Source organism: Miscanthus floridulus, chromosome 19, assembly GCF_019320115.1.
Source record: "Miscanthus floridulus cultivar M001 chromosome 19, ASM1932011v1, whole genome shotgun sequence".
NCBI classification, from domain to species: domain Eukaryota; kingdom Viridiplantae; phylum Streptophyta; class Magnoliopsida; order Poales; family Poaceae; genus Miscanthus; species Miscanthus floridulus.
In genome coordinates this window covers 96,801,571-96,873,659 of record NC_089598.1, presented here as the reverse complement: position 1 = coordinate 96,873,659, position 72,089 = coordinate 96,801,571, and the positions used below count along the sequence as shown (strand labels likewise).

The 72,089-nt window shown below is 46.9% G+C and overlaps 1 protein-coding gene, 2 non-coding genes and 3 pseudogenes across 3 annotated transcripts; 1 reads left to right on the top strand and 5 right to left on the bottom strand.

The window, feature by feature from the left end:
* The first annotated feature begins 18,586 nt into the window (after nucleotides 1–18,586).
* On the top strand, nucleotides 18,587–20,662 carry LOC136528989 (myb-related protein Zm1-like). Its single transcript, XM_066522001.1, has 3 exons — nucleotides 18,587–19,296; nucleotides 19,427–20,165; nucleotides 20,262–20,662. The coding sequence occupies exons 1-3, from the start codon at nucleotides 18,982–18,984 to the stop codon at nucleotides 20,480–20,482; spliced, it is 1,275 nt and encodes a 424-aa protein (XP_066378098.1). The 5' UTR covers nucleotides 18,587–18,981; the 3' UTR covers nucleotides 20,483–20,662.
* An 18,508-nt stretch (nucleotides 20,663–39,170) lies between these two features.
* On the bottom strand, nucleotides 39,171–39,233 carry LOC136530082 (small nucleolar RNA Z223; annotated as a pseudogene).
* Nucleotides 39,234–45,149: 5,916 nt separating this feature from the next.
* On the bottom strand, nucleotides 45,150–45,243 carry LOC136530079 (small nucleolar RNA Z223). The gene has a single exon (XR_010777586.1). It is a non-coding gene; the product is annotated as a small nucleolar RNA Z223 (small nucleolar RNA).
* Nucleotides 45,244–45,590: 347 nt separating this feature from the next.
* LOC136526433 (uncharacterized) lies at nucleotides 45,591–60,065 on the bottom strand (annotated as a pseudogene).
* A 905-nt stretch (nucleotides 60,066–60,970) lies between these two features.
* LOC136530113 (small nucleolar RNA Z278) lies at nucleotides 60,971–61,078 on the bottom strand (annotated as a pseudogene).
* Nucleotides 61,079–61,172: 94 nt separating this feature from the next.
* On the bottom strand, nucleotides 61,173–61,266 carry LOC136530078 (small nucleolar RNA Z223). The gene has a single exon (XR_010777585.1). It is a non-coding gene; the product is annotated as a small nucleolar RNA Z223 (small nucleolar RNA).
* Between the last annotated feature and the right edge of the window lie 10,823 nt (nucleotides 61,267–72,089).

Here is a 72,089-nt window from a genome sequence, read left to right as displayed (position 1 = left end):
CTGCAACTATAGCCTCTAAGGAGCATACTGTCTGAGATCTGAATGCCACACCACTGTTGAGGTAGGCATTGTAGAAGTCCTCCTGTAGCACTATGTAGAACTACTCTAAAGCACGCTCATCCCGCCTCGGCAAAAACCATTGCTCAAACTTCACAAAACGGAGCTACTGCACCTGTCTAGCTGTGGCTGCCCACAAGTCCAAGTGTACCACTGGAGGCGGACCCTGTGGTCTGGGAGGTGGATGAGAACACTGTCTTTGTATCTCAGGCCTCGGTGACACCTAGGTGTGAGTACGACTAGAACATCGAAGCCACGGCTACTCTGCCTACTCTGCCTACTCTACCTACTCCTGGTGCTTCTCGGTCTCCTCCACTCGAGCACCCTCTAGTGCATCCTCTAGAGATACATGCCAACCTCCAAGCATGATAGTACCACATGGACTAACAAGACTGGCCTCAAGCTGCTCGACTACGGTCCTCTGAGCTAGTGACAATTGATTGCCAATGCAAATACCACTGCCTCTGCCACCTCTCTCAGCATGCTCTATGGCGACAAGCACTACTGCTGCTCTCTCTGCCTCTATGTCACCTCTCTTGTGCTTCTTCTTAGAAGTGGTCTTCTTCAGTCCCTTTCCCTTTTCCTACTCTGTTAGGTGAGGTGGACGCCTCTCATGACCGCTGGGGCCACCCCCAACATTCTTACAATGAGCCATAACTAACACTGCAAAGAACTCAACTGACTAGTAAAGGACCACTGCCACTGACAAAGGACAACTATCACTGACTCCTAGCACTAAGAATCATTGCCCAACTGACACTTGCTGAGGCTTGGCCTCAATCCTTACTCGCGGGCTTAGCCCTGAGTTTATCTGTCACTGCTCAACTACCACTGCCTCACTGCCCAACTCGTTGAAAAACCCTATGAAAAGGTAAGAACTGAACATTGAGGGCACCACTCAATCAGGGTAATGTTCCTAGAAAGTGAGGACTATGGCCAAGAGGAGGTTGCATGAGGTCACTGGAGCTAAGGGAGTTGATGTCGAGGAAGAAGAGGAAGTCTCCGGCGACGGCGGTGCACATGGTGAGCGGCACAGACATGACCTGCCCATGGTGGCAAGGGCATGGTGCAGCCACGGACATAGCAAGCATGAGCATGACAAAGGAGTGCATGCGTGATGTGCGGGAGCGGCGATGTAGGCACAGTGGGGGAAGCACTATAGCCAGAGAGGGCGCGATGTGTGGAAGCGATGGCACAGGCGCAGCGAGGGACGCACCTTGGCCGGAGAGGGCATGGTGGCTCGAGAGGCGCAACGACGGCGGCGGTTAGGGTTAGAACGATGGTGATGCAACATACGGAGTGAAGAGAACTGGCGCGATCAAGAGAGAAAGCAGAGGGTGGGGCCCATGCATCAGTCGGGTTTTGAAACAGGTCGTGTGAACATAGTTGCGACCGAACGTGCAGATACAAATGACCTAACGCTGCTCCTCTAGAGTCTGGTCACAAACAAAGAGCTCTAGAATGCCTGAGACAGTGACCAGACACGTCTGTGGCACTGTGACCGGACGTAGAGCTAAGTCCGATCAATCTCGTGTTCCATCTTGAGCTAACCGGACGTGATTTTCAACTTGTCACCGGACGCGCGTGAAACACTATTTATCATCCGGTCCCTCTTTAGTTACTGTATCTCCTCCTGATGTACTGACTAGATGCTACAATGGGTGTGTCTGGTCCCTATGTCCGGTCCCTCTTCAGTTGTGTTTACTCCTCCTTTCTTCACGACGCTTTCTCCCAATCGAGTCCCAACTTCAATAAGACCCAAATAAACACCAATTGAGATAGATATGAGAGACCTCTCTCAGATCCTCGAGATTTTTAAAATAATTTACCTTTGGCTATAATTCTTTTTAGAAAAATAGGCAACAAACGGGGTGAGGAGCAACATGTGGCCACACAATAGGATTTGTAACCAATAGGGGCTTCAAATGCTCTCCCTATTTGTGGATGAATGCAGTGGATGCTCAAAAGATAACCAAAAAGAAATGATAAGGCAACACACATGCATATGCAATGCAATACTTGAAAGAAAATCTAGTTGCTTGTCAAGTTTGATCCAAGGTTAAGCTTTTTCACACTTTTCGATGGTTATCTTAACCATGTTACACAAGCCCTAAGTGCATTACTAAAAATTAAACATGTTTTATATTACAATGCAATGCAAGGGATAACACAAGCTCATTTTTTAGTGAAGTTACTTAGGTCAAGCACATTGAGCTGATTCCTCAACCGACAAAAAGTATCCTCATCTAGCGATTTTGTGAAGATATCCGCCAATTGATCCTCGGTCCTTACACCTTCTAGTGATATATCATTTTTAGCAACATGATCTCTAAGAAAGTGATGAGGGATATCAATGTGCTTGGTGCGAGAGTGTTGAACCGGGTTATTAGCAAGTTTTACCGTGCTCTCATTGTCACACAAAAGAGGTACTTTTTCTAGAACTACACCATAGTCTAGAGGAGTTTGCTTCATATAGAGGATTTGTGCACAACAAGCACCCACGACAATGTACTCCGCTTTAGTGGTAGACAAGGCTACACTATTTTGCTTTTTAGAGGTCCAAGACACTAGTGATCTACCAAGCAAATGGCACCCTTCGAATGTGCTTTTTCTATCAATTTTGCAACCGGCATAATCTGAATCGGAATAGCCAACTAGTTGGAATCTAGCTCCTTTGGGATACCAAAGACTAGTGCTTGGTGTGTACTTAAGGTACCTAAGGACTCTTTTAATAGCAACCATGTGAGCCTCCATAGGATTAGCTTGAAATCTAGCACACATGCACACACTAAACATGATGTCTGGCCTAGATGCGGGCAAGTATAACAAGCTACCAATCATAGAATTGTAGAGAGTTTGATCAACCAATTTACCTCCCTTATCTTGTTGTGAAGGGAACCCTTGTTGTTTGAATCTTTCCTTGCAATACCCCTTTTACTCTGTGGTCTATGACCCCACCGCCTTCATGGCGTGTAAGTTGGTAATAGTTGCCTGGTTAAAAGCTTATGGTGCCATGACGAAACCGAGGGCTCCCTGTGGAACAACTGCCACATGGTGACGCTGCTCAGCACGCGCTGGTATCGAGGTTGTTGACCAAGTACCATTACCAAGTTACATTGTCATACCACTTTTGATATAAAATATTTCTTGGAAATATTCGGGTGTTCAAATGGGAAATCCACAACAGGTTGATGCAGAAGTGTTTTCTTAAGGTAAACAAGAGGAGGTGGTTTTGAAGGAAAAACGTATGGCATGGTTTTAGTTTATATGAAAGACGGATGTGGACAAGGAAGGGAAGAAAAGAAGAGTAGTAAGGAAGGTAGCCACGGGTAGTTGGGAGTGATTGAAAAGGCCTGAGTGGATGAGATGTCCCAAACCCTGTGTTTAGTTGACCGCACTACACATGCTAGGTTATTGCACTGCGTGCCTTGCAGATGTCATCTGAGTCATGCCCATTAGCACCTCATTTTTGTGTGGCCATGGCATCGTGCCGCACTCGCCGTCCTCATGCACTGTGTGTTTCTCTTTCCTCGGCATCAGGTCAGCTCTCGACTCCCATGCCTCGTTCCCCATACCGAAACCCCTCTTTTCCCTCCCTTCTTTCTTCTTTTGGGGACACGGCCACCCACACACCTGCCTCATCGAGCGGACCCCCTCTCCTCTTCTCTCCCTTATCCTCTGCCCGCTCACGCAAGAAGCGCACCATGGTCATGTTTATCCCCACAGCATGACCATCTATGTATTCCATTCACGCCGCCTCCACTTCCGGTGTGTTGCGCCCCACCACCATTCATCACTATAAGATACCCTTGGTCCTTGCTCTTCTTCTTCATCCCCATTCCCCTTGTATTCGGAGCAGAGCTATGAAATCTAGTCGACAATGTGAAGCTAGGTTCGTCAGTTTGTGGTGATGGTGTAATCTGAGAAGAAGAAAGGATCTGGTTCATCAAAGAAGTTCAAGTTCCCTTGGTTAGTTTGGTCTTATGGTTCATGATGTTTGAGTTCTCAGAGTCCTATTTCTGGATCTATTGGTGCTATGCCATGTTTTGGATAGTCCTCTTCCTGTTGTTTCTCCATTGTCCTCGTCTATCTCGATTTCTAGATTAAGCTTTGGTTGTATTAGATTTCTCTTAACCATGTATCTCTAAATCCCCATGTGGTTTAGTATTCAAAGTCGTGTAATCTTTCGTGTAATCCCTGATCTACGAATTTAATCACGTTTCCCCCCTTCTGGTTCTTGCTTCGAATCTCAGGACGAGATTCTTTTTAGGGGGGTTGGTTGTAACACCTCTAGTGTTACATGAGCCTTTTAGTGCTAAACATGTAATTATTAACATGCAACTATTAACTTGTCAAAAATAGAATGACATAAAGTACATTATTGAATAGAACAATATATATATATAACCTTTGGATCTAATTTAAATCCGAGCTTTGTTGAAATTTTCTTACGCCTAGATGTTGCTAATTGTCTAAAGTAGTATACCGTAAGAGATATATATAAAGGTATATATACGCTCAGTTGATAAACATGTTGCTACATTAATTAAAGTAGTGTATAAACTTATTTCTTTCCGAGTGTACCTCTATAGATAAGTATACGTTTAAAGCTACGATAAATATATGCATGGGTGTATGGATGTTAGTGATAAAGAAATATTGACATATTGTAATTACATAATAATTTATATAATTGGTAAAAGAAAAAGGAAGAAAATGGCGAAACACACGCATGCCATGCTACATACTGCGCTGGCCACGTTTTTCATTGCTCCATCCGTCGTCTTGCTGCTGCTGCTGCCGTGTACTGCTTTCTCTCCTTTTCTTTTTCTGGCTGGCCCACTGTTTCTTTGCTTGGTATGCCTAGACCTATCTCATTTCCTCTCCTCCCGGCGTGCGTTCACCATCAACGTCTCTACTGTCTGCCCTTGGTTGTCCTTGCCTCTGCTCTTCCCCCGTTGCCATGTACATGAGTTTGTTTGCCATCACCGACGTGTCTGCGCCAGCACGTGTGCCACTGTCGCTCAGTCACATCGCGCCAAAGATAGGGTTAGGCCAAGTCAGTCCTGCCTCTCCCTCCCTTTTTCCTCTATCTGCCTCTGCTTGTCTCTGCTCCTCTTTTTCACTCTACCAGACAAGTAGGTTAGGGCCATTACCGCCTGAGAAAAGCACGCACACAAGCACCTTATCGCGTACGCCGTGGCCGGCTGCCGCTGTGGCACTCCAAGCCGGCCAAGCCTCGCGCTGCTTCCCTTCCCTCTCTTTTTCTGTTGCCGAGGAAGTGGTGTCCCAGCTCTAGTCCACCTTAGCCGCCCATTCCCACCATGCGCGAGTGCACATGCCCCTTAGTCCCGTGCTAGGCCTACTGCTCCATAGCACCACCCCTCATTTCCCTCCCTGTGTCGCACGCTCGTGCTGCAGCACTGCCCTCCCTAGTGCCATCACCACCCACACACGTCTCCACCTCGCTCCCCGCATTGCTCCACCTCGCCAAGGCCACGCACACTGGAGTTGCCCTACTGAGCAACCTATGCGCCCATGCCCATAGTCGTCGGTATCCCCTTTTCTTCCTCCCCTGCACTCGGTGCCCTAGCATCCGTGCCCTTGCCCTGCATGCCCGCACCCTGCTGAGCCGTAGCGCCTCGTCAGTCTGGCCGCGCTGAGCTCAGCCACCGCCTCTGCTGCTGCACCAGGTCACCCTGCTATTGTCCGCATGCAGCTCCACATCACCTCGCCGCACCATCCCGCCATACCCGTCTAGCTAGCATCGCCGCAGCCGATGTGCTCGCCAAATTGGCTCACGCGGGCTAGCTGCCTGAAGCCAGTTCAGGTCTTGCCATGGCCAGCCGAGGCCGCGCGGGTCACCGTGCAGCTCACCGATGGGTTGTCCACCGCCGCCGTACCTTCCCCGGCCTTGCAGCGCCATTGCCGCCACCACCGGCTGGTGCCTCCGATCCGTGCTCTGCTTTTGGGGAGAGAGAGCAGGTGAGAATATGAAAATAGAGAGTTTTCAGGGTTCCCAATGCTAGGACTGTGACTCATATGAATAGTACGTACCGATTAGATAAAGGTAGGGGGATGTTTTTGCAAAATGCGTGTTCATGCCTGGGCCACGCCGTGTGGATCGACCTGTTGGGCCGATTCGCCCTGCGCCTCTGCAGCCACAGTCTGCTCGTCGCCCCGTTGGGCCGGCCTTTCACCGCCACAGCTAGGCCGCTCACGCCCACGCCCACCTAGGCCGGCCTGGTGCCTTCTGGGCCACGCGCCCGCGTGTGGCTTGCTGGGCCGCTCGCACGCCGCGCCCCGCTGGGCTGAATTGGTGGTCGTTGGCCTTTAGTTTTCTAAGCACTTGTTAAATCAGTTTTGGAAAAGAACTTGTAAGATCAATATAAAATTGTGTAGGTATCCAAAAATGGTGAAACTAGTTTTGTTGAGTTCCTAAAATCATGATCTATCTAATAGTGTATTTTGTTCACAAAGATTTGGTATGTTTTTTAGGGTTGCTCTAATTATTTTAAAATGCTTAATATTGTTAAAATGTGCACTTGTAGGAACTTCCATGATAAATCTGTGATAGGGTTGACTCTAAAAATTTTACAGTAAATTACTAATATTATTAGCTGCTCACTATAATTTTTGTAGCTCTAGAATAATTGGTTTGCTAGATAGATACTGATGTCCTATTTTGAATAATGATTAAATCGATAGAATGAAATAAAGAAACAACTTGGGTTTATGTAACTAAAATAATTGTTGGGAAATAGCGTCTTATTCGACAACATGGATATGTAGCATAAGTATGGTCATCGTTAGAACTAGCTCGTTAACTTGAGAGGCGTAAATCGTATTTTTACGAGTCACGATTGCAGTCGATTCATTACGTCTTTGCATTGCATCGCATTGCATATCATATAGGTACGATGATGGATCAATGGATCAAGTGAAGGATGAGTGGGAATCTGAAGATGGTGTCTCGATGATCATGTTACCAAGATGGAATGCTAACTTCTGATTATATTTTGCCCAGGCAAGCCCTGGTGCATAACCCCTACTTTTCTGCACTTTAAATTATATTTGTGTATTAAGTTTTTAGGAGTTGAATGATACCCACTTGCATATATATATATATATATCTTTATCCTATGAGTCTTACTAGTATGATAGGATCGTGTAGATTGCTATGCTACAGGACTCCGATAGAAGTCGAGTGATTGCCTGTTACTCGCGAGATATAGGAAATATATTACTGTATTATTATCACTTGGAAAATATAAATAGTGGAAATGAAAAATGGTGACCGGGCAGGGATGTGGTTTGGGTATTGGTGGGTGTAAGAGGTTGTGTCGCCGTGGACGCGGGGCATAGCTTGGTTACACTACTTTCCCTGTCTATGTCGGTTAAGGACCAACCGTTGCATAAGGCTCTAGGCAAGTCACAGACTTATTATCCCGAGCACATACTTGGGTATGGGCACTTGGAAGACTTGTTACTCTCTTGTCATGGGTTTTGGCTCTTTCTAGACCGATTGTCTTGGTGGTTTTTGGGTTAGGAGGTCCTTGCACCGCACTGAGTCTGGGACTCAGAGGCGGGGGCTTGGAGTCCTAGTTTGGATGGAGACCTGGACCCCATGATAGGAGGGTAGTGGGTTGGTCCTGCTTGTGCTTTGGGTACAAGCAGGGCATGTGTTTTTGGGGTACCCAGCTGGGGGCATTGATTCACGAATCGTCGGGCGATCTGGTACGGCTTGTCTACGGTCTGGCACCGTAGTAAGAACTGAAAGATGAAAGATGGAATGGAAAAAGGAAATATGATTGCTTACCACCTGCTTGAAAGTAGCACAAATGCTTACATAGAGTTGTTGGTTAATGAACTAATGCGGCTGTTAATAAAAATCGAATATAAGGACGCACGCTTAGTAATGCTTCCTGCAGATGCAATAAACCCACAAGCCAGATAGCCTTGCATATCCTTGGAGTCTTTTCTTTTCTCCTATCGAGTAAGTCTTGTTGAGTACAATTGAGTACTCAGAATTTTATTCCCCCTGTTGCAGGTGACAGGTGGATGCTAAAGCTTATCCTTGTGTGTGGATTCCTCCTGGTGGGCTCAAAGAGGATTTTCTATATATTGCGATCATAGTTTTTATTTATAACTCTCACTAAATGTTTTTATAAATGAAAGTTTTATAATCTGTTGTCCTAGTTCACATATCAATGCTTCATCATACCATGAATAGATAATTATTTTCACTATAATTCTGATCACATGTTTATATTCCGTTGTTACATTAAATTTTTCATACTCCGATAATATGATTACATTCCGCTGTTACACAATAAATATTATACTCTGATGTTGTATTAAAAGTGATGTAAGAAATGGTTAAGAATGATGTAAGCTTTATTCTCTTATTTGTGATCCTTGTGGAAAAATGTGGATTTTCAGGTTCTCCCCTAGGGTGTGCCCGATGGGACCGCATAATTTAGTGTTCTCCTTCGAGTGCTTAGTGTCTAATGGAAGACGAGCACTCTTGGGAGGCATTAGATTAGGTGGTTCTACCACAAGATCCTTGGTATATTTTTCTTGAGAGATGAAAATCCCTTCTCTCATTTGCTTGACTTGAAAACCAAGAAAGAATGTAAGCTCTCCAATCATAGACATCTCGAACTTCTTCAACATCAATTCACCAAACTCTTTGCAATAGTCTTCATTTGATGAGACAAATATGATATCATCAACATATACTTGACAAATGAAGATCTCTCCATCAAGCTTCTTGGTGAATAGTGTGGTGTCGACCTTCCCAATGGTGAAGCCCTTCTCAATAAGGAAGTCCTGAAGATGCTCATACCAAGCTTTTGGGGCTTGCTTTAGCCCATATAGTGCCTTGGACAACATATAAACATGATTAGGATATCTAGGATCTTCGAACCTGGGAGGTTGATCAATATAGACTAGTTCATTTATGAAGCCATTCAAAAATGCACTTTTCACATTCATTTGATATAATTTCATTTTCATGATGAAATGCATAGGCAAGAAGGATACGAATGGCTTCAAGTCTTGCAACCGGTGCAAAGGTCTCTCCAAAATCCATCCCTTCAACTAGAGAGAACCCCTTTGCAACTAGCATTGCCTTGTTCCTCACAATGATGCCTTGATCATCTTGCTTGTTGCTGAACACCCACTTTGTTCCAATGACTCTTGCAACTTGTGGTCACTCTTCAAGTGTCCAAACTTCATTGCGGGTGAAGTTGTTCAATTCTTCATGCATGGCATTTATCCAATCCAAATCTTGAAGAGCTTCTTTTACATTCTTAGGCTTAATGCAAGAAACAAATGAGTGATGTTCAATAAATGAAGCAAGTTTTTGAGAATGAGTCATTACACCCTTTGAAGGACTCCCTATGATAAGGTCTTGTGGATGTGCTTGAAGTATAGTAGAGTTTCTTCTATCAACCACTTGAGGAGGAGGTTGTGGAGCATCAACATCTTGAGCTTGTGCCACCATTTGGTCATGAGAGACATGAGTATCTTCAATTTCTACTCTCTCATCTTTATCATCATCTTGTGGCACATTTGATGAAGAGGGTGGATCAATCACTTGAACATCATCTTTATCATCTTTGGTCTTGATGTCTCCAACCAAAATGTTCTTCAAGGCCTCCCTCAATGGTTCATCACCTACATCATCAAGATTATCATGTGCTCCTTAGGAGCCGTTAGATTCATCAAATTTCACATCATATATTTCTTCAACCAAGCCGGTGGCATGATTAAATACTTGATATGCTTTGGACTTTGATGACTAACCAACAAGAAAACCAATATCACAATGTCTTTGAAACTTCCCAAGGTGTTGCTGCTTCTTGTAGATGTAGTATTTGCAACTAAACACCCGAAGGAATGAAACATCCGGCTTCTTCTCATTGAGCAACTCATAAGGGGTCTTGCCGAGAAACTTTTGGAGAAATAGGTGGTTGGATGCATAGCATGCGGTGTTGATGGCTTTCTCCCATAGATCTTGAGGTGTATTGTACTCATCAAGCATTGTTCTTGCAAGGGTGATTAGTATCCAGTTCTTTCTCTCTACTATACCATTTTGTTGAGGAGTGTAGGTTGCGGAGACCCCATGCTTGATCCCAACTTCATCACAATATGCTTCAATATTTGTGTTGTAGAATTCTTTCCTATTGTCACTTCTTATATTTTTTAGCTTCACTTCAAATTCATTTTGTGCTCTCTTGGCAAACTTCTTGAAACATGCGGCCACTTCGGTCTTGTCATGAAGGAAGAACATCCAAGTGTATCTATAGTAGTCATCAACTATCACAAGACAATAGAGGTTGCCTCCCAAACTCTTGTAAGTTGTTGGTACAAATATATCCATGTGGAGAAGCTCTAGCACATTTGTTGTTAACATGTAAGCTTTGGTTAGATGAGTGTTTGCAACTTGCTTGCCGGCTTGACATGCACTACAAAGCTTGTTGTTTAGGGACCCAAACTTGATGAGGGCCCTTGACTTTCTCAACTAGTGACTTAGCAACCCAAATTTGCTTAGGCCTATTCTTGTTGGGTGGACCTAAGAACATAACTTTCATCTTTCCACTAGAATATTTTCTAAGCATGTAGTGAGCATTTAATGCAAAGGTTCTAGCAAGCTTGGGCAAGGGTTGTGGTGGTAGAGTTTCACACTCATGAGCAAAGTGACCTTCTTGTCCACACTCAAAGCATCTCTTTGGCTTAGGCTTTGACTTGTATTGTTGTTGATGTTGAGCTTGAGCTTTCTTTTCTTGATTTGCTAAGAACCCAATACCACTGCTATCCATCTTCATCACGGTGTTCATAAGTAGCTCCCTTTGGAGATATTGGCCTCTTGTGAACTTGTTCAAACTGGTCTTGAGATGCCCTTTCTCCAACTTGAGTTTCTTGTTTTCTTCTCTAAGTTCATCATGATTCTTCTCCATCTTGAGTCTCTTGTTCTCTTCTCTAAGCATCGCATTCTCAAGAGCCATATCATGATTATTGTCAAGATTCTCTATCACAATTGTGTTGGTGGTTGATAGCATTTCAAGATCCTTCTTGATATTTTTATTTTCATTCTTGAGCTTGACATAATCATCATAGTTGTCGGATTCAATCACTTTCTTGCCTTTGCTGCTAGAACTTTGCTCAATGCTCTCAACAATCCTGTCATCACATGATGTGGCTATATCAATCTTAACAACATTGTTAGTAGCATCATGCGGCTCATTGGACAATAACTCATGAGAAAGAACAAGATTATCATGATTAATCTTGAGATTGGTGTACTCTTCTTTTAGCAAGTTGTAACTAGTGGTGAGCTCATTGTGTATCCCCTCAAGTTTATCATGTTTTTCTCTCAGCTCCCTTTTAGAGGTTTTAAGCTCCTTGAGTTTGGATGACACAATTTTATTCTCTTCTCTAAGCTCATCATTAGCTTTTTTGGCTATGTCATGCTTTGCTAAGAGTGAGTCATTCTCAAGTTCTAGCATCTCATTTTTAGCTCTTGTCTTTCTAATGATTTTAGTGTATTGGTTTAATAATTTGACAAGAACATCATAAGAAGGTGATTCAAATTCTTCATCACTATCACTACCATTCTCATCATCACTAGCATTGTCATCACCACTACTATCATCATCATTTTGTACCTTTCGTTCACCCTTGACCATGAGGCATAGGTGTGTAGAGGATGATGATGGCGATGTCGGTGGAGATAATGTGGAACCAATCATAAGAGCGGCCACCTTCTCCTTCTCATTTTTACTTTCATCATCGGATGAGCCACTTAATGATTCGATGTTCGTGAGCCAATCACCAATAATATAGGCCTTGCCATTCTTCTCCTTCTTCTTGTGAAATTCCTTTTTCTTGCCATCCTTCTTCTTTTATAGCTTGTTCTTCTTCTCATCATCATCATCACTTGAGTCATCTTTCTTTCCCTTGTACTTCTTGTACTTGTCTTTCTTGGGCTTGGGGCATTGATGAGCTAGATGACCAAGATCTCCACAATTGTAGCAATCCATTTCTGAGATGGGCTTCCTTCTACTACTAGTGAAAATTTTCTTTTTCTTGTCATCAAACTTGACACCATTCTTGTTTAGCTTCTTGAGCATCTCGGTGGTTCTTCTCACCATGAGAGCAAGGCTTGCATCATCAATCTCATCATCACTAGAGCTATTATGATCAACTTTTGCTTTGCCCCTCTTCTCTTGGCTAGCCTTGAATGCCAAATCTTTCTTCTTGGTAAAAGAAGAGCCATCTTGTGGAGTGATGTGCATGTACATCTTATGTGCATTGATCTTCCCCAATATTTGTGTTGGCATAGCAGTGGAAAGATCACCTTGATAAAGCACCATCACAATATGCTCATACATGTCAATGGGGAGGACACTCAAGATTTTTCTCACAACATCGGATGGTTGCATTTGAATGAGTCCAAGCCCATTGACCTCCTCTACAAGAATGTTCAAGCGTGAATACATTTTATTAGCACTTTCACTAGAAAGCATTTTAAATGAATTAAGCTTCTTCATCATAAAGTGATAGCGTTCCTCACACTCACTCTTGGTTTCCTCATGGAGCGCACAAATGTCCGACCATAGTGAATGGGCGTCTTTGTGCTTTCGCACATGGTTAAAGACATCCTTACAAAGGCCTCTAAAAAGAGTGTTTCTAGCCTTTGCATTCCACTTCTGATAGTGAAACTCATCACCTTGAAGGTTGGTGGAATCCTTAGGTTTTGGGAAGCCTTGTGAGGCGGCTCTAAGCACTCCATCATCTAAAGCCTCTAGGTACGCCTCCATGTAAATTTTTCAATAAGGAAAATCATCTCCCTCAAAGACGGGTGGGGTCCATCCCCATGGGACATTTTGCTCTAGGCGGTTAAGCCTAATTTAAGGAGCACGAGGCTCTGATACCAAGAGGAGGGGTGAATTGAGCTAATTCTATTTTTTTCCAAAATTAAGCCCTACACTTAGCCCATTTTACCCCCTTGTGCCTAGAAGTGTTTCTATTGTTCTACCGCACAAAAGTTTTGCACTCTAGGTTCTAATCCTACTCTAGCATGGTAATTCTAAGAATGTAAAGACATGAATTGAATTGCTCAAATGTAAATGCTCAAAGTAAACAGAAGGAGAGGAACGCGGTGATGTTTTTCTGAGGTATCAGAAAGTCGCCACTCCCCACTAGTCCTCGTTGGAGAACCTGTGCACGGGTGTAGCTCCCCCTTGATTCGCGCAAGGATCAAGTGCTCTCTATGGGCTGATTCTTCGATACTCCGTTGCGGTGAATCACCCACAACCGCTCACACCATGACTTGGGTCATCCACAAGCTCCGCCGGATGATCACCAAGCTTTCAATCACCACCGAGCCGTCTTGGTGATGGCGATCACCAAGAGTAACAAGCACAAACTCTCACCTGACCAAGACAAGCCTAATGAGAAAGGTGGATACACACTTGCCACTCCCTATGCACTAATGAGATCCTTAATCTTGGATTATCAAATCTCAATCTCCCTACTAGGCTCTTGCTCTCCCTTGCACTCCAAAGGTGTTTCTCAACTGAACAAATGGATAAGAGGGCTAAGTTGGACGAGTAGGAGAAGTATATATACTCTCCACTTTAAAACATAACCGATATTGACCAACTCAGTAGTTTTCGAGGTGACCAGACGTGAACGATCAGTAGCCAACGGCTACATGGCGTCAGCCTATCAGGGAAGGCTGTTGGAGTGACCTGACTCTAGCTAGCGTCTGGTCAACATCCACCGGACGCGTTCAGCTAGGAATTTTGATCTCTGGACCCTCTTTGATGTTGACCTGACGCTGCAAACTCGGCGTCCGGTCGTTTACTGTTCAGCGTCTGGTCCTCCCTGACAGTGAGGCCCTACTACTACAGATACGACTAGAGGCGCGTCCGGTTCCAATCACTGTGTAGCGTCTGGTTGCTCCTCGACTTCTGCTGTGCACGCTGATCGCTGACCGGACGCAGCACCTGTGAGTCGGGTCATCACTAAAACAACATCCGATCAATATTTGAGGCTCCATTCACTTCCAATTCAAAATTCTTTGTGAATGAGGTTGACTCCAATTTATCTTTGGGCTATTCCTGAGCTATCTAGTGCTAAGTTTGACAAGTGTGCACCACACCTAACCCATTAGACTCACTTAGGTCAAGCTACTAGTTTATACCACCCTTAATAGTATGGCCAAATGAAAAACAATGTCCTAAACTACTCTAAGTGTCTCTCCAACATCAAACGACACTTAGAACTAGTCCGTCCTTAACCTTGTCATCCAACCTATGAAAACCAAAACGATTTCCATTGATAGGGGCATGAAAACCATAATTGCCCAAACAATCATCATTATTATGACCTAACTCAAGTTGCCTCTGCAAAACATACGTTAGTCACACTAATCTCGTGTCGTCGTTAATCATCGAGATTCAACTATGGCCTAGATGCTTTCAACCGTGTCGGGATTGTGGGGCTACCGAGGCTCGATGCGATGGGGAGGTTCAGTAGGTTCGGCAGCAAGTACATCCCCGAGTCACTAACCACGCTCGCCACCGAGTTCCAGGTAACGCTAATTTATCGGTGATCGAGGATCTATTCGTTGCCTGTTCTCTCTCACTGCCGATTTAGGCACCGTCGTTCAGTTGTTGTTTTTTACTAGTACATGATTCAAAGCAACTAACGTCATGTAGTCTGCAGAGATGCAGAGACAGAATGCCATTTGTTAACTAGCGTCCAATACTGAGTAGTAGATTGCTGCTTTCCTGAACCTAGGGTTCTTGAACATACTCACCATTCATACTGTGGACTTCAGTTAGGGGCTCAGACGTAGCTGGGCTTTGAGGTTGGACACTTTGTAGTTTGCATATAGTAGACTAATAGTGCATTACATTGCTTGCAGTTGCGTCCACTTGAATTAGACTGATGTATGTATAATTTTTATGCATAAAGAAACTGCATGATCAGATATTTATGAGATCGCACATGACTGTCTTGCTTTTAAGAACTGATACTTTGTTTGGGTAAGGTTGTGAAGACATACGGCCATTGTTCAGTGCCATAATAATATAATTTGATAGATTAAAAAGGATAATCGGTCCTTACATACAACCTTGTGATAAATTGATCACAGTATTGGTTTTGATCGCCTTAGTTGTCTTCGTTAAGGTCGGTGATCTTTCCAAATCATATAAGCTGTCCCCTGGCATCAACAAAAAAAATACTATGTACGTGCATGCCAATGAGGTTCTATGGGTTGTCAACTACTCAGCTCTCTTATTAATTTTATTATTGCTACTTTTCCAATCTACCTTTGCTTATGATCTTGATGAAGACATTGGGTTCCATCATTCTCGCTCCTATACAAGATAGAGGTAAATTCAGAAAACCTACTGCACTTAGCATGGAACTTCTCTGTTTTCACCAGAAAATCTACTGCATCTAGAAAATCTTATGGCTCAAGGTCAGTTTCCATAGGTCAGTTTCTATGTTGGCATACAAATTGATATGCTGCCAATCATAGCAGGGGCTTCTCAAGGTAAGATAGCATTTTTTGTTATAACATCCTGAGATTTGAGATACTAGGGCATGCTCAAGGAATGGAAATTTTTTTATTTTTACACATGTCATTGTTTTAAGGACGGGAATATCTGCTATTCTGCTTGTTGTGCTCATCTGCAAGCTGAATAGTAGAAGGTACTTTTTTCCAAAAATGTAACTGATGGTCTAGGGCAATTTAACTTAAAACTTTGTGACATTCCTTGTCTAGGGTTTACATTACAATATGCTTGTGTTCTGTACTTCTGTATTAATGTTTCCATAAATCAATGCTAGCTCTACTTGCAAGTGAATTGTTTCTATAAATTGTCAAAGGCTAGAAGTTGATGAGTTGTTATGTGCTGAAGTGGACTATATGTAAATAATGGTTAGTGTAATTCTGCATTCCTCTAAGGATTGTTTGTTTTATTTTTTACAAATTTTATCTTGTTTTGTATTTCGTCAGAGCACGCTGACAGCGAGGCAAAGCAGGACATGGCGACATTGCGCTTGAGGGCGGCATGATGAGGACGAGCTTGAGAGGGCGGCCCATGCGTCGCACGACCTTGCGCATAGGCGGCGAACGTGGATCCCCGAAGTGCCATGGCACATGGCTCCGGGTCGGTGGGGTTTATTGCTAGCTGTACAAACACTTGCCTATAGTCAATATAATGTGGTGCATGTGGTAATCTATTTATGCTGTTATTGGCTTCAAGCTTCAAAGGTGTATTACCTATTTACACACTCAGCTATCACATTGACTGAGTCAGTGCAAATGCTATCACCATCACATTCACCGAGGACGAAATTCTTGGTGGACATTTTGAAGAACGGTGCAAATGAATGTGGAGACAATATTCTTGTACAACTCCAAGACCTAATTAAGCAAATCATAAGTTAGACGGTTGAGGTGAGACATGACTTTATTATGTCTCGTTTATGCATGTGTCGTTTTCTTCATATACAATTGCGTGAAACTTAAACTATGAAAAAATATTATCGTTTGGTTGTTTTCATGTGCACCCTAAAATAAAACCGTAGCGTTAGCACGGACACTATACTAGTACTAGTAAAGGCTCGTTCTCATCTCTACATGTAGCCCCTTCTTGTAGGCTTCCATGGCTACAAATTTACATAGGGATTTAGTATGGGGGCAACCATAGGAGGGGGCTTGCTTGATCCCTAGTCGAACCTCTCTCTCCCCTAATGCAAAACCAACCCCTTTGTTATACCTCACATAACTCCCTCATGTGTGTTGTTTGTAACAGTAATACACAACCCACAGTCTTGATCTGCTCCATTTGCCCTCTTATTCTCATCATTGTGTGAATCTATGGCGAAACACAAATCTTAAAGCAAATATATTTTTTCTAAAAAATCCACCATCTTGATCTCATCTAGTTGTCCTCTCTCAACCGTTCCTCATCATCACTTGTGAATCTATGGCTAAACACAAATCTTAAAAGCAATTTTTTCAAAAACAAAATCTTAGTACTCCCTACGCATTATCCACTACGTCATATAGTATTTGTAGGGGCGGCTCTAGAGGCTTTGTAGGGGTGGTTTGTCCAGCCGCCCCTACCCAAATGCCTCTACAAATCATGTATTTATAGGAGCGGTTCCCAGATCGCCTCTACAAATCGATTTTTGTAGGAGCAGCTTCAATTTCCAGAAATCACAAAAAAAGGGAAAAAATAGCATTTTTTTAATCCGAGGAGGTCCCCATCAGCAACCACACACCCACTCTCTATGATTGTAGAGCATTTTTTTCACGATTTTTGCACACTTTACGTCGTCCGGGATTCAAACCCACAACTTCTCCCTCGCGCGCAAACTCCTCTACCACTACACATCACGATCACTTGTGTTTACAATCCATTTTGGTTCCCCACATATTATACAAAACTGAGCATAAATTGATTGTTTGAGGCCCTAAACTAATTCAAATGAAAAAGTTATCAACTACAAAGTTTTATAACTTTTCGAGATCTACAATTTTCATTTTGGTAGTTTCTCCATCCGAGGTCACTTATAAAATTTGAATTTCAAATTTGAGAAATTCGAACGTAGTTTTCCATGACAAGATGATTTCAAATGAGAAAGTTACCAACTACAAAGTTTCATAACTTTTCAAGATCTACAACTTTATTTTTTACCGTTTGTCCATCCGAGGTCGTTTAAAAAAATTAAAATTTCAAATTTTTAGAAATTCAAACGTAGTTTTCCTTAACAAGATGATTTGAAATCAAAAAGTTGTCAACTACAAAGTTTCATAACTTTTCGAGATCTACAACTTTCATTTTGGTTGTTTCTCCATCCGAGGTCGTTTATAAAATTTAAATTTTAGTGATTAATTTTTAATACTCGGTGTCTATTTGTAGGGGCGGTTCAATATTGTGCCGCCCCTACAAATCTGATTTGTAGGGACGGCTGGATATAGAGCCACCCCTATAAATTGGATTATTTGTAGGGGCGGCTGGGCTGATAAAGCCGGCCGTCCCTACAAATTCATTTGTAAGAGCGGCTCAATATAGAGCCGCCTCTGTAAAGAAAGGGAGGCGTTGCCACAAATCGTTTTTGTAATAGTGATCTAATTTTTACTAATAATTATTAAGAACCAACATTAGATATATGGTGATCCTCGTTGTATACTCCCCCATGAATATAGTGATCCAATGTCATCTAGAAGCAGCAGATCGATGTGCCTAAAGAGAATGAGCGAGAGAGTCGTAGGCTGGCTACATAGCCGGACACGACTGTGGACGGGTGGAAGCTCCTGCGATCTCGCCGATGCCATGCAACGGCTCTAAACAAAAGATCATATCTTTCCGCACGCAAACACCATGCACGCCAACCGCAGCCGCGCGAAAATAGGCGCGGCGACGAGCTCTTCGCGGGGCGATCCGGGAGCTGCACCGCCCACCTCATCACCCTCCCCCCTCCGCCCCGCGCCCCCGCGCTCTGCCGCCATTACCACGCCTCTCACCCTTCAATTCGCCCTTCCCTCCGCCGGCCCAGGGGCGGAAGGCCGTCGCCCCCCACCGACCACCACCCGCCGTGCCCGTTCGTTCTTCCCAGCTTCAGCAACCCGCCAGTGCGCGCGGTTGCGTCGCATTTGCATGGCTGCGTTCTGCGCTCGGGGAGCCTGGACTAGCTGGCCGGCGGCCTAGGCGCGGCCGGGGCACCTTTCGCGTGCGTGGTTGTTGAAGCTCCGATCCTCTCCCCGGCCCATTCGCCGGAGGAACTGACCGCCGTCTTCTCGCTCTCTCGCTCTCTGCCCTGTTCCCGGGGCTGAGAGGGGAGGAGAGACGAGAGAAGGCCACGACTAAGCTGGCGGACGGAACGACGATGGCGAGGAGCGGCGGCGGTGGCGGGGTGGAAGGAGGAGCCAGCGGCGGCGGTGGCGCCGGGCTGAACAAGGGGCCGTGGACGCAGGCGGAGGACAAGCTGCTGGTGGACCACGTGCGGCGGCACGGCGAGGGCAACTGGAACACCGTGCGCCGGGACACGGGGCTGCAGCGCTGCGGCAAGAGCTGCCGCCTCCGGTGGGCTAACCACCTCCGCCCCAACCTCCGCAAGGGCCCCTTCTCCCCCGAGGAGGAGCGCCACATCCTCCTCCTCCACGGCCTCTACGGCAACAAGTGGGCGCGCATCTCCTCTTACGTGAGTCCCTTCCTGTCCCAGCGTCTTGTTCAGTTTCTTTAGGAGAATTCCGATCCGCCATGCTGCACGCCGTGAAGAACTCATCGTCGTCTTTCTTTGGCTTCGATCGATCGCATTCGCATGCATGCAGCTCCCAGGGAGGACGGACAACGACATCAAGAACTACTGGAACACGCGCCTCAAGCGCCGGCAGCGCGCGGGCCTGCCGCTCTACCCGCCGGACGTCGAGCGGGAGATCGCGTTTCTCCGCGCGCACAACGTCAACCCGCTCGCCGACGCCGACGCCAACGCCCAGGCCCACGCCAACGCCAGCCTTCAGCCGCCGCCGCCGCTCCTCTACGACGACGGCAACCCGTTCGTCACGCTGCCGCCCACCATGCCGTCACCCTCGCCCACGCACTCGCCGCTGATCAACCAGAACTACCCGCTCCTGAACCAGATGCAGGTGTTCCACTACCTCGGCAGCAGCCAGCAGCAGCAGCCGGCAGCGTTCCACCAGGACAACGGCAGCGCGGCGGTGGCGTTCGGCGGCTTCGTCTCCTCCGGCCTGCCGCCGCTGCCGACCGCCACCGCCAGAGCGCAGGCGGCCGAGCTCCCTTCGAACCAATTCGACACCTCCAGCAGCGGCAGTGGCAGCGGCAGCGTGGGGCTGCTGGAGTCGATGCTGATCGGCGACGAACACCTGCTGCTTCGGCCTAACCCGAGCATGGTCAAGGTCCCCTCCATGCCCGCCCTCTCCTACCGCGAGCCGGCCGGATCCAGGCTGCTGCCGGTCCACGGCGCCGGCAGCGACGGCGACGTCACCTCGCACGCGCTCTGCCCTCCGGGAGAGGACATCCACCATGGCGCGACATGGGACTTCACCTTCGGTCAGTTCTTGCTCAGATTGTTGCTCCCCGAAAAGAAACTGACGCCGATCGTCTGACAATGTCGTTGCATGCATCGGGAAACCGATGCGTTTTCAGAGGCCGTGAAGCCGGCGAAGAGGAGGACGGCGAGCGAAGTGGGGATCTCCGACATGTTCGCCATCGCCCCGCCGGGGGATTGGTTCGGCACCTGCGGCGGGTCGACGGCGCCGTCGCCGGGGCCGTCGTCGGCCGTCACCGACGATGAGTTCACCCTGGAGATGCAGCAGTTCATGTCATTGCTACCACTGTCGATCGACGAGCACGGCTGGAACGCATAAAGCGGCGTGACCGGGTAAAATGGAAATCGGAAACTGTGTAGAGCGTGTGTTTGCTTTGCTTCTGCGACGAGAACAGTGTACGTATGCATTGTTTTTGTAATGAGCCTATTCTTGGATCATTATCTGTTCTAGACGTCGATCGAGTTTCAAACATGTTGATGATCAGCCTGTTGGTTTGGCTATGGCTTGTCGTAAACGATCGTAAATTTCCAGCCAAAACAGTATTTTTCTCTCACACAAACCAACCAACAATACTTCTTCACGAACCAGCAACGATACGATCCAGCCAACCAAACAGGCTCGATATTGCGAGGGCGCACCATCGGCGCGCGTGGGAAAAAGTGAACAACACCAAATAGTCCATGCATACAAAAATCACCTGCAGCGATGCAATCCGGCTCTGTGCAGATTCGCAGGGTCAAACATTTTTAATTTTAACTAAATATATATCCAAAAATACTAATAATAGTTATTATTTATGATAGTATATAAATATTTATAGTAAACATATTTATAGGGATATAAATAGGGAGAGGCCGGCGTCCAAACGTCCGGCCCAGAACGTGTCCGGATGCAGCCAAGGGCCGGCCATCCGATTCGACGAACATAAGCCATCTAATTTCAAACCCCACCCTCGTGCTATCAGCACAGCCCGTTAGAAACGGCGCCCGCGTGCATGCCTAACAGAAGGACGAGCGCGCGCCCACGTCCCCATCCGCGGCCTATCCCCTCCGCACCCCGAGCCCCCTACGGTTAGCCCCCATGCTGGCCTTGCCGCGCCGTGCAATGCCACGCCCCCCTCCGTGGGCCCCTGTCGCGCCCCATCCCCCGACGCGCAGCCTTCTTCATGTCTCTGGGCGGTTGCTCCTCCATCGAGATCCGCACCAAGTCCCGTTGTGCCCCCGTCCGCTAGCAACCAGCGCCCTTGCAGCATATGCAACACCAGATCTGCTTTTGCAACATCTAGATGAAACACTTAGCAACATACATCCGAAACAACTGAAACATGTATAACATACACTTGCATGCATACCTCTCAAACACCTGAAACACTTGAATCATACGCTTAAAACATGCGTGTATAGCCATAGCAACATGTGCAACATCTAGATGCCACTTCCCCCGTCCACGCGATAGACGTTGACGGGATCCTTGATCGTGTGGCCACGGCGGAGCCTCACGCGACGCAGGTGTCGGTTGACGACTTCATCGCCTCCTTCAAGAAGCCGCTCGAACAGTCGTTGCTAAACACCCCACAGCTGCGCGTCACCAAGGAAGCATGCAGGGACGAAGATCTGTTCTGGGTTCCTAGGCGGAGCGCACGCGAATAGCAGGAACAGGGAGAACAAGCCCGACGCGCAGGCACGGAAGGTGCTCATGAAGAAGCTGGGCTACAAGGTAGACACCGAGCAGCCGGACGAGGCATCGTTCGATGAGCTCCATGAGGCGGCGTTCCAGGTGGCTCTCACGAGAGAGGCTGGAGAAGTGATGCAGGTACTCTTCCCAGGAAGAAGGCAGCAGGTGCTCTGGCCTGCGACCGCTGTCTGAACTCTAAATTGCTCAAGTCTGGTCGCAAGAATCTGCGAATATGTAATGCCTATGTCTGAGTTCCAGTAGTTAGGTCTGTGTTGTGCTGGTTGTCTGATGTTGGCGACTCGCCGCCATCAGCTACTGGTTTGTACCGTTTTAAACTTTTATCCCTCTTAATGAAAAACGGGTGAAGTCCCGGTCGCGAAGAAAAAAAAAAGAAACACTTACAACATACGCCTCAAACACATGAAACACTTTAAACATACTCTTGCAACATGCGTATATAGCCATTGCAACATATACAACATCCATATCTACTTTTGCAACATATGTCCCAAGCTTTTTGCAACATGCGCATATAACCGGTGGGAATGACATCAATATTTTCGTTTGATGTGGTGACCAAGACAATAACACGGTTGATCGTGAATATGGCGGCGTGAAATGATACTGACTAAAGTCTAATAAGTGGTTCGTTGTGACAAATGCTATAGAGTGCCAGGAGTGCAAGACTAGTACAGAGGAATCTCTCTCGCTAGTGCTACTTCCTTTGTCCATGAAAAAATAGATTTATTGGCTGAAAAATTGTCTTAGAATTGTAGTTTCCAGCAGTCAACGTACCCATTGTTCCCTCAAGGACATCATGCTCCCATGGTTGATGTAGTGGGTGCAATAACATTTAATATATTATTGGAAACAAAAAAAACTCATTGCTCTAGCTCTCGGTAAATGGTGAGTGCAGTTAAAGTTCAAAAACTTAATGGAGGTAATAAGGTCTCTCTTATTTGCTAATCTATTCTAGGCTAGCTAGAACTTTATTCTTTTAGAAACGAAACAGAGGGAGTATCTGAGGGTAGTTCTTACTAGCCTTAGGGAGCAGCTGACATAGTAATTTTTTCTTCTTTCTTTCTTTCCCCCCTCCATCTATGCGGGGACTTCAAATGGAATTGACGGCTAAAAGGGGATTCGTTGCAGTATATATATAAATATAATGATAGTTGGAAAAAGCTAAGAGAAAATCATATTGGTCCATCAGAGAAGAATCCTCTATAATAATTATTCTCATGTTAAAGCCATATTGATTCTGGTGTATCAGCTCTTGAATGTAGGCTTGCAGTCTATTTGCTAGTATTTTGGTGACCAGCTTCAGAGAGGAGTTTAAAAGGGATATTGGTCTGAAATCAGAAATTTGCCAAAGCACCATCCTTTTTTGGTACCAAAGTGATGAAAGATGTATTTATACTTCTCAAGCATACTATCCCTTGGCAGAAAGCGTCACAAAGGCCATAAAAGTCATCCTTAATCAGTGGCAACATTTTTTGATGAATTCATTGTTGAATCCATCAGGACCTATGGATTTGTCCATGGGTAGCAATTTTACTACTTCATTGATTTCTTCTAGCGAAAAGGCCTCATCAAGAATGGAAAGATCAATTGATGGATGGATGAAGTTTTCTATGTTAAAGATTTCAGCTTTATATTCACTCTTTCCAATTCTTTCTTTATAAGAATTCCAAAGAGCTGTTTCTTTCTCAGCATGAGTGGTCACCACAATACCCTGATCTAGAACTAGCTGAGGGATTAGGTTCTTCCTTAATCTGATTGTGGAATTTGCATGAAAGAGTTTTGTGCTAGCATCTCCCAGTTTAACCCATTTTATGGTGCCTCTCTGTCTCCAATAAGCCTTTGGAGGTTGAGTTTCAAAGTAAGCTTTTCTCTAACAAGGCTTCTGAAATTCCATTCCAATAAGCCTTTGGAGGTTGAGTTTCAAAGTAAGCACCCTGCCCCGGCGCAACTTACGGCATAGGCAACAGCGGGGCAGCGCGACACAGGTAGCAGCGGGGCAGCACAGCATGCAGTGGCAGCATGCGGCAGCTTGTCCGCGCGCCGCCGTCGCGGGAGTTAAGTGGGCCGCCGCTGCCACTGCTCCGTTCGGTGCCGCCCCCGCTACATCTGACACGTTCGTGCCGCCGCCCCTGCTCCATCCGCCCTGAGCACGCGTATTCGGGAACGAACAGACATCTGACGAGCGGGCCCAAGCGCCAGCGTGTCCAACATATCCGGCCTGGACTGCCACGCAAGCAAAACCGGCTGGCAAAACCACCCCAGTGGGTAAATTGATTAGTTTTGCAAACTTTAATATGTTTAATACCTAGTTTTATACTTTTTGAGGTTAAGTAGATACCTCTCGAAACGTGAGGAGGTGATGTAGACTTTTTCCGTCTACTAACCAAGGGAGCTCAAATATTCATCGAATCAAAAAAAATCCTTTGTTTCTCTACCTCTCTGCCTGCCTATAAATACGAACGAGCACTGCCCAACTTTTGTCCTCACACATCAATCATCACAGCGTAGAAACAGACGTGCACAATGAAAGATCAGAGGCGCAGGATAGGAGAAACACCCTGACCCTAGCTTGGGTTCGCCGGTGATTGCGTGTTAATTAAAATAGCCGAAACAGCCTCGACCGTGGCGTGTACATTTATAGATTACACCGTACCAAACTAGCTAAAAATAGGGAGATGCTAACAGCCGTAGCTTTACAGATTGATCTATCAAAACTAATCCCTATCTTGTAGTTATCTCAGTACTCACGTTTCTGTTATGCGTACATATCTATTCTGTTAACACTCCCCCTCAATCACAACTTTGTCATGTTGAGATTGTGCTTGAAGTTTTCCAAAAGTCGCACTGACAATGCCTTTGTAAATCCATCTGCAATCTGATCTCCTGATGAGACAAACTCAATATCTAATAATCTTCGTGCAACTCGTTCCTTGACAAAGTGATAATCAACCTCTATGTGTTTTGTTCTTGCATGAAACACCGGGTTAGCCAACAAATACTTGGCACCAATATTATCACACCATAGTTTGGCAGCCTCTGGACTATTAATATTTAATTCTCTAAGTAAAGTTTGTATCCACATCACCTCAGCAGTTGCATCAGCTACTGCTTTGTATTCTGATTCTGTACTCGATCTAGAAACTGTACTCTGCTTGCGAGCACTCCATGACACAAGATTGGACCCAAGAAATACAGCAAAACCACCTGTGGATCTTCTATCATCCCACTGCCAGCCCAATCTGCATTTGAAAAAGCACTCACCAAAGTAGAGGATGTCTTATGCAATTTTAACCCCAGTGATGTACACTGTTTTAAGTACCTTAATATTCTTTTAACTACAGCCCAATGAACTGTAGTTGGTGCATGTAGAAACTGACAAACTTTGTTTACTGAGTATGATATATCTGGTCTGGTAAGAGTCAAGTACTGCAAAGCACCAACAACACTTCTATAATGTGTAGAATCTTTGGGCCCAAGAGGTGACCCTTCATGGAGAGATAATTTTTCACTGGTACAAAGAGGAGCCGAAACTGGTTTGCAGTTTGACATCCCTACTCTTTTTAATAGATCTGATGCATATTTATCCTGTGTTAACACTAGACCATCATGTACCTTTGACACTTCGATGCCAAGAAAATAATGGAGCTCTCCAAGGTCCTTCAGTGCAAACTCACTCTTCAGTTGTCTGAGCAATGCATCTGTGGCCTTTCCTGTAGAGCTGACTATTATGATATCGTCTACATATACAAGGACAAACATAGTTAGATCATTTTTATTAAGAAAGAACAATGATGTGTTGGCCTTGGACACCTGAAAACCAAGACTTGTTAACTTGTTACTAAGTCTTGCATGCCAAGCTCTAGGAGCCTGTTTCAAACCATAAAGAGCTTTATCAAGCTTGCAGACATATCCTAATCTTGTAGAATCTTCATAGCCAGGTGGCTGCTGCATATAAACTTCTTCTAAATATCCATGCAAAAAGGCATTCTGAACATCAAGCTGTTGAAGATTCCACCCTCTAGACACAGCTAATGACAAAATGATACGAATAGTGGAATGTTTTACAACAGGGCTAAACGTATCTTCGTAATCAATTCCATACCTCTGCTTGAAACCTTTGGCTACCAGTCTTGCCTTGTATCTGTCCAGACTTCCATCTTTCTTTCTCTTTATTTTATAAACCCATTTACATCCGATGACATTTCTTCCTTTTTGAGGTGGAACCAAATGCCAAGTTTTATTGTGCATAAGGGCTCCATATTCTGCGTCCATAGCTGCTTTCCAATTTTTGTCTACCAGTGCTTCACTTGTACTCCATGGTTCACCAGATGTGGTTAGAAAAGAATATCTGACAGTACCGTCTTTGTATACCTTCTCTTTCCTGATGCCGCTCTGTAGACGTGTGTGAGGACGCAACACACCAAGAATAGCCGAAGTAGAGGACCCCATGACTTCTTCTTGCGTCATAGAAGATCCCTCGACGCTGGCGTCGAGGACTGGAGCCTCCTGCTGGTGCTGTGAATTTGTATTTGTCCCCCCTGGCCACCGACAGGCGACAGCGCAGGACTGGCCAGGGGCAGCGCTGCTTCGACCGCAGGCACGTCAGACTGCAGAAGCGGATCAGGTGTTGCGCTGAGGCTGACATCTGGATATTGCATGTTGCCAGCTGTGTTTGCTCCTGCATTTTCAGTAACGCTACCAGAGAAACTGTTAGTGGTATTAGCATATTGATCAACTACATTTTCTTCCCCAGAATTTGACAACGTTGGATGAAGGAGATTTATCTCTGAACAGAGGCGTGAACCTGCATTGGGATGGAGTTCAGAGAAAGGAAATATGTTCTCATCAAAGGTAACGTCCCTGGAAATATATATGCGGCCAGTGGCAATATCAAGACATTTATATCCTTTATGTAAGTGACTGTATCCAAGAAAAGCACAGCGTTTCGAACGAAACTCAAGCTTGTGGGAATTATACGGCCGTAAATTAGGCCAACAGGCACACCCAAAGATTCTAAGGAAGGAGTAATCCGGATCACGATGAAATAGAAGTTTCAAAGGAGTGGAATTATTAATGACACGGCTAGGTGTGCGATTAATGAGATAGGCAGCAGAAGTAAATGCTTCGTCCCAGAATTTTAGTGGCATTGAGGCGTGAGATAATAGAGAGAGCCCAACCTCTACTATGTGATGGTGCTTGCGCTCGGCAGCCCCGTTTTGCTGATGTGTATGTGGGCACGAAACAAGATGGGTAATGCCTATTTGATCAAAAAAGGAATTGAGTTTTTGATACTCGCCTCCCCAATCAGTCTGCATAGCAAGGATTTTTCGATCAAACATCCGTTCAACTAGAGCTTGAAATTCTTTAAATTTTTGAAACACCTTAGATTTATATTTCAGAAGATAAATCCATGTAAATTTGCTATAATCATCAATAAAACTCACATAGTATTTTTTTCTGCCAACTGATTCTAGAGCAGGACCCCAGACATCAGAGAAAACAAGTTCCAAAGGAGCAGAAGACACACTAGATGATTTTGCATAAGGTAACTGATGACTCTTAGCCTGTTGACAGGCATCACATACCGACTCACTAGAAGATTCATCTAAAACAGGAAGATTATGGCTACTGATAACTTGCTTCACAATACTAGATGAGGGATGCCCTAGGCGGCTATGCCATCTAGACACAGAGACCCTGGAGACACCATGGACTTGCTTTATTGAAGTGGCAGGAATAGGATAAAGCCCCTGGTGACATCGCCCCATAAGGATGGTTTTCTTCGTAGCTTGATCCTTAATGGCAAAAAAATCAGGGTGAAATTCTAGGAATGCAGAATTATCAGAAGCTAGCTTATGAACAGATACAAGATTTTTTGTGGCTTGAGGAACATGTAGGACATTTTTAAGATGAATATCACGATTTGGAGTATGAAAAGTAGTGTGACCAATATGGCTAATATGCATACCTGCACCATTGGCGGTGTGAATTTGATCACCCCCATGGTATTTGTTCCTGAAAGACAGCTTCTCTAGGTCGCTGGTGATATGGTCGGTGGCGCCGGTATCCGTGTACCAGTTGGTGTCGACGGTGTAGGTGTTCATGGTAGCAGTGACAAGCTTTGGATCTGGCACATAATCTTCATCAAATCGGTGCCAGCACCTGTCCGCCGTGTGCCCGTGCTTAAAGCACACTTGGCAAAGCGGGCGATCATCATCTTCAGATGGCATGACACGGTGATTGTTGTTGCCGAACCCGCCATGACCGCCACCCCAATTGGAGTTGCCACGGACACGAGACGGCGAGCCACCACGTCCACGTCTGCCACCGCGCTGGTTGTTCTAGCCACCGTGCCCTCCTTGGCCGTGACCACCGCCTCTGGAGAAGCCGCCGCGTCCTCGGCTTGCGGTGTTGGCCGACTCGGAGCTGTTTTCGTAGGTCAGATCCATGCGGGTTTCGAAGTTGAGAAGCTGTGAGTACAGCTCCCCCATTGTGATGCGCTCAACCCTTGTTGTAAGGGCTGTGACTAGGGAAGAGTACTCTTCTCCAAGTCCGGTGAGAATGTACTCGACCAGCTCTTCATCATCTAGACGACGCCCAGCGGCTACCATCTCATCATCGAGCGCCTTCATCTTGGCGTAGTATTCGGCGACAGTGGAGTTCCCTTTCTTGGTGTTGGCGAGGGCGATGTGAAGGTTTACGGTGCGTGCACGCGTCTGAGAAGTGTACATCTGCTTGATGGCATTCCAGACCGCTTCTGCAGTCTCGCAGGTGGAGACTTGAGTCGCCACCTCCTTGGAGAGAGACGACAGGAGGAAGCTCAAGACAGTCTGGTCCATGGCCTCCCATTCTTCAAAAGCCGGATTCAGCGTCTTCTCTTGCTTGCCGTCAGTGATGACGACCAGCTCTTTCGCCGGAGCTTTTCGGTCACCATTGATATACCCCTGAAGATGGGCGCCACGTATGGCTGAGCGAACTTGTGCTTTCCACAGTGCATGATTTAGCTTTCCTAATTTCTCCGTAACAGCATGGCCGAAGAAGGGATTGGATGAGGAATTGGAGGAATTGGAGGAAGACATGACGCTAATTTTAGTATCCTCTGATACCATGAAAGATTAGAGGCGCAGGATAGGAGGAACACCGTGACCCTAGCTTGGGTTCGCCGGTGATTGCGTGTTAATTAAAATAGCCGAAACAGCCTCGACCGTGGCGTGTACATTTATAGATTACACCGTACCAAACTAGCTAAAAATAGGGAGATGCTAACAGCCGTAGCTTTACAGATTGATCTATCAAAACTAATCCCTATCTTGTAGTTATCTCAGTACACACGTTTCTGTTATGCGTACATATCTATTCTGTTAACACACAATACGTTTGGCTTGTGTGCTGGCGCCCGTAGACGTGGAGTCGGCACGTGCGGAGACGGCATGTGCACTAGTACAAAATATAATTTTGCAAGACATGGGTCAAACATTAACGGAGGCAGACACACCTAGTGACACCTCCATAAATGGTTAGGGAAGTTCCCATACGAAAAAACTCATCTCTCAAAATCATTTACAGATGCGGACGTGCTAAGACAACTGCCATTGAGAATCATCGAATAATCGAGACGCTCATCTTAGGAGGACTGTCCGCAAATCAATTTTCAGAGGCGGACGTCTTCAAATGTATATCTCCCAAAATCGCTATTAACATAGACAGCCATTCTAAGCTACGGTTCGTAAATCGATTTACAAAGGCGGACATCCTAAGATGCTACCTCAAGTATCAACCATCCACCATGCAACATAAAAGATACAAGTGAAGATCCACTTACACGGAGCCAGCCGTATCAAAAAGATACAAGAGCAAGTGAATTCATTCCTACTGATCATGATTTCACCAAATCTAAGGATGGTATACTACCTAATTATTCTACATTGATGTTTCTTACGTTCACTCATGAAGAGGAGCAATCCACAAAAACATGGAGAACAATTGCAATGATCTGACGATGAGGTGCAGAAAACAAGTGTTGATGTTCAAACCAGTACAAAGAAATAGTCATAACTCTTGATTCCCATAGGCTCTAGGGGTCAACGAAGACTTTATCGAAAGATTATCAAGCCTATTTTCCATTGCAACAAACCTCGCATCATTTGGACTTCACAATAAAGAGTTATGATCATATTAGTAGAAACTGCCCAGAAGATTAACAATCAACCAGGATTGATGTGATGGAGAACTTTTAGTGCAAACATGTATCATTATGCAACATTTCACGGTGCATACTATACATGTTTGGAAAGATAATCAAGTTATCTCTCCAACGCAACAAGCAGCCCATCGTTTTGACTTCCCATGATGGAGTTATGGCTATTTTATTGAAGGCTGCGCAGAAGCTCAAGAGACGCGCGGGAAATGAAGACTACTTCGTGAACGCTTCAACCAGTTGGCCTTCTGTTGACCACCAAAATTGTCCATTTTGTGAATTTGTAAAAATGAGAAATGGACCTCACCATTGTGTTCCTCACGTCAAAATTGTCAAAAAAACATATATGGAACATCCAGTTCGTAGTCCGGATAAAGGAGTTATGCCCCTGGAAAGATGCTCCACCGTCAGAAGTTCTAACCTAGGAAGCCTGAAAAGATCTGCTTGGGTGCATGGGGTTATCCCCACGTCGGAAGTTCCAAAAAAGGTCGAAACCGGAAGTTCCGGCAGAGGTCAGTCCGGCGGACATAATAAAAAACCCTATTCGGATCTAGCCTTTTGGATTCCGACCCGAACTATTTCAAACTCATGTGAAACTTGAAAAATAAGACATGGAGAGGTTTCATATTGGGATAAGACCACCCCCTCTCTATATATGAGAGGACCATGGCCGATTGAGTCCCCATCTGTCCAATCGTCAAAACACAACAAATCAATCTACTACATCTCTTTTATCCTCTCTTCCCCTCTACTTCTCCTCGTCCTTCGTCGGCGCTGCATGGACGGTGGATCGACGACGACGAAGCTCTAGAGCGGTCAGTCCGGCTAGAGCAGCCCATAGCCGTTGCACGCCCCCAACGGGGTCCCTCCCGGGCGTGTGAGGTTTCGGGTGTCAAGAGACCTCATCGGCGTGTCTTGCGTATCGCGCTCCCGGTGAGGCTCTTCCAGCGACGTGTCTTGTGTATCACGCTCATTGCTGGAGGCACAAGGTCCAGGGGTGGACATCCCCTAGGTGTCGGCTGATCTAAAAATCGGCTAGGCCCTACATCGAACCATCTAGCTCCTTATTGAGTGTGTGACCTAATTAAGCATCAACACCTTCTATCTCCCAACGTGGTGACTTTAGCTCATACCCAACTAGTAGTGTTGTTCCTAGTATATATATATATCACCTATGTGCTAGTAGAAAATAAATTTCTTTGATGAATTGATAAACCCCTTGCTATTGTAGTCGAGCTGCCAAGTGTCTTACTCATTCTTTTTCTTTTTGGACTTGTGAAGAGATTCCTGTGGGATCCCCTAGTTCGCGCTCTACGGTTTCCAGTACAGCTGCACCATTTTGTGTGGATTAGTTCTGAATTGTGGTTCTATGGTCGTTCGAAGATCGAGTTGAAGTCTTCACGATTTCGGTGCCTCTCCCCCCGTCGCTTGGTGTAACACCCTGAAATTTGCTTTTCTTCAAATAGAAGTAAATTGATTTAATTATGTATTTTTTATGCACATTTAAACCTATGGAAAATAATAATTTTTATTAAAATTAATATTCATCATAAGTCTAGAAACATGTTTATGCATTCATGTTGTTGCATTGGTTTTATTGTGCTGAGTGGTTTTGGCTAAAACTCAAAACTCATTCAAAATCATTTGAAAACGGCTTGAATAAAAAGGAAAAAGGCGTTTCTTTTTATCTGTCTCCTTTCTCTATTTTTGGCCCAGGGCAGCAAGACTGGCCTGTTTCCTCCCTCTCCTCAGCCCAAGAGACCAGGAGGCCCACTCGCGCTCACTCCTCTCACCCACGAGGCCCAGTCGGGCAGACGGCCCAAGCGCGGGCTACGCACTCCCCCTCTTTGAGTGTCTCACTGACGAAACAGCCCCACACATCAGCCATCCCCTACCTCTAGTCGTGGCCAGGGCGGACTCCAGCCTGAGAGAAACTCCGCCTTCCGATCCAAGTTTGTGTGGGATTTGCTGCATGGAGACCAAGCTGTGACCCCTATAAAACCCGGAGCCCTCCTGACGCGCTCCCATTTCGCATCTAGGTGCCGCCCTAAGTCCTAGCTAGTCCGACGCCCACGTTCTAGATCTCGCTGATGAACCGACGAAGCCGCCACCGCTGTTGACACCTTCTGCTGCCCCGCAGTCGTCAAAAACTGTCAGCCGAGCTCCGCACCGAGGTTGCGAATCCTTAGGTGCCGCTATTTTCCTCCCTCTCGGCCTTTGCTCGTTGCTCACGGCAGCCGAACCCTCGCAGGAAGGCTGCCGCCGCCCCACCGAGTCCTGCGCCGTCACCGAGTTACCTCCATCCAAGAAAAGTGCCTAGTTTAGCTCGCTGTAGTCCTCTCTACGTACCCATGTCTTCCCCGTGGAGAAACGAGTCCTCTATATCGTTTTCGCCGAACTCTGGCGCTGTGTTCGCCACCGGCCATGGCACAACCATGCCTGTCTCCCCTGCTCCGGCCAGTCAAACATTCCCGAGACGCCTCAGCCATCCGATCCAAGATCTATGGTCCAGATTAGATCTTACCCCTTCTCTGCAAATTTTGTTAAAGTGCCTATCTCTTTTCTTAGAATAGAACCCGTCGTCCATAGCTTCAGTTTTATAGGTTAGACCTCATGTTTATGTTTAAAATTACGTATAGGTCCGTTTTAAAAACTACAAAACTACCACTGAATCTTGTTTTAAGCTGCGTAGAATCTTTGTTTTAACTTCGATTCGAGTGATTCTCGCGTCTGCATGTTCGTAGCGTCGTGTAGTACAATTTTAAAACTTTTTCAAGTTCTTTTTATATTGTTTGGTGTATTGTTCTAATTAGTTTATATATGTTTGCTATGCATGTATGTATGGATGCATGTATGGTGCTGCTTGATCTTGATTAGACAATGAGTTTTACGTGGGTGATCTGAAGCAGCTCTTTGAAGATCAGGACCAGCAACGATACTTTAATTTAAGTCAAGTATAATATGATGCTCCTTGTTACCTATTCACTTTAATGCAATATCAATTCATATGCATATGTTAATGAACCGCCTGGAGTCTATTTACCTTGATGTTGATTATCCTATCCTTGATTTACCTATGGGTTTTGCATGTCGGTAATATGCTTAGCTTGCTTCAACTAATATTGAGTAAATAATATAATTAAAGATATATGCAACATGGTATTAAAAGATGTTTTTTAGCAATATGGAACCAAGGGCGCTAGAGCATTGGGCCTTTTCTTATAGTGCTCTAGTTTCTCTCCAAAAGGACTCATCATTAAGTGGCAACCTAGGACTTACAGTACAACCGTGAGGACCACATGGCTCTGGTCTTAGTCTAGTACCTTACTCTTTCTAGTTTGTAGCAGCTTACCGAAAGAGCAAGAGGGGCATACCAGGATGGGCATGGGCCTCATCCCCAAGGTATGTACTGTGCTACGAGTATTAGTGCCATTCTTGGAGATGACTCCATAACACTTGGGAGATGGAATCCTTAGCGGCTGCTTCTTATTAGAATGATCGGGAAAAAGCTTCGTAGTGTACCATGCCTGCTCGCCGTGGAAGTGTTTTGGGAGTAATTAACCCGGGCATATGGGCAACACAACTCATGGTGAAAGTGTACAACCTCTGGAGAGTGTAAAACTGGTATATCAGTCGTGCTCACAAACACGAGCGGCCTGGATCCTTACTGAATAGTTGGTTACTCGGATGTTTTGGGTTATGATTAAATTGCTGATATCCCTAATTATTCATATTTGGGAGCCTAAGTATAACTTAGCAACTTATGTTTAATAATAAAATATGATTAACTAAAGGTGCTTACTGCAGTTCAGTCGTGTCAAGCCTTTTGAGTCTGCATCCCCTCATGTTATGCTTGCTAAACGGTAGTAGCTTACGCTTGTTTTATTTCAATACTTTGGCAAAATCCCGGATGAGTACTAGATGGATGTTCTTTAGTGGAGTTTTTCTAAGAGGTGTTAGGCTTGTGATCAACCAGTTGATGATTCCTGTGGTGTTGGAGGCTTTGCCAGAAGAACAGAGTTATAGTACATAACGAGATGTAAGACCTTGTCTTTTGTAATGAATACTTATACGCTATGTAATAAAGGCATTATCTTTGATATTACCCTTCATTTGTAACTATATGTGTGAATTGAATTCCTGGGCACACATATGGAATGTACCTAGTTTTGTTCTTAAAACCGAGTGCTACACTTGGTCGCATCCAACTTTGGACAGGTATAAAGCTAGTTATCCCGTTGTTCGTAGCAAGTTATCTTCAGTTCTTCAACCTACTGTCATAAAGATCGGGCCACCCCGAGGAGGTTTCCATCGGTATCATACTTCTGATGAACTTCGCTTTATCAGCGCGCCCACCGCGAAGCCACTGATCCACCACCGTAGTCGTAGCCATAGCCACCGCTTTTGCCGTTGCCGGTGCCAACCCCCAAGATCTGGGGGAGAAGGGACGAACGGGCCGGATCTGGGGGAGAAGTGCTCGTCAGGTCAGGGGCCGCTGCCGGGAGGCCGCCCAGGAGACGTCGTTGTCGATGCCGCCCGCCCCGGATTTGGAGCTCGCCGAATCTGGGGAATAAGGGATGCGGTCGGCCGAATCTAGGGTAGAAGCAAAGCTCACTGGATCGGGGGCTGCGCAGGAGCCACCTTGGCCGCCATGGATCTGCGTGGTCTAGAAGAGATGTCATGCAACCCTGCCGCCACCACGAGATGCAGAGAGAGAGAGAGAGAGAGAGAGAGAGAGAGAGAGAGAGAGAGAGAGAGAGAGAGAGAGAGAGAGAGAGGAGGGAGTTTTTGGCTGCTGTGAGACGCAGGGGGAGAGGGAGCCAGTTGAGAGAGAGATGAGTGCATCAAACCCTAACTTCACATATTTATATGTGAACATAGCTATCGGGTCTCCTAGGCCTCTTGAGCCTCGCCTTTTTTCTATGGTGAGCCTTTTAAGAGGTCTATATTCGTTAATGGATTTATCGATGCGGTCGTTTGTTTAATGCCCCCGAAAATAGTCTGGCAGCCTCCAAAAATCGTTGCATATTTTAAGAGACGCTTGGACTTTGTGTCCACCTCAGAAAATTCTAGGACCCTGTCTCGCAAAATCATTTATGTAGTAGCGTATGTGTGGACTTCAAACGGAGCTAGCGACTAGGAGGTGATTCAGTGCAATATATATAAATATAATGATTGGAAAAGGCTTCGTATGGGTGGCAAAGAGTCAAAATTATATTGGTCCATCAGATAAGAATCCCCTATTCCAATTATTCTCATGTTGGCACAAGACCGTTGTGGACTAAGCATGCATATGCACCCGTCGGCACGGCAGAGATACATGTCCGACCGGTACAGAGCGTACAAACTAGGACATGAAAGCAGACTTAACGTAAACGGGACCAAGAAAGTAGGTTACTATAGCCATTGTTATTTTTTAAACACTAAATGATAAATAGGCCGTCACTTATCGTTTAGTTATTATTCAAATAAAACCACTAATTAAATGGATAATACCATTATTTAAATAAATTAGATAAACAAATGATTATATCAATGAAAAAACGGTGTACCACTGTGTAGTGTTTAAAAGGTAAGTATAATAAGGGCTAAAAGACCGTGATTATTATAACATGACATTACATCTTATAAGAATAATAGTACAGCGAGTCTAGGCAATTTTTGCTAGTTTTAATTACTACATGACCGTAATACATGAGGGACAGTAACTCAAAAAGACCGAAGCCCAGAAACACTGGATGAGGTGGTGTAAGCATGTAGTAGCAGAGAAAGGTAGGGGGACAAGAGGACATTTGAAAGGCTGCTTGGCAGTTGACACCGGTTTAGTTTAGCAGAGCAGCTTGCGTGTGGCTAGAACAAGGCCCCGACCGCTGCTTGCACGAGCTGAGCCGCAAAACGTGCAGGTGCAGCCGCCCCTGGTGGAAAGCGGGAGGGCGTGAGGGCGAGCAGCAGCAGAGCAACGCCAGCCACCCAAATGAGGAAGCCCGCCGCAGAGAGGGCGTGGGTGTCGTCGTTGGGACCGGCGGTGACGGCGTGGAAGATAGCCGAGGCCCCTAGCACCATGAGTATCGCGGCGTCGTCGCGGAGGAGCCGGCGGCGACGGAGTGGGGGGATAAGGCGGAGGTGGGGGAGTGCTGCCGCGGTGAGGACGAGCAACAGGACGCGGCAGAAGACAGCGAAAGCTGCCATTGGTATTGCAGCCTTGCACTAGTAGAGGAGCAGATGCAGAGTATGCAGATCCCAGAGCTTCAGGCTTAGCAGCTGCGATGTAAATGTTGGCGGTATGTAACGCTACTTATAGGCCGGGTCCTTGTGCGGAAATCAGTAGCGAACTGTCAAACCGGACGTACTGCCTGATTCTTCAATGCGGACAGGGACAATGAGTCGTTTTCCCGGACGCCGGATCCTTGTCAAACCGGACGTACTGCCCTGATTCTTCAATGCCGACAGGGACAATGAGTCGTTTTCCCGGAGGCCCGGTCCTTGTGCGGAAATCAGCAGCGAAAGCTGCCATGGGTATTGATTCTCCTTTCGCCATCAGCATCTTGGAAATCAGCAGAAGCGAAAGCTGCCATGGGTATTGCAGATCAGGACTGACAGAGTGGCATCATCAAAAAATACTATATCAATGACAGATTGCCAGGAAACCACCCAAGTCTGCTTGGCCCCTAGTCTGTAAATCAAAAAAGGAAGGAGGACTTTGCAAACTCAAAATGAAGCTCTGTTACTCAAGAATTTAGATAAATTCTTCAACAGGAAAGATCTGCCATGGGTTAATCTAGTTTGGGAAAAATACTATATTAATGGCAGATTACCAGGTGGCACCAAAAAAGACTCTTTCTGGTGGAGGGATATTCTTAAGTTGCTCACCAAGTTCAAAGGAATAGCATGTTTCAGTTCAAGATGGTTCAAGTGTCCTTTTCTAGGAAGATCAGTGGAATAACTTAGTGTCAAGATTGGAGTTTCCAGAATTACACTCTTTTGCAAAGAATAAAGCTATAACCTTACAAAAAGTATACCATCAGAATGAAATCTCAAATCTTTTCCATTTACCACTCTCTGTTGAGGCCTATGCTCAGCTGCATCAGATAGTTCACATGATTCAAAATTTAAACTTGACTGAAGATAATGACTCCTGGAGCTACATTTGGGGTTCAAGTTTGTTCTCATCCTCAAAAGCCTACAAAGCTTTGGTAGGAAAGACTGAAGCACATCAAGCCTTCAATTGGCTCTGGAAATCTTTCTTCCAGCCAAAACACAAAGTTTTTTTGTTGGCTGCTACTCCAAGACAGGTTGAGTACAAGAAACATTTTGAGAAGGAAAAATATGGTACTAGAGAACTATAACCTTGTGCTTTGCAACAGCCAAGTCGAAGAAACTTTGGAACATTTTTTCTTTGACTGTCCTTTTGCTGCTAGCTGTTGGGATCTCATAGCCTTCCACTCTCTTGATGCTCTTTCAAGATTTCAAATAGTTGAATCTTTCAGATTGATCTTCAGCAAATAGTTCTTTATGGAAGTTTTCATCTTGCTTTGCTGGAGCATTTGGACAGAGAGAAATGATTTGGTTTTCAAAGGCCTCCAACCAAGTGTTATGAAGTGCAAAGTTAACTTCAAGAAAGAATTAACTCTGCTTTGTTTCAGAGTTAGAAGAAGATCAGAAATTGCTTTTGTTCAATGGTTAGAGTCCCTGTAATTCTAAAAGTTCTCGTGGTTCTCTTTGTACTGGGAGTGGATTTGTCCACCTTCTTCCTCTCTTTTCTAGTCCCCTGAGACCTCTTAGTTCTAGTTTAGTTTAGTTTGTTTAGTCCAGTTTAGTGTTCTTTCCCAAAACTCTTGTAATCTCTTTATTTTCTGCTTTCTTTTAATAAATTTCAGTAGGGGCTTTGCCCCTCATGTTCCTTAAAAAAAATTATTCTCATGTTGGCACAAGACTGCTGCGTACTAAGCTTGCATATGACACACGTCGGCACGGCAGACATACATGTCCGACCGGTCAGGTACAGAGTGTACAAACTAGATCTTTATAATTATTGGAGAAAACGACTAATTAAACGGATAAACAGTTATTTAAATTGGATATGCAAACGATTAAATGGAAATGGTGTATCATCCTGTAGCGTGTTTAAAAGGTGAGTATAAGGGCTTAATGACCGTGATTATAACATGACAAGTACATGCCTTTTGAAGGATAATAGTACCGCGAGTCTAGGCAATTATTTGCTAGTTTTAAGTACTACTAGGTAGCGTGCCCGTGTGTTGCTACGGGATAATCATGTATTACTGAAAATAAATACTTATCCTGCTACACTCGACAAAACAACTCATACAGAAAAATGGTCCATCAATGCTGCGAACAGCCCACACACTGGCCATACACGGCAACGCCGCGAGCATTTCTAGTGGTTTCGATTTGAGACATGTATGGGTAACCAGAACAACTTTATATGGTCAAACGTCTAGCAAGCGCAACTGGTAATTCACTTTAGCTAAGCGCCTCCTTGGAAGCCAATGATCAAGTCTACCATCAACATTGCTTTTGACCCGCGCTTCTAACCGATTTATCAAATTTGAGAGAAATCAATACCTTTGAAAGATAAAAATGGGATCTACAACTTTTGTTTCAGAGTAATGGTGAGATTCCGAACCAATCAATCCCATAAATTCATTGAAAAAATTAGTCTAATTCACGAACAATCTAAAAATCAATGCAAGGGTTACCATGGTTTGTACACGTAAACATTGCATCTAGTTGTTTCTTAGAAATTTCTCACAACAGATGAACTAAATTTGCAAAGAATTAACAGTTCCCACCTAACCCTTTTTCCTTCCTTTTTATTTTCTTTCCCCAACTCGTCTTCTGCTATTTCCCTTGTTTGTCTTCCTGACCGTAGCCTCCTAGCAGCTATACAACACGAAGTAGAAGCACCAAGATACAAACAACCTATACCTATGGAAAAACAATAAATAGAAGCAGCAACCTAAGTGCTCCAGACAACAAGGACCCAAGCTGTGGGTGCTCTTGCCCACCAAGTTCTCTACAACTTTTGATCAGAGAGAATGAATTTAACCTATAGAGAGTATGTACGTGCAAAGACATGTGAGTGCTCGATGCTCAGATACGAATCAGCTTTATTATCAATCATGAATTCTCAGAAGCAGAACTGGCGTTTTAGGCGGTGTTTGGATCCGGTGACTAAAATTTAAGAGGTGTGTCGGAAGAATGTTGTATGTGGTGTTCGGATATTAATAAAAAAATAAATTACATAATCCGCCAGTACTCTACGAGACGAATTTTTTAAGCCTAATTAATCTGTCATTAGCACATGATTATTGTAGCACCACATTGTCAAATCATGGACTAATTTGGCTTAAAAAATTTGTCTTGCAAATTAGTCACAAAATATGTAATTAGTTTCGTAATTAGTCTATATTTAATACTTCATGCATATGTCCAAACATTCGAAGAGACAACGACTAAAATTTAGGAGGGGCAACCAAACACCACCTTAAGCTAATGGTTGTATCATCACAGACAGATAAATCACATCTACGTTAAGGCCTCGTTCGGCTGACACCAAAAATACTATTCTAGATAAAAAAAAGAAGCGGATCAAGCCGGGTTTAAGATCAGCCGAACAAGGCCTAACAGAGAGCCTCTTTGGCAGGGCTCCTACAGGGGCTTCAGCTCCCGCTGCTGCAGGAGCTGTGCCAAACGCCTGTTTTAGAAAGGGCTCCGCATGGGGAGCCGGTCAAGAGCCAGAGCCATTTTCTGCCTGCACAGGAGAAGCCTAAAAAACGAGCTTCGCGCGGCTCCTTGCTGTGGGTTCACGTCGTCTAGTGCGAAGGAGCCGTTTTACCAAACGTTTTTCAGAACGGTTTCAGCTCCTCCAGAGGAGCTACTCCTTCAGAGAAGCCAGAGCTGGAGCCATTTTCAGAGGAGCCAGAACCCTGTCAGACAGGCCCAGAGTTGACTCAGGTGCAGAAAACAGCGAAATGAAGGGGAGGGTCGCTACATCATTGGACCTTGGACGGCTCATATTAAGAAACTCAACCATTATTTTACTGAGTTTATAACACGCGACAATTGCATCTTCCAAAGAATAATAATACAGCGAGTCTAGGCCATTATTTGCTACTAGTTTTAAGTATTAGACGACAGCAATACTACACGGACAGGGAACTCGAGAAAAGAAGCCCAGAAACACTGTGTGGGTGGTGTAGCCGAGAAACCTAGAGATAGGGATGAAAATGGTAAGGATATTTTCCGACCGTATTCGAAACCGAATTCGTTTAGAGGGGTTGAGATCTGTTCGTATCCGAGTCTGGATATTTAACATCCGATACCGTATCCGTATTCGAATACTCAAATCGTATATTTATGATGTCGATATTCAATCGTATCCTATCCGACATGGTTGACACTATCCGTATTCAAACCCAAATCCGGACAGAAATATGAAAACAAATGTAATATTGATGATATCCGTCCGTATCCGATCCGTTTTCATCCCTACCTAGAGACAAGAGGAAATATATATATAATATAATTAGAGACAAGAGGAAATATATATATAATATAATATAATCCAAAGGCTGCTTGACACCGGTTTATGTGTAGCAGAGCACCTGTACGCTGACCGCCACGAGCTGAACCGCGAGACGTGCAGGTGCAGCCGCCCCTGGACCTCGAAAGCGTCCGACCGTGAGCGCGAGCAGCAGCAGCGTAACGCCGACCACCCAAATGAGGAAGCCCGCGGCAGCGACGACGTGGCTGGCGTCGGTGTCGTCGTTGGGACCGGCGACGGCGTGGTTGATAATAGCGAGGCCCCTAGCACCATGAGTGTCGCGGCGGCGTCGCGGAGGAGCCGGCGGCGACGGAGTGGGTCGAGAAGGCGGCGGTGGGGGAGTGCTGCCGCGGTGAGGACGAGCAGGAGGACGCTGCAGAAGATGGCGGAAGCTGCCATTGGTATCGCAAACGTAGAGGAGCAGAGCAGATCCCAGATCAGCTTGAGGCTTGCAGTTGCAGCTGTGCGAGTGCTCTTGGTTTGGTTTGGCTGTGTGATGAAAATCTCAGGCGGTATGTAACGCTACTTATAGGATTGGTTTGACTGTGTTGCGTGTGAATGCGAATGAATTAGAAAGGGACAATTATTTATTTGGTACTGAAATAAATCAGTGTTTCATATTTGACACTCGAAAATATGAACTTTGTTATCTGGCATCAAGTTGAAATTTTCTTTCGTAAATGGCACTGCCGTCCATTTAGGACAGTAACGGTGTCAAGTGACTGACAAAAAGACATGAATACCCTTGTTTGCAGTAGAAACCCATGGTGCCAAATAGGGAAGTTCAAGTATTTTCATATGGACGATATTGCCCTCACCTACTTCCCTCATCCTAGTCATTGACGAGTAGGCCCCACTCGTCATCCCCTTCCTCTGCTCGTACCAATGGTGGTTCTCCCTCCCGTCCACGCCGCCCTGCCTCCTCGGCCTCACCTCCGCGCTTGCCGATGACCAGGAACAGTAGGCTCCCTAACAGCTGAGGCACCTGCACGCTCAACTGCCACAGCTGCACGTGGCCATCGGCGCGCCCGAACACCGAGCACGAGTTCTGCACGGACATGGACACAGACAGTGCTGCTCCGACGACGCCCGCCGCCAAGACTAGGAGCGTGGATGTGAGGTCGAGGCGGGGCGGCGCCGATGAGAAGGTGAGCTCCGTGAAAATTGCAGTTGGGAAGGGGCCTCGCCGGAGCTCTTGCGCAGCCATGGCGAGGTGGAGCTCCCGCGCGACCATGGTGGGGCGGAGCTCCAGGTCGAGGTGGATCAAGGGGGCGAGCTTGGGTTGGGATTGTGGCGGCGCTCGCGGATCGGAATGGCAGCGGCTGGCCGGAGCTCTGCTACTGCTCGGCGGCGCTTCACGCGAGCTCGGAGCGAGCGAGAGAGCGAGAGAGAGAGAGAGAGAGAGAGAGAGAGAGAGAGAGAGAGAGAGAGAGAGAGCAGAGAAGACCAAGAAGAAGCTGCTCACCTGCGTGCTGCTGCGCCGCCACCGGACGAAGAGCCGGGGAAGAAGGGCGCAAGATGAGGACGACTGGCCTGCAAGGCCATGCCTCTACCCTGCCCTGCACCGGCCGCGCCACAACCTAGTAGTAGATCGAGATGGAGCCCTGCACCGGCCGCGCCACTGCCTGGTAGTAGATCGAGATGGAGGGAGAGGGAGAGGGGTGGGGGGCCGCCCGTGCCGTGTCGGGCCGCCGCGGCGCGCCACCTCGCCAGAGGACAGCCAGCGCGGCGGTCCTGGACGGTGCGCCGGCACACCGGGAGAGGGGGGAGAGAGAGAGAGGCGACGGCGCGCCATGCCGAGCTAGACTCGCCCGGCGCCAGGGCCCACGGCCACGCGCAGTGCATGGAGGCCGCCGCGTTCGGGGCCCGCCACAGCGCCGCCACCTCGGGAGAGAGAGGGTGAGGGAGAGAGGAAGGGGAGGCGATGGGAGCAACTGCGACGGCAGCGGCGGCTGCATGGGCGGCATGGAGGGAGGTAGAGGCGTAGCGGCGTGGGAGTCTTCTGTGTATCTAACAGAGGGGTACATCGGATGTAGAGAAAAAACTGACACGGTCAAACCAGTCAACTAACAGATTGATCAATGAAAATGGACGGCAGTGCCATTTACGAAAGGAAATTTCAACTTGATGCCAGATAAGAAAGTTCAAATTTTCGAGTGCCAAATACGAAACACTGGTTTGTTTCAGTGCCAAATAGATAATTCTCCCAATTAGAAAAGGCCCACCGTTGCGGGAGTTAAGTGGGCCGCCGCCACCACGGCTCTGTCCGTTCGGTTCGGTGGCGTTCGAGCCACTGCCCCCGCTCCATCCGATGCGTTCGTGCCGCCGCCCCTGCTCCATCCGCCCTGAGCACGCGTATTCAGAACGAACATGCATCTGACGAGCGGGCCCAAGCACCAGAGTGTCCAACATATCCAGCCTGGACTGCCACGCAAGCAAAACCGGCTGGCAAAACCACTCCAGTGGATAAATTGATTAGTTTTACAAACTTTAATATGTTCAATACCTAGTTTTATACTCTTGGAAGTTAAGTAGACACCTCTCCAAACTTGAGATGATGATATTGACCTTTTCCGTCTATTAACCAAGGGAGCTCAAATATTCACCGAATCAAAAAAAAATCCTTTGTTTCTCTACCTCTCTGCCTGCCTATAAATACGAACGAGCACTGCCCAACTTTTGTCCTCACACATCAATCATCACAGCGTAGAAACAGACGTGCACAATACGTTTGGCTTGTGTGCTGGCGCCCGTAGACGTGGAGTCGGCACGTGCGGAGACGGCATGTGCACTAGTAAAAAAAAATAATTTTGCAAGACATGGGTCAAACGTTAACAGAGGCAGGCACACCTAGCGACACCTCAATGAATGGTTAGAGAAATTCCAATACGAAAATACTCATCTCTCAAAATCATTTATAGAGGCGGACGTCCTAAGAGAACCGCCGTTAAGACAACTGGCTGTGTAGGCTGCTTATAGCCTTTTGGATTGGATTGACTGTGTTGTGTGTGAATGCGAATGAATTAGAAAAAGGCCTTTTCCGGTTGTAACGCTACTTAGAGGAGATCCCAATTTTTTTCCGGTTGGGAGGCCACAAACGTACCACGGGCCAATCCGCATCGTCGAAGGCTTCTGGCGTTCCGCCGCGCCGGCTTCCGGCTTCTCGCTCGCCGCTTCCGGCTTCCGGCTCGCTCGCTCGCCGCTTTATTATTATTCTTATTATACTACTAGGACGAATGGACGCGTTCCGCCGCGCCGGCTTCTGGCGTGCGTGTGAGTGAGCCAGTGTTATTTTTTCATGCGATTTTGTTTTTCTGAATATTTTCTACCTGCGCTTTCAGGCACAGCAAAAATGCACACCATTTCTTCAACAATAATTTGGCACTGAAATTAAAGAACACAGTATGAAGGTTAACATTATGTAGGATCGGAGTCTGTCTTAATCTCGGTTTAATATAAACAGCAAAGGAACGATGGGATTGACAGAATAAAACCCATGCTCTTCTAGCGAATACGAACAAAGCTAATGTTACATGTATGAAGGGTGGACACCATAAGTCCATCCAATAACTGGAGAACCACACGTGAACCAGAGTCCAGAATTGATATTACAGGTACCAGGTATTGGGAAGCCAGGTTTCTCATTAGTCAGCGTACAGAATGAAAGGGCAAAAAACTGGCACCGCATATCTGAAGACAGAATTGATATTCAAGGTACCAGGTATTGGAGCCTCCGTTTCACACACACATGCTCGAAAAATGCGGCGAAAACCGAAAGAGACAGCTCACCAGAGACGTACGCTCTGTCGCGCGAAGCTACCTCAGTTGATCTCAAGTCTGATCAACAGGTCCAGACGAGCTCGTTAGACCGGGAGAATCGAAGTTTATAATAATATAGATTACCTAACAGAGTAGAACCAGTCTACTAACGGAAAAAGTCTACGGGTTTAGAGAGGTGTCTACTAACAGAGTAGAACCACTCTCCTGCGGCGGCGCTCCTCCCATCCCGGCGACGCTCCCTCCTTGCTCCGGCGGCGGCGCCCCGTCCTTCCCTGGCTAGATCCGTGGCGTCCCCCTCCTTCCCCGGCCAGATCCGCAGCACTCCGCTCCTTCCCCGGCCAGATCTGGTCCCGGCGTCGGCGGATTCGGCCAGCGCGGATCTCTGGCGAAGGGGCACGTGCGGGGCACCCTCCGACGGCGGCGAACTCGTGGATCCGGCGAGCAGCAGCGGCGGGGTGTTCACGGCTCGCGCAGGATCCACAGCAGCGGCTCCTCCAAATCGAGCTCCCCCAGCGGCGTCGGCGACGAGCAGGGGCATCGGCGGCGAGGCCCAGATCCAGGCCCGATTGGGCTGCAGGCTTTTCCCTTTTTTTGTTTTTTTATTTGATTAACCCTGGCTCGGGTATTTCAATCGGGCTATTTCATCACTGGCCAATTAGAAAGTTTTTCATCACTAAAACTTTTGATCAGAGAGAATGAATTTAACCTATAGAGAGTATGTACGTGCAAAGACATGTGAGTGCTCGATGCTCAGATACGAATCAGCTCTATTATCAGTCATGAATTCTCAGAAGCAGAACTGGCGTTTTAAGCTGAATGGTTGTATCATCACTGACAGATAAATCACATCTACATTAACAGAGTTGACTCAGGTGCAGAAAACAGCGAAATGAGTTTACTGAGTTGGACCTTGGACGGCACATATTAAGAAACTCAACCATTATTTTACTGAGTTTATAACACGCGACAATTGCATCTTCCGAAGAATAATAGTACAGCCAGTCTAGGCCATTATTTGCTACTAGTTTTAAGTACTACACGGACAGGGAACTCGAGAAAAGAAGCCCAGAAACACTGTGTGGGTGGTGTAGCCGAGAAACCTAGAGACAAGAGGAAATATATATATAATATAATCCAAAGGCTGCTTGACACCGGTTTATGTGTAGCAGAGCAACTGTACGTCTGGGCTAGAACAAGGCCCTGATGACCGCCACGAGCTGAACCACGAGACGTGCAGGTGCAGCCGCCCCTGGACCTCGAAAGCGGCCGACCGTGAGCGCGAGCAGCAGCAGCGTAACGCCGGCCACCCAAATGAGGAAGCCCGCGGCAGCGAGGACGTGGCCGGCGTTGGTGTCGTCGTTGGGACCGGCCACGGCGTGGTTGATAATAGCCGAGGTCCCTAGCACCATGAGTGTCGCGGCGGCGTCGCGGTGGAGCCGGCGGCGACGGAGTGGGTCGAGAAGGCGGCGGTGGGGGAGTGCTGCCGCAGTGAGGACGAGCAGGAGGACGCTGCAGAAGATGGCGGAAGCTGCCATTGGTATCGCAAACGTAGAGGAGCAGAGCAGATCCCAGATCAGCTTGAGGCTTGCAGGTGCAGCTGTGCGAGTGCTCTGCGTAGGCTACTTATAGCCTTTTGGATTGGTTTGACTCTGCTGGGTGTGAATTGTGACGCAAACGTACTAGGGGCCACAAACGTACCACGGGCCAATCGCATCGTCGAAGGCGCTCGCTCGCGGGCTTCTTTGAAGATTATTATTTTTACTAGTCGAGTATTATAATCCGATGGCAATTAGTGCAGCGAGCTTGGTTTCCTGTTCCAAAACCAGCCACTGAGCGCCGTGTCGAGGTGGGCCCTCCTTTGTTTTGTCATTGAAGAAACAAATTTAACTACTACGACTTGATCCCTCGGGAAGTCTAGACGTACACATAATCCTTGAAAAACTTCAGAGGTCAGAAAGCAAATTCTTCATAGTGGTTATCTGTTGGAAAGTATAAAAACATCGTGAAAATGATACAGCCATTTCTTATCTTTATTTATACTACGTAGCGTGCCTGTGCGTTGTTACGAGACAACTAAATCTTTTATACTAAAAACACACGGATCGTACGATAAGATAACAATACTGTTAAATTAAATACCGACGTTAAAGTGATATTTAATTCAAAAAGTAAAGTTCGTGAAATTAACACAGTCACGGAGAGCGCGGCTTCGCAGGCTCATAAACTCTACTGTATAGACTTTTTCGTGATATGGCTAAGATACTATTTTATATCGGTAGAAAGAATTCTCCGATATTCATTTCTTTCATACGCTAATAAATCCATGAATAAGTTCTGCTGCATCTCCATATAATCCTGTACACACAAGTTCGAGTATATATGTAAATATTAATGCCTATCACGTGATAATACTGCGTGTCTTAAAAAATCTCTCATAAAATTTTAAAACAAAGTATGTTATACTTACCGTATAAATATATGTGGTTTTAGGACTATTCCACACAGACATATATTGTAGAATAAGGTATTCACTTGAGTGTCTGTTCCAAGATGTTAAATTAGGTGTTGTAATTCTTAATTTCGACACATTTTTCAAGTCAAGGCAATCAATAGTGACATTTTTCTTAGTGGTGCATAATTTTATGGTGCGCCTTTTGACTATCTGAGTAAGGACAAGTTAGCATTGCAAAGGCTCAGAAAAGCTGCTGAGTAGGCCAATGTTGAGTTTTCCTCCACTATGCATACTAAAACCTATGTCCCCGTTTATCATTTTCGATGCTTTTGATGCAAAGCAATTCAACATTACCATGATCAGATATAAGTTTGAGTCTCTTGTGACTAATCTCATAGAGGGACTCTTATCTTTTATGCGATCTGCCTCATGGATATTGGTAGGACGATGGACCCATGTTGGAATATCGCATCAAAAAGTGTCCACGTTTTATCCACGATTTATTTCCCATGAACACATGCGGGGTACTATGATAACACTTACTACACCAAATGAAAGATTAGAGAGAATTTACATTGTCTACAGAAGGATTTATTTATTAAGTTCTTTGGACTCTACATGTAGTTTTGAAATATCTGTTTGCATGTCTTACCTGGTATCCTAATTCAAAATTTTATAGTTTAATTAGAATATTTAGGTGATTGTATATATATAATATTCAATACAAGAATAATCTATGCATGATCTTCTTGAAAGATTTCTTCAGTGTAAAGACATCTTCGTTTTCATGCATGCCCGTGCTAACGCTACGGTAAAAATAAAAGGACAATATATCAATTAAAAAATAAAAACAAAACTCATCCTCAAAGTCAAAGAGATAAATTATAGATGCTTAAATTTTGTCATCCATTATCTATCGGCGTGCCTATAAAACAGACTAACTAAACAATTAAACATAGATAGAAAACTAAATTAATGAAAGGATCATTGCGAGACATCAATCATCTCATAGCTTCGGACAATATCGCAAAGCTACTAAAAACTGTAACCATGCCCTCACCTCAAATATTGTCCAGATAAATGGATTACAATAAAAAAATTGATATCGGAGATTTCTTCCTGTCAATATAAAATATTATCTTAGCCGCATCACGGAAAGGTCTATAAAGTAGAGTTTGTGAGCCTACGACGCCACGCACTTCGTGACTGTGTTAAATTCATAAACTTTGCTTTTTGGACTAAATGTCACTTTAACGTTGGTATTTAATTTTTTTTTACAGTATTGTTATCTTATCGTGCGATCCGTGTGTTTTTAGTATAAATTGTTAGTTATTCCGTAGCAACGCACGGGCACGCTACCTAGGTCACTTTCACGCAAGGGGAGCGACGAGCAGGGAGGAGATCGTGGCAGATGGAACATGTGAGCGTGAAACCAAATGAAAGGAGGAAAAATCTATCCCTTTTGCAAATGCAAAGAGGGGAAGTAATTAAATATAGGCAGATTTGACAAGGTTCTCATAAATGCAAAGAGGTTTCTTTTGTCTTAATTCTCTTTCCTTCTGTGTTAATTCTCTTTCCTTTTGCTCGTTGCCATGTATGCTGATGCATGCAAATATGCAATATGTATATGGATAGCACAATAATTTTCTACTTTCTATTTTACCGTGATTCCTCTATCACATGACATGCAATATTCAATCAAGGAGATGTCATGAAATCGCAGGTGTGGGTAGACGGACGAACCAAAACAAATATCGTACCAAAAATAGCCATACTTTATTTTTTTTAGTTATAGGAGATTTTTATTAAACTACACCTGGAGTATTCTCTTGAGTTGAGCTTATTTTAAATGAAAGACGGGAACCTACTGCATGTCGAGTTGGTACTTGGTAGGTAGAGTAGCATAACTGCAAGTCCATGAACTGAGATGCATGGTACTACTCCTACCAACTACTCTATATATGCATGTCGCCAGGGTGATTTGTTGAGGAGGCATGGCATGGCATGGATCACTTTGTCCGAGGCCGGCCAGAACGAGAAACGACAAGACAAGAGCACGTGTTCTCCTCGTAACCCATGATGCATGTTACAAAGAGAGCTGCTGAAGCCTAAGCATGTGGGGCTTTTACTAGTAAGTAGTACTAGTTAACTATACGAGAGAATTATCTATTTGTTAATAAAATAAATCAGTTTTTCGTACGTAGCACTAAAAATTTTGAACTTTCTTATCTAGGATCGAGTTAAAATTTTCTTCTCTAAATAGCATTGTCATCCATTTGGGGCAAAATTTCGTTAGTTGACTGTATTGACTGTGGCACTTTTCTTTAAGAAGGACCAAAATGCCCTTCTGCTTATCACGCAGCTCGTCTCCTCTCCGACCACATGCGCGCACAGTCCTAAGCTCGCTAGTAGCAAGGCAGCCAACCAACTGAGCTCCCAGTCCCAGTCCAGCACCGCAGCAGGACAGCAGGTCGTCGGTCTCGTCTCGCCATGAGCAAGGAGAAGGCACCACCGCGACTGGATCCTCCGCCGCTGCTGCGGCGCCATCGCCGCCTGCATCCTCACGCTCTTCGCTGTGGTCGGCTTCATCGTGCTCGTCATCTACCTAGTGCTGCACCCCTCCAAGCCGTCGTTCTACCTCCAGGACGTGTAGCTCCAGTCCATCGACCTCAGCGACCCGGCGCTCTCCCTCGACCTCTAGGTACGCACAGCGTGTTAGCTAGCTAGTCTGATGCATGCATTTGGCCACCCCTGGCTGATTTCATGACGACCGGAGGATGAACTTGGGCCCTTGGATCAACGCCCTGATCGGGGGCGTCCAACCACTCCATGGTTGGTGGCCCCCCGTCGCACAGCACCTTAAAGGGAGGTGGGGGCCAGGGCTCTAACTACGAGGTTGACCTGAGCCGCCGTAACCCACTTTGCTCGAGAGAAACGCTAACCGATCAAGAGACGGTGCTGCCAGCGACGGGAAGCTACCACCGACCTCACCGTCGCCTCTGCAGTGCCATCACCGAGCCTACGCTGTCATGACACCGGCGTCCAAGTTGCTGCTCGCCATGGACCCAACTGTACTAGGGCGAGGGTGAGGTACATAAACAGTTTCCCCATCCAAGTAAGAATTTATCCCCTGTGGGGGTATAGCCCCGGTATCCTCAAGACAAGACATGGGCCGCACCATCAGAGGTGGCCCGGCCCACAAGATCAAGGCGTGCACGGCACTACTCGGCGTGCACCGCAAGACATTATATAGTACCAAATAGGCTACTTTACTTGTAACCCTGTCCCTTCAGACTATATAAGGAGAGACAGGGGTCCCCTAGCGGAGACGATCCATCAAGTTAGATCATCTCATTTACATACAGCAATACAATCAGACGCATGACATAGGTATTACGCCTTCATGGTGGCCGAACCTGGACAAAACCTCGTGTCTATCTTGCGTCACCATCTTGTTTGTAGCTTGCGCACCTGTCTACCGATAATCTAGTACTTTGGGCATACCCCTAGGTAGACTGCCAACCATATTTCGTCGACAGTGGTACGCCAGGTAGAGGGTGTGCGTACTGCTCTCCAGACGAACAAGATGGTCATCATCCCCGGTTCCATGGCTACGCCGAACGGCCTCACGTTCACCATCGGCCAGATCACCAGGGCCACTAGCTCCGACAACTTCATCGTCATGACCACGGAGGAGGCACAGATCCAATATGCATCGACCACTGCTTCACCAGCATCAGCTACAACTCCGACCACATTGGATCTGGCTCTGGCCACACCAGCATCGTCTTCAACCACGCCGACAACCCATCGTTTGCTTCCTTGCTACAAAGGGAGGCAGATCGACAACACCGACCTACTCGACTCCATCGATCAGATCGACACCAAGCTTGCTGAAACCCTAGCTCTGGTAGATTCAATTCAAAATCAACCTATCGAGCAGGTAACCACTACCCATAACAGATCTACCCGACCAGCTCGGGCCAGTCGTCCTGCCCGACTCGGTACGGATCTCGTGGTCACTTCTACTCCTGAAGGGCGCTCCATTCGTCGCCGACCAGCCCCCGCAACGGGTCTCCGGCTCTCCGAGTGCGAAGCCTTGATAGAGAATTACCAGGCTCAGCCCTACGGCCTGTGAAACACTGCTTCCAACTACACGTACAATATACAACGCTGCTCGGATCTGTGTTTTATACATCGACCTCGATCTAAGCTCAACTTCGTCAACGCCGACCAGACAACGCCATACGCCGCCGACCAGACGCTCCGTCCAAAGCTAAGTCACGTTTTAATATTCTTCTAAATATTCTCCAATCTCCGTATATCACCATAATGTTTCTCTGAACTATTTTCTCCATATTTGCTCTCCAAACGATTTTTCGAACCCTCGAACAGTCATGTTGATGCTCGGATGCCTCCAGAGATGGCCCTGTCTCTGGTTCCTCCCTACACATGCTACGGGCTCCACGCTCTACATTATGGGTGGTCGGCAGCGGCTCCTTGGTCACGCCTGTTTCTCCTATACGTGCACGAGCTCCGCGCTCTGCGTTATAGTTAACGGGCTAGCTAGGGCTAGAGACTTAGCTACACACTAACTGTTTAGGCGGTTTATATTAAATATAAATATATTTTCACGCCAACTGATCGTCGAACTGCATACGCCGTTTTATCACCATTGCTAATTTTTCTCCAGAGTTTATTTATTTGTGCGTCATGTACTACCCGTTCTATATATTTGTATTGTAGGATCATCGTCCAGGTGATCGAATCACCTGGTGCTCGGACTTCTCCACCGATCAACTGGTCAGACCACTTGGTTCATGGACTCCATCGTCGACCAGTTGATCGGACTATTCACCGGTCGCTTCTACTCAATGCTCACTTCGCCGCCGACCAGTTGACCAGACTGTTTGTCGCTCGTGCTTCATCACCAGCAACGTCGGTTACACCTGAGCGCTCGGATTCTTCGTGCTCAAGGACTAAGTGGGCACACTTCACCGCACGGACGTCGTCGCCTACATCAGGGACTCCTCGCTCCTCGGTGCTCAGACATCGCCAGCGACGCCGAGGACTCCTCGCTCCTCGGTGCTCGGACTTCGTCGCTTACGTCGAGGACTCCTTGGTGCTTCGATATCGCCAGCTACGCCGGGGACTCCTCGGTGCTCTGATATCTCCAGCTACATCGGGGACTTCTCGGTGCTCGAACATCACCACCTACGCCGAGGGCTCCTCGACGCTCGAACATCATCGCCTACGCCGGGGACTCCTCGGTGCTCGGTCATGGCCAGCGACGCCGGGGACTCCTCGCTCCTCGGTGCTCGGACCTCACCAGCTTCGCTGGGGACTCATCGGCGCTCGGACATCGCCAGCTTCGCTGGGGACTACTTGGTGCTAGGACATCGCCAGCGACGCCGCGGACTCCTCGCTCCTCGGTGCTCGGACATCGCCAGCGACGCCGGGGACTCCTCGCTCCTCGGTGCTCGGACAACACCAGCGACGTCGTGGACTCCTCGCTCCTCGGTGCTCGGACATCGCTAGTGACACCGGAGACTCCTTGCTCTTCGGTGCTCGGACAACGCCAACGGCGCTGGGGAGTCCTCGCTTCTCAATGCTCGAACATCGCCAGCGACGCCAGGGACTCCTCGCTCCTTGGTGCTCGGACAACGCCAACGGTGCCGGGGACTCCTCGCTTCTTGGTGCTCGGACATCGCCAGCGACGCCGGGGACTCCTCACTCCTCGGTGCTCGGACAACGCCGGTGACACTAGGGACTCCTTGCTCCTCGGTGCTCGGACATCGCCAGTGACGCTAGGGACTCCTCGCTCTTCGGTGCTCGGACAACGCCAACGGTGTCGAGGACTCCTCGCTTCTTGGTGCTCGGACATCGCCAGCGACGTCGGGGACTCCTCGCTCCTTGGTGCTCGGACAACGCCAGCGATGTTGGGGACTCATCGCTCCTCAGTGCTCGGACATCACCAGCGACGCTGGGGACTCCTCGCTCTTCGATGCTCGGACATCGTTAGCAATGCCGGGGACTCCCTTGCTGCTCGGATCTTGCTACGTCTTGTCGGTGTGCTATCAAGTTGCTCCATGCTGTTCGGATTAGGGTGCTGATCTTGGGTAGCACGTCTGGGGTCTTGATATGTGCATGTCAGACGACGTCGACAAGCTTTCAGACTTCTTTTCCTTTGACCCTGCTACAAGATTCATTCTTTATCTTCTAGCAGGCTCGGGGACTAAGTGGGCACACTTCACCTTGCGGTGAATGTGCTTGTTCTCATCTCGAGGCTATGCCTGGGGACTGGCTACCTTCTCGGCTGGTCTTCTACTTTTTGATCCTGGCACCACGCGACTACGTCACCTATTGTCAGGATCGGGGACTAACTATGGGGGTATGGCCCCCGGTATCCTCAAGACAAGACATGGGCCGCACCATCAGAGGTGGCCCAGCCCACAAGATCAAGGCGTGCACGGCGCTGCTCGGCGTGCACCGCAAGACATTGTATAGTACCAAATAGGCTACTTTACTTGTAACCCTGTCCCTCCAGACTATATAAGGAGAGGCAGGGGTCCCCTAGCGGAGATGATCCATCAAGCTAGATCATCTCATTTACATACAACAATACAATCAGACGCAGGACGTAGGTATTACGCCTTCACGGCGGCCGAACCTAGATAAAACCTCATGTCTATCTTACGTCACCATCTCGTTTGTAGCTTGCGCACCTGTCTACCGATAATCTAGTACCTTGGGCATACCCCTAGGTAGACTACCGACCATATTTCACCGACATCCCCTGATCTATGATTTAGAGGTACTGTGAACCTAACATTGGTACCAGAGCCAAGGTTTTTCTAGTGAGTACATCTAGATTAGGATAGTAGCAGTTTAGAACAAGTTGAGAGAGATCTAATTCGGATCGAGGCAGAAGGGTTAACCGAACCCTAACCGTAGAAAACCAAGGACGGAAAGGGGAGGACCTACCAGGGCTTCTCCACCACCGTCGCACCGCCGCTGCGTGGAAAGAAAGTTCCGATGCCCCGCGGGTAGTCGAGCCGCTGCGCACCGATGAGACGCCGACGTGCAGGCTCAAAAGGTGGGAAAGATGAATAGTGGGTTCATCCTAACCCTAACCGGCCGAATCTATGACCGGGGACGGGGAAGGAGCGAAGAGAAGAGGGTCATCGAACCCTAACCCTAATCGATGAAGGAAAGCTGTAAGAAGAAGATGGACTCGGCTTCAAGAAGAACCCGAATCTGAGCTCAAACCCATGAAGTAGTCGCTGGGGAAGATGAATAGTGACTCCAGTGAGTCAAACCCTAACCCTAACTTAACTTAACCCTATCCCTAATACCCAATTGGATGAAATCCGAGAAGAACAGAGAAGAAGATCCAAAAGGAGATGAAGAAAAGGAGAAAGGGGAAAAGGGGAAGGGGCCTACCTTGTCGTGCACCGCGCTGTCGCCTCGCCAGCGCGCGGGAAGACGACCGAGCCATGAGAGCTCTGGCCAAGGGCGCCGCCGCTAGTCTGCTCGACGGCGGGGCTCTCACCCGCATGGGGAGTGCACATGCCAGTGAAGGGGCCGGCAATGGTGCCATGCTCTCTCCCTTTTCGCTCGGTCGCCGATCGTTGCTGCTGCGCTGAGGAAGAAGGAGCATGACAAAGAGAGAGAAGGGGAGAAGAGAAATGACGCTAGGGTTTGGGGGAGGCTGCAGCGCGCTGGTTTTGTTCCCACGAGAAGCACGCTCAGCCGTCGGATGAGAACGGATGGCACAGATCAATCAGGCCAACAATCGGCCCAAGCGGGCGCGCGCGGCCACGCGGCTTTGTCGACCCAGGCCTAGGTTGCGGCCTGGGAGGCACAGCGCGTGCGCAAGCAGAACAGGCCGGGCCGGTTTTTGCTGCTGGGCCGAGCACAGTAAAGAATGGATCAGTTTGAGTTTTTCTTTTTTTCCCAGAGAATTTTGTTTATTTCCTGGAAATAGATTAATGGCTCAAAAGAAAATAGCAAAGAGGAGTTTACCTATGGGTAAAAATTCACAAATTATGTATAAGTTTCCGCTGCAAAGTTTGATGTTGATTATCTTCTAATTAAATTCGAACCAACATGAGAATTTAATTAGAAGATCAGTTATATTTAGTGAATTACGATTATGTTTATCCTCTAATTAAATTGGAACCAACGGAAAAATTTAAATTAGAGGAGTAGTCCGTTTTGTTTAAGTAGGATTATGATATTGTCATTTTTTGACTAATGTTGATGATGACAATATTATAATGGATTTAAGTTTAAAGTTTAAATCTCTGGAAAATTTTACACCAACGTGGTGAATTTTCAGAGAGTAGTTAAGGATGAAGAAATGCTCCTTAACTAAAAGAACGTATTTCGTTATTAAGTTTTCACTGCAATAATGTTGATTATCTTCTAATTAAATTCGAACCAACGGGAGAATTTAATTTTGAAGAGTAGTTATATGGATTTCAAGTTAATTTATGAGTTTTATGCATTAATTCTATTTTCTGCCCAACGGTGATGTAGAATTGATGCAGAAGCATATTGTATGTTTTATTTTTAATTCAACAAGATCACTCGGCTGCATGCCAACGGGCTGCAATGCTGGGGTATGTGAATGAAAAGGCTTGAGTCAAACCAGTTCATGACAGTTTTTGTTAGTTTACTAATTTTCTGATTAAATTAGAACCAACGGAAAGATTTAATTAGAAAATGAAGTATAAGTGAATGTTTTAGTCATCATGACTAAGTTTTCGTATAGATGTATCCCGCATGGGAGAAGTTTTGGCATAGTAATTATGCTAGTCCATCCAGCATGGCGGGAGAAGTTTTGTGATGATTCACATGTTTTGTATCCCGCATAGCGAGAGAAGTTTGGGTAGCTCTTATGCTATCCTAGTATTGACCTTGGCATAATAGAAATGCATAGTCATGGTCAATACTAAACAAAAGATAAGAAAAGATGCAAGTGTGACTTGCAAAAAGTATCACAAATGAAAGACCTCGTTGAGTTCTTAAAGTGAATTAAGGAAAGTGTACTCCTAAACGAATCAAGAAATAACTTTGTTTACATGACACAATCATGTGAATGAAGTAAGTTATAAGTGTCTCCTCGTTTATAGGCTTTCTGAATAGTTATCGAAATTATGGCAGTAAAGTTCATGCCATATTTTGAGGGGGAGAAAAATATAAAGATCAATTAAGAAAGATACTCTTCATTAAGAGTAAGATAAAGATTAATTAAGATGAATGCGACCGTTGGAGGAGTACAACTGTCACAACGTTGATACCCCTAAGTAGAGAAATAGCTAAATTTCTAGACCTTTTAAAAGTTCCGACAGGAAAATAGCGTAGTCAGTCTCAAAGATGTTAGGGTGGTGCTTAAAGTGCCATATGAGATTTTACCAGATTAAACCCAAAATAAGATATTTGAAGATACACTATCTTTAGAAAAGATGGGAAGATCTAGGGGAGCATGGTATGTAGAGGTATGTAGAGACCTAAGACTTGAAGACTCATTACCTATTGATGCTGTATGACTTATATAACACCTGTTGTTGGCCTATCGAAGAAGATGAATAATATAAACAAGGATCTTTGTGATACAGGAGCCTGTAGAATCAATTGCCTCTTGGCAATGAAGAGCAACAACAGCCCATATGAAAGTGCCAGTAGTTGATGCCCTAGAAGGTCTCAAAGAATTAGTAAACCAGTTTTCCCAATGACTATGAAGTTTATGTTAGCAAAGAAATTCAAATGGAGGGTGATCCCACCTCATTTGAAGAAGCCATGAGAAACGTTACTCGTTTAAATGGCAAGAAGCTATGAAAGTTGAAATGAATTTGATGAGTACCAACGAAGTTTGGGACTTAGAAGTAATTCCTAATGGAGTCAAAACAGTAGGCTATTAATGGGTCTACAAGACAAAATATGACTTCAAAGGGAATGTAGAAAGATATAAAGCACGACTTGTGATCAATATGTTTTAAGCAAAAGAATGAAAAGATTACAATGAGAGTTTTCTCTCCAGTCTTATGTAAGGATTCTTTTAGAATCATAATGGTGTTTAATGGCACATTACGATTTAGAGTTACATCAGATGGATGTAAAGATGGCATTCCTCAACGGGGATTTATATGAAAATGATTACATGGCACAACCCAAAAGGTTTTGTCAAGGAAGAAAAGAACGTATGGGATGCCGCCTGTGGAAATCCATTTATGGGTTAAACGGTAAGTCTCTAGACAGTAGTATTTGAAGTTGATGAAACAATGAGAAAGTTTGGGTTTTAAAGAAATGAGAAGGACAATAGCGTTTATACGAAGTTCAAGAATGGAAAATTTATTTTCCACATCCTATGAATAGATGACATTCTACTCAGTAGTAGTGATGTTAATCTGTCATTGGAGAAGAAGTTTTGTCCTCAAGTTTCAATGTGAATGATCTTGGTGAAGCCTCATTGGTTCTAAGAATCAAAATTCACCGAGATAGAAGAAAATGGGGTATTAAGACTATCGCAAAGGCATACTTAGAAAAGATTCTAAAGAAATAAAGTATGCATGCGAGTAAACCTACGACTGCTCCTATAGTCAAGGGTAATAGATTTGGAAATTTTAAGTATTCCTGGAATCGATATGAGATCGATCAAAAGAATATGGTTCTATATGCGTCGATCTACCAGGGCCACAAGGATGTGTCGGTGTGGTCCCCCATGATGTCGGGCGACGCCGTGCCCGTGGCGCAGTACGTGGCGGACACCATGAAGCAGGACATCGCGGCGGGCTACGTGCTGCTCCACGTCAAGGTGGAGGGACGCGTCAAGTGCAAGGTCGGCAGCTGGGTCTCCGACGGCTACCACCTCTTCGTCACCTGCCCCGCACTGCAAAGAAGGGCATTTATGTTATTTTACCAGACACTTGACGCCGTTACTAGCCCAAATGGAAGGCAGTGCTATGTAGGGAAGGAAATTTTAACTTGGTGCCAAATAAGAAAGTTCAAAATTTTTAGTGCTAAATGCGGAAGACTGATTTGTTTCAGTGTCAAATACATAATTCTCCCTAACTATTTCTGTCGTGCCCTGTTCCTCCCTCAGTAATAACCCTCCCACTTATGTCACTGTCTCGCTCCTGTTCGCCTGGCTGATAAGCCATAGCTGAAAGTACAATTATTCTTTGAAAATTATTATTATTATTATTATTAAACGTACATGTCCGACCGGTACAGAGCATACAAACTAGGACATGAAAGCAGACTTAACGTAAACGGGACCAAGAAAGTAGGTTATTATAGCCAGTGTTATTTTTAAACACTAAATGATAAATAGTCCGTCACTTATCGTTTAGTTATTATTCAAGTAAAACCACTAATTAAATGGATAATATCGTTATTTAAATAAATTAGATAAACAAATGATTATATAAATGAAAAAAGGTGTACTACCGTATAGTGTTTAAAAGGTAAGTATAATAAGGGCTAAAAGACCGTGATTATAATAAGGGCTAAAAGACCGTGATTATAACATGACAATTACATCTTATATAAGAATAATAGTACAGCGAGTCTAGACAATTTTTGCTAGTTTTAAGTACTACATGACCGCAATACATGAGGGACGGTAACTAAAAAGACAGAAGCCCAGAAACACTATATGAGGTGGTGTAGGCGTGTAGTAGCAGAGAAAGGTAGGGACAAGAGGATATTCAAAAGGCTGCTTGGCAGTTGACACCGGTTTAGTTTAGCAGAGCAACTTGCGTGTGGCTAGAACAAGGCCCCAACCGCTGCTTGCACGAGCTGAGCTGCAAAACGTGCAGGTGCAGCCGCCCCTGGTGGAAAGCGGCCGGGCGTGACGGCGAGCAGCAGCAGAGCAACGCCAGCCACCCAAATGAGGAAGCCCGCCGCAGCGAGGGCGTGGGTGTCATTGTTGGCACCGGCGGTGACGGCGTGGAAGATAGCCGAGGCCCCTAGCACCATGAGTATCGCGGCGTCGTCGTGGAGGAGCCGGCGGCGACGGAGTGGGGGGGGGGGGGGAGAAGGCGGAGGTGGGGGAGTGCTGCCGCGTTGAGGACGAGCAGCAGAAGATGGCGAAAGCTGCCATTGGTATTGCAGATCAGGACTGACAGAGTGGCATCATCAACCCCGAGCAGGAGCAGCGCCATCCTTTTCTCCGGACTGTACGACTGCGGCTCTCAGGACTGTACCTCTGCGTGTGCGTGGCTTGCTTCGCGGTAAGAAAGTCCGCCGCGTCCGCAACGATGCTAGCACGTAGCCGGCTTACGTGGAGCTGAGAGTGAAAAGCAAACACTATTTTAAATATTTTTATTTTTCTATGTAATATTGGACCACAATGTTTCTCTCTTAGAGTCTTGGACTACGTAAAACTAAATCAGCTATTTGTTCGTCGTCAGTAACTACTTTCTCCTACTTTTTTCTATCCATGTTGGGGATATCCTAATCCTCGGTCAATCTACATCTCCTGACGTGGACAATCTACACTTATATGGCGTGCCTGTTTAGGACGGCAGCCAATCCATAACCAAAGCCATCCTAGATGAGTAGATGGGGATATTTGCTTCTAAAAGATTCTCCAGCATGGAAAGAGTAAAAAAAATGTCAAGCTCCAAGCCTAGGTTCAATAGACGTTAGAAGATAATAAAAAGACCACGTCTGGTTAAATATATGTTCTAAAATTTTACCGCAATTTATGCAACTATTAGGGTACTTAGTTTACTAGATTAATAGTCGAAATTAACATAATAAACCTCTAGGTAATTATATAATTTTGAGAAGATTATGAAACATTTAATAATAGTTAAATGTGAAAGAGTTCACAATTTAAAAAGTACAGTACAATCAAGTATTTATTGATTATAAATAAATGGTTACAGAATTTAATTTTAATTCTTAAGCAAGAGAACTGCTCCAATAGTCCTCTTTCTAAAAAAAAAGTACACAAATCTCAAAGCAGCCAATCTAATTAATTATTTTTTTCTTACTTATAATTGTTTTCATCTTCGGTCCAGCGTGGGCCAACCCGGCCCGTCCAAACCAAGTCTGAGTCCAGCACTGACCTTTGCCTAGCCAGCCCCCGGATCCCCTTTGTCTACCATTCTCGAACAGCGGCAGCCGGCGGATAGTTCGAGCGTACCGCAACAGTTAGCTGTTCTGTTAGCTGGTTGAAGGAGACGGCGTCGGCCATTCCCGAACAGCGGCATAGTTCGAGCGGACCGAGCAGCAGTTCCATTTCACTCCTTCCAATCCTTTGCCACTTCCATCCCCTGTTCCTGGACAGAAGGTCCGGCAGCCGTTCCATTTCGTGTGATGGAAGTCCACCACCAGTTACGCATGTTTCGAATGATATTGATCGAGGAGATTATATTTGTCCTGGATTAGAAACTCAGCTTCAGCGGTCGAACAGAGAACATGGTTGTATCTCCATACAAAACAGCAATACCTGAAGGAGCTTAATCTCATCTCAATTGAATCACGAGCAGACCAATGCTCCATGCTCGTGGTTCCTGGAACCATAAGCAATTCCTGTCATCTTTCTCAGACGGAAAATGATCAACTCACCGTCGTTTATTCCACCTTTAACCCATTCACCATTGTTAGTAGTACAAACTAACATCCGACCAGGTGACGATCAACATCACTGAATAAGTGAATAATATTGTGTTGTCACTCTCTCTTCCCATGCCGAGAGTATCATTAGTCATTAGACACCAGATCAAAAGCACCAAAGGCAGGTAGTATCGCAGTGGTTACGGGTTACCGGCGGGCATCAGGAAGGGGCATCAACATGACGAACCGCCCGAGTGCTGGACTCTGGCTGGGTTGGATGGGCCACCGGCCAGCCCATGCGAGACCCAGAGGAAAGTACTACCTCCGTCACCGAGGAACGATGCAATTCTAAAACAATGTCATGTCTTAGTATATCAAGTGTGACCAATTATAGATAAAAAAATATAAATATTTATAATATAAAATCAATATTATTAGATTAATTACGAAATATATTTTTATAATAAATTAATTTTGAGTCATAAACGTGAATACTAATTACTACAAACTTAGCGAAACATGAAACACTCTAACTGACACGCAACCTAGAGTTATCGAGCGAGTGCAGCGGCTCCAAGTAGGTTCTTCCTGACAAGCAGGAACTTGGAGACGACAGCAGCCTCAAACCAATCGGGCGATTTCATCACTGGCCAATTAGACAGTTTTTCATCACTAAAACTTTTGATCATAGAGAATGAATTTAACCTATAGAGAGTATGTACGTGCAAAGACATGTGAGTGCTCGATGCTCAGATACGAATCAGCTCTATTATCAGTCATGAATTCTCAGAAGCAGAACTGGCGTTTTAAGCTGAATGGTTGTATCATCATTGACAGATAAATCACATCTACATTAACAGAGTTGACTCAGGTGCAGAAAACAGCGAAATGAAGGGGAGGGTCGCTACATCGTTGGGCCTTGGACGGCTCATATTAAGAAATTCAACCATTATTTTACTGAGTTTATAACACGCGACAATTGCATCTTCCGAAGAATAATAGTACATCCAGTCTAGGCCATTATTTGTTACTAGTTTTAAGTATTAGACGACAGCAAAACTACACGGACAGAGAACTCAAGAAAAGAAGCCTAGAAACACTGTCTGGGTGGTGTAGCCGAGAAACCTAGAGACAAGAGAAAAAATATATATATAATATAATCCAAAGGCTGCTTGACACCGGTTTATGTGTAGCAGAGCAACTATACGTCTGGGCTAGAACTAGGCCCTGATGACCGCCACGAGCTGAACCACGAGACGTGCAGGTGCAGCCGCCCCTGGACCTTGAAAGCGGCCGACCGTGAGCGCGAGCAGCAGCAGCGTAACGCCGGCCACCCAAATGAGGAAGCCCGCGGCAGCGAGGACGTGGCTGGCGTCGGTGTCGTCGTTGGGACCGGCGACGGCGTGATTGATAATAGCCGAGGCCCCTAGCACCATGAGTGTCGCGGCGGCGTCGCGGAGGAGCCGGCGGCGACGGAGTGGGTCGAGAAGGCGGCGGTGGGGGAGTGCTGCCGCAGTGAGGACGAGCAGGAGGACGCTGCAGAAGACGGCGGAAGCTGCCATTGGTATCGCAAACGTAGAGGAGCAGAGCAGATCCCAGATCAGCTTGAGGCTTGCAGGTGCAGCTGTGCGAGTGCTCTTGGTTTGGTTTGGCTGTGTAGGCTACTTATAGCCTGGGGCCAATCGCATCGTCGAAGGCGCTCGCTCGCCGCTTTCTTTGAAGATTATTAATATTATTATTATTATTATTATACTAGGACGAATGGGCGCTTTCATCGAAGCATCGTTTTCTGCAGTGGAGCAGCGTTGAGTTATTGATTACCAAAAAAGAAAATAAATCCGAGTTTTCTTTAGAGGCGTTGAGCATACAGTACTTTAGAGGCGTTGAGCATACAGTGCTGCTGCACGTGGTCGCAAGCTTCTGTGGTACTATTACTAGTACTTTGGCACTGTGTTTATGACTATTTACAAATGATTTGCTTGGTAAATAGTTGGAACATCTAGGGATGCTGCAAAATTTGTACTCAGGGTTGTCCGAAGCTTAGCTGCATCTGCGTGGGGGCGAGATTATAAAATGGTGGTCTCAGCTAGAGACGAGTGAGCCTTGCGATTTTGTTTTTCTGAATATTTTCTACCTGCGCTTTCAGGCACAGCAAAAATGCACACCATTTCTTCAACAATAATTTGGCACTGAAATTAAAGAACACAGTATGAAGGTTAACATTATGTAGGATCGGAGTCTGTCCTAATCTCCGTTTAATATAAACAGCAAAGGAACGATGGGATTGACAGAATAAAATCCATGCTTTTCTAGCGAATACGAACAAAGCTTATGTTACATGTATGAAGGGTGGACACCATAAGTCCATCCAACAACTGGAGAACCACACGTGAACCAGAGTCCAGAATTGATATTACAGGTACCAGGTATTGGGAAGCCAGGTTTCTCATTAGTCAGCGTACATAATGAAAGGGCAAAAAATTGGCACTACATATCTGAAGACAGAATTGATATTCAAGGTACCAGGTATTGGAGCCTCCGTAAATGCGGCGAAAACCGAAAGAGACAGCTCACCAGAGACGTACGCTCTGTCGCGCGAAGCTACCTCAGTTGATCTCGAGTCTGATCAACAGGTCCAAACGAACTCGTTAGACCGGGAGAATCGAAGTTTATAATAACTAGCCAGCTCTACCAAACAGGTCCAAGAGCTGCTGCTTGGACTGAGGGACGGGTCCAAGAGCTGCTCCTGCTGGGAGTGCCGTTGATTAGTCACCGCTCATTGACGCCACGGTGATCTCGAACTAGTCGATGAGGAAGACAAGGGATCAAGAAGCAGACATGCCTGCCTGCCTGCTGGTGCACACTTGTCTCAGTCTTTCCTTGCAACGCATCACCCGGTCGGCATCAATCCATATATCCGACCGGAATATATTATATATACTAACTAGCGTGAGCCCCCACGCTTCACGTGGGAAGCAGGACGGAAAAAAAAGAGAAAAAAAAAGGGAACGGGTGTGTACTGTTCCTGTAATGGGCATATACTGTTCTGTATCGGGTTTTACTGTTCCTTATCAGGTTTATACTGTTTCCTTATCGGGCTGGGACCGCTCCTTATCGGATTGGACACTGTTCATCGCGGATCCGGCCCGATAGAGTTGACCTACAGTATGTATGAGTCTGGGGACGCTGGATGAACAGTGAATGCAGCCAAATTTAAAGTTTTATATTATATAGATATAGATATAGATATAGATTACCTAACAGAGTAGAACCAGTCTACTAACGGAAAAAAAGTCTACGTCATCCCCTGAAGTTTGGAGAGGTGTCTACTTAACCCCCAAATATAAAACCAGGTATTAAACACATTAAAATTTACAGAACCAGTCAATTTACCCCTAGGGTAGTTTTGCCAGACGGTTTTGCTTGTGTGGCAGTGGTTTTGCTTGCGTGGCAGTCCATGTTGGATGCCTTGGACATGTTGGCGCTTGGGCCCGCTCGTCAGATGCCTATTCGTTTCCAAATACGCGTGCTCGGTACGGATGGAGCAGGAGAGGCGGCACGAACGCGTTGGATGGAGCAGGGGCGGCACCGGATGGAGCAGGGGCGGCTGCGGCCCACTTACCTCCGGTGGTGGTGCCACCGGACAGGCTGCCGCTGCGTGCCCCGCTGCTGCCTATCGTCCTGTGTCGTCGCCGTCCTGTGCCCGTGCTCTCCGTCTCTCGCTCACTCTCAAGCTCCATTTCTCACGGAGTTTCGCCCAAGGTCTCCATCCCTCGCAACCTCTCCATCTCTCGCTCACTCTGCCTGCTTGCTCTCTCTGTTCGTCGCTTTCATGGAGAACAGCAGTCGCCGCCGGCCAAAATTCGCGAGCTCCACTGCACCATCCCCAAATTAGTCGCAACCGCAGCTTCACCTTGAGCCTCTCTACATCCTAGGCGTAGCCTCACTGAGTTTTGCCCAAGGTAAAGGCTGTTGCCGGCGTTTTCGCATCTCTTCGTCGCCATACACGAGCTGGGAGCTCACTGCGCCACACCTTGACGCCAAAAACAGAGTTCCCATCGTCTATCAAATTCGGCCAGCTCAAAGCCTCCTAGTTCAATTCCTTGCACCAGTGGGTAGCTATGGAAATTGCCTAGCTAAGGAACACACAGGGAGAGCCAGCCGCGCCCTGTCGTCAACGACTTTTGGAAATTCGTCGTCCTCACTACTTCCGTGGCCACCGGGATGCCATCATGTAAAGTTTTACTTTGAGTCATGTAAAGTTTTCTGCAATCCTGTTGTAACTTTTTAGTTGTGTCGTGGTTAGTTTGTGAGGCCACCGGAGTTGATCCAGGGCTTGATGATCATCGCCGGTCCTAGCAGCCATCGTGGCGTCCGAGGGCGCGTTCGCCAAGGTGCAGCTCCTGGGCCTCCTGCCGCTTCGTGGATGACCCATTCGCGTTCATGCTGCTGGAGTTCCATGGATCCACCCTGGCCATAGCACGCGCTCCACATCTTCCCCACCTACGCACTCCCGCACCAACAGGTCCCTCGCCCCTGCCCCTGCGTAGCTCTGCCGGCAGTGCCCTGCCCCGGCGCAACTTACGGCACAGGCAGCAGTGGGGCAGCGCGACACAGGTAGCATCAGGGCAGCGCAGCACACAGCGGCAGCATGTGGCAGCTTGTCCGCGCGGCGTCATCGCAGGTGTTAAGTGGGCCGCCGCCGCCACTACTCCGTTCGGTGCCGTCCCCGCTCCATCTGACGCATTCGTGCCGCCGCCCCTGCTCCATCCGCCCCGAGCACGCGTATTTCGGAACGAATAGGCATCTGACGAGCGGGCCCAAGCGCCAGCATGTCCAACATATCCAGCCTGGACTACCACGCAAGCAAAATTGGCTGGCAAAACAACCCCAGTGGGTAAATTGACTAGTTTTGCAAACTTTAATATTGACTTTTTCCATCTACTAACCAAGGGAGCTCAAATATTCACCGAATCAAAAAAATCCTTTGTTTCTCTACCTCTCTGCCTGCCTATAAATACGAACGAGCACTGCCCAACTTTTGTCCTCACACATCAATCATCACAGCGTAGAAACATACGTGCACAATACGTTTTGATGGGTCAAACATTAACAGAGGCGGGCACACCTAGTGACACCTCCACAAATGGTTAGGGAAGTTCCGGTGCGAAAATATTCATCTCTCAAAATCATTTACAGAGGCAGACGTCCTAAGACAACTGCCATTGAGACTCATCGAATAATCGAGACGCTTGTCTTAGGAGGACTTTCCGCAAATCAATTTTCAGAGGTGGATGTCTTCAAATGTCCATCTCCCAAAATCGCTATTAACACATACAGTCATTCTAAGCTACGGTTCCATAAATTGATTTACAAAGATGGACATCCTAAGATTCTACCTCAAGTATCAACCATTCACCATGCAACATAAAAGATACAAGTGAAGATCCACTTACACGGAGCCAGCCGTACCAAAAAGATAAAAGAGCAAGTGAATTCATTCCTACTGATTATGATTTCATCAAATCTAAGGATGGTATACTACCTAATTATTCTACATTGATGTTTCTTACGTTCACTCATGAAGAGGAGCAATCCACAAAAACATGGAGAACAATTGCAATGATCTGACGATGAGGTGCAGAAAAACAAGTGCTGATGTTCAAACCAGCACAAAGAAATTGTCATAACTCTTGATTCCCATAGGCTCTAGGGGTCAACGAAGACTTTATCGAAAGATTATCAAGCTTATTTTCCAATGCAACAAACCCCGCATCATTTGGATTTCACAATAAAGAGTTATGATCATATAAGTAGAAACTGCCCAGAAGATTAACAATCAACCAGGATTGATGTGATGGAGAACTTTTAGTGCAAACATGTATCATTATGCAACATTTCACGGTGCATACTATACATGGTTGGAAAGATAATCAAGTGAACTCTCCAACGCAACAAGCAGCCCATCGTTTTGACTTCCTGTGATGGAGTTATGGCTATTTTATTGAAGGCTGCGCAGAAGCTCAAGAGACGCGTGGGAAATGAAGACTACTTCGTGAACGCTTCAACTAGTTGGCCTTCTGTTGACCACCAAAATTGTCCATTTTGTAAATTTGTCAAAATGAGAAACGGACCTCACCATTGTTTTCCTCTCGTCAAAATGGTCAAAAAACATATATGGAACACCCAGTTCAGAGTCCGGATGAAGGAGTTATGCCCCCAGAAAGATGCTCCACGGTTAGAAGTTCTGACCCAGGAAGCCTGAAAAGATATGCTCGGGTGCACAGGGTTATCCCCACATTGGACTACCGATCTTACTGAGCTCTGCCTCGTCCGACTACCGAGGCCATGGGCTCCACCTCGTCCGACCGTCGAGGGTCGGCTCCGCCTCAGAGGACACTGAGGCCGTGGCCTCCGCCTCATCCGCCCCCTGAGGGTTGGCTCCGCCTCGGCTGACTCCCGAGGACAAGGTTTCTGCTTCGTCCGACCCCATGGCATGGGCTCTGACTCCGACGATGAGGTTTCTACCTTGTCCAACCCCAAGGCGTGGGCTCCGACTCGCCTGGTCCCACGAGGAGGGCTCCGCCTCATCCGACAACAGAGGGTCGAATTCCGTCTTGCTCGGCCCCCATGGCGAGATTTCTGCCTCACCCGTTCCCTAGGGGTCGGATTTGCTACCGGACAAAAGTAGTGGCCCCAGAGTGGGACCCGAACTGCTTCAACCACAACGGCATGGAGGCGCAAACCCGTGGGCACGTCTCGAGCGTGTCCTGATGCAACTAGCGGTCGCATCAGGCCATGCTGGGAGACTCACATCGCCCACCGCATCAATAGGCCAGCACTGTGCTGCCAACTCGCTGACTGACCCCTGTCCAACGTCAGTCAACCGACTTCAGTTGACTGGCACTGTACCGCCAGCCCCCAGTATGGCCTTGTCAGGGAACCCTTTGTCCATTCCGTCTGCTCGGATGGGATGGAAGACAAGAACGGCGCACGACGCCCACACGTATGCTACAGCAACCAACAGGACCCCGGTGCGACACCGCTGCCACCATGATCTACAGGGTCAGCGGGACCCACGCGAAGAGGAGGACGGCACGCCCTCAGGAGCCTTATTTCTCTTTCTTTTATCCCTCTTCCCTTCTCTCGGTCTCTGGTATCCTGTTCTCTCCCCTTGGTCTATAAAAGGGAAGGCAGGGCACCGTTCAGGGAGGGAGATCAATCGACCGATAGATCTAGTAGTAGCATCGAGCAATTGAACCACAGAGACTTGGGAGCTCCTCCCTCTCTTGCTAGTTTGTAACTCCCTACTACAAACTCAGTGCTGGTAACACGAGCAGCCCAAAACTGGACGTAGGGACATTCGGCCTAAACCAATATAATCCTTGTGTCCTCTTAGCACACCATCCGGGTCAGACGCGCAATATACAAATTTACTAGTTGGTTGTTCAAAACACCGACAGTTGGCGCGCCAAGTAGGGGCTCTTTGCGCATCATGTTGACACCACTAGGCCGTGGATGGCTAACCACGGTGCGAGCTGGGTCCCGGGCACGCACATGCATTTTGGGTGCCTAGACTTCATTGTCTCCAAGGAGGGAGAACTGGCACGGGCTAACGGCCCCACCACGCCGCCTCAAACCGTCAGTCTCAATGCGGTTATCGAGACCCTCGGGGAGCTACGGCTGCACACCCTAGGAACCTACGCTCCTAGGAGTGACCTACGTCCGTTCACCGCGAACAGCGAGTTTGTCGGTGTTATGGATTATGTTTTGGAATCCTTCTATGACCTGATCGCATAAGGCTCCGAGACCGTATCTGATTCTGACTCCGGTAGGGGGAGCCACCACCCCTCGCGCGAGTGCTTCATGGCGGAAACCCGTGATGTGCACGATGAAGGTGTCCACGGTGGGGAAGCCACTCCCTTGAATGGCCAGGACAATGAGGCCGAGGGGGGCATAAGGGCCCCGCGCGTGGAGCAGTTGTGGGCATGGCAGAAGGAGCTCGAGGATGCGTGGCTCTAGCTAGAGCAGGAGCAAGCAAAGCTCGAGCGTGAGATCGCTCACCGCATGGACAGAGGGCATGCACGTGCCATGGCCTGCGACATACATAGGAGGATCTTCAAGGAGGACGATGGCCTCCAACACTTCGCCCACGCTAGTTAGAACATAGCCACGGCGGCGGTTATGATTTGAGGCATGCTAGAGCCCACGACGCCCGATGAACGCCGAGCTCATCGGGAGATACGCATGTTGCTCGAGCGAGCAGCGGTGTAGCAGGCAGAGAGCTCGATGTCTCAGCGATGTGAGCTTGATGCCAGCCAGCATGCATCCTCGAGACATCATGCCAGAGACATATCCATCCACTAGGCGCCGCATGGTGGTAGGCCACGCATCATGCTTCTGGTGCAGGAGCGTCTCGGCCGCAATCGTGATGCGCGCGACACCCTCGACGCCCGCCGGTGTACCCGCAGCGATGCGGGGGAGGGGCTAGCCGCGGTTACCACCCTCGCTATGGTGGGCGCTATGACCACGGGAGGACCAGAGTCATAGCCCTGAACCAACAGGGCCCCAGGCTTTCGATTGGCATATCCTCAAGGCAGCGCTCCCGCCCCGATACCGCCTGCCGACTAACATCTCAAAATACTTCAGGGAAACGAACCCCGGCTTGTGGCTCGAGGACTACCAGCTCACCTGCTGGGCTAGCGGTGTGGTCAGTGACAACTTCGTCATCCACAATCTCCCCCTATTTCTGGCCGACTCGGAACAAACATGGCTGGAGCACCTTCCGCCCAACTACATTCAGAGTTGGGTGGACCTAAAACAAATCTTCGTGGGGAACTTCCAGGGCACTTACGCATGCCCTAGGAAACCCTAGGACTTGAAGAACTACCAATAGAAGTCGGGAGAGACTCTCCACGAGTACACCTGATGCTTCTCCCGGCAGTGTAACGAACTCCCCAATGTCGGCGATGCTGACATCATCGGAGCCTTCCTATCAGGGACCACCTGCGAGTCCCTAATCCATAAGTTGGGACGTAAGGGCCCATAGACTACCAAGGAACTCCTCAACATCATGACCAACCACGCTTCCAGCGAGGAGGCGGTTGGAGCGATTTTCGATCGCTCCAGAGGCAAGGCGAAGTGGGACAAGGACGTTGATGAAGGCCCCTCCGATCATTCGAATAAGAAGAAGAACTGGAGAGGGCACGGGGGCTCACTCGTGGCCACTGCCGAGTGAAAAGCCAGTCGAGCGCTGATGGAGGGCACCCTCGATCACTTCAACAAGCTGCTCAAGGGGCCATGCCCAAACCACGCCTTCCCCATCAAACACATGTACAAGGACTACTCCCTCATGAAGCGTTTCTTCACCAGCGGCTCCAAGAAATGGGAGTAGAAGAAGAAGCCCGAGGTAGAAGCCAACGACACCCGAGAGAAGGACGGCGGCTTTCCGTCGCCGGATGGCTGCCTTATGATCTTCAGTGGGCCGGAGGCATACGGCTCCAAGCGCCGACAGAAGCTCATGTGCCGAGAGGTCTACAAAGCCGAGCCCGGCACATGGTCAACCCTATCGTCGGCACGGAGCAGCTCACCAAGGTGCTGATGGATGGAGGTAGTGGCCTCAATATCATGTACGCCAAAACGCTTGATGCTATGGGCATCAACAGAGCGCGCATCCGGCCGATCAGAGTGCCTTTCCACTAGCATCGTGCTTGGAAAGCAGGCTATGCCACTTGGGCAGATCGGTCTGCCCGTCTCCTTCGGGGGTCCATCCAACTATAGGACAGAGACCCTCACCTTCAAAGTGGTTGGGTTCCACAGAACCTACCACGCCATCTTGGGGCGACCGTGTTACGTGAAGTTCATGGTCGTCCCCAACTACACCTACCTTAAGCTCAAGATGGTAGGCCCACATGGGGTCATCACCATTGGCACTTCTTTCTAGAGGGCGTACGAGTGTGAGGTCAAGAGCTGCGAGCTCGCTTTGGCAACCCTCGCTTCCAAGGAGCTCGCAGCCATTGGGAAGGACATCGCTGAAGGAGCACCTGACATGAAGCAGGTGGCTAGATCCTTTGAGCCTACGGAGAACATCAAGGAGGTCATCATCGACCCCAACAACTCCACCAACAAGACGATGCGCATCGGCACCGCCCTCTCCCCCAAGTAGGAAGGCACGCTTGTTGACTTCCTCCACGCCAATCGAGACATCTTTGCATGGAAACCCTCTGTTATGCTAGGAATTCTGAGGGAAGTTGCCGAGCATGCCTTAAAGATCAAGCTAGGTTCTAGGCCGGTCAAACAACGACTGTGTCGCTTCAATAAGGAGAAGAGGAGGCTCATCGGCGAGGAAATCGTTAAGCTCTTGGTGGCTGGTTTCATCAAGGAAGTGTACCACCCAGAGTGGTTGTCCAATCCCATTCTAGTAAAAAAGAAAAGTGAGAAATGGAGGATGTGTGTTGACTACATGAGCCTCAATAAGGTGTGCCTAAAGGATTCATTTCATTTGCCAAGCATACATCAGGTGGTCGACTCTACCTCAAGGTGCAAAACCCTTTGCTTCCTTGATGCGTGCTCCGGGTACCATCAGATCATGATGAAAGAGTTCGACCAGCTTACAACCTCTTTCATCACCCCGTTCGGATCGTTCTGCTATGTTACGATGTCGTTCAGACTCAAGAACATCGAGGCTATGTACCTGTGTTGCATGACCAAATGCTTTGGAGACCTCATCGGGTGAACCATTGAGGCTTTCGTGGATGACATCATAGTCAAGTCCAAGTAGATTGACTAGCTCGTGGCCGACCAGGAGCAGACCTTCAGGAAGCTCTGGGAGAACGGAATCAAGCTCAACCCTGAGAAATGCGTTTTTGGGTTCCAAGGGGCATGCTGCTGGGATTCATCATCTTTGAGCGTGGCATCGAAGCCAACCTGGTAAAAATCTCAGCCATCACGAAGATGGGCCTAATTCCGAACCTAAAAGGAGTTCAGAAGGTTACTGGGTGCCTCGTAGCGCTTAGTTGCTTCATTTCACGCCTCAGCGAATGGGGGCTCCCTGTTTACCGACTCCTGAAGAAAATCGACCGATTTATGTGGACACCTGAGGCTCAGGAGGTGCTTGACAAGCTCAAAGTGCTCTTGGCGAAGGCCCTGATTCTGCTCCCACTGGCTGAGGGAGAGCCGCTCCTACTCTACATCATAGCTACGACTTAGGTGGTTAGCGCCGCCTTGGTTGTAGAACGGGGAGAAGAGGGACACGCCCTCATGATACAGTGTCCCGTGTACTTTGTTAGCGAAGTCTTGTCCAACTCCAAGACACGCTACCCCTTGATCTAGAAGCTCCTATACATTAGCAAAGATGGCATCAAGATGAGAGCCGGTGCCCATTGGCATCTTTGCTAGCGACCTGGACAAGCCCTTGGTTTGATACAAGGAACCAGAACAGGCCAGCAATGAGCCACTAGTTCTAGGCTCAGGGGCTGACCGACCCTCAGTTCCATCCAAGCCTGAGGTCATGGAACTCGTCAAAGATCTAGTGGCGGAGCCTGACCCTCTGACTGACTAGAGAACACCTTATCTCAATTGCCTCCTCCATGAGGTACTCCCTACCGACAAGACGGTGGCCCGATGGCTCGCACGTCGTGCCAAGTCCTTCATCGTCATCAAA

Excerpts from the sequence above, each read along its gene's own strand:
- LOC136528989 (XM_066522001.1), top strand. The coding sequence starts at position 18,982 with ATGGCGAGGAGCGGCGGCGGTGGCGGGGTGGAAGGAGGAGCCAGCGGC. Across the intron at positions 19,297-19,426 it reads GGGCGCGCATCTCCTCTTAC|CTCCCAGGGAGGACGGACAA; the intron begins GTGAGTCCCTTC and ends GCATGCATGCAG. Across the intron at positions 20,166-20,261 it reads GACATGGGACTTCACCTTCG|AGGCCGTGAAGCCGGCGAAG; the intron begins GTCAGTTCTTGC and ends ATGCGTTTTCAG.